Below are 72,089 nucleotides of genomic sequence, written 5' to 3'. Positions count from 1 at the left end.
TTCTCAGGGGGTACTCGAAAAAGAGTGGGTCCGCTTACAGATCTGTTGAAAAGGGGCCACAAATTCCTCGAGTCTGAGAGGTGGCAAGCAGCTTTCGATGACCCATCGCATGAAATGACGGAGGATCAAGTACAACAATTTCCTAACCACTACCCTTTGAGGTTCACACTGGATACCTCTGATTATGCTGTTGGGGACCGTCCTGATGCAAAGATGGACATAAAATTGCATTCGAAAGTCGAAAGTTCAATGAGACTTCGAAGCCTTAGCCAGTCCAAGAAAAGGAGATAACAGCGATAGTCCATTGCTTACGGACTTGGGGTCAAAATTAGTTGTAAAAACCGACAATGTGACAATCAGTTACTTCCAGATGCCATAGAAGTAACATATGAACCAATTGGATTACTCTTAATTTGAGATTCTTCCTCTCAACATATTGAATTTCTATTGAGTTTATATGGCTCAGTTTCATTTTTAATTAAAAGTTCAAGCTGCTAAGTGCGGGTACCCAAGTCACGTATAGATCCATTGGACTACTCTTAATTTTTCTAGGTGGAATTTTTACTCTCAACACCCACTCTCACGTGCAACGTATGGTCTTTTTTTTCTGCCTACACATTTTCACATGCCCTTAATCAACTGCCCTCAACATCTGACTTGGAGCTGAGTTCTTCTTCCGTACTCGAGCGAGGGGGACTTACACGAGGCGCACTCTTGACTGTTTTTGGACATACTGGGCATAGCGTGGTGTAGGTGCTCATATGCACGTGGGCGTGCATACGCGTAACTTGGGCTTATACGAAACTAGACCCATATTCACTTAAGAATTTAAGTTATTAAGTAGTAGTACCCAAATTTCATATAAACTCATGGTTTTCTTCTTGATTTTTCAATGTGAGATTAATAACCTCAACACCCGCTCTCGCATGCAGTGTGTGGTCTATTTATACCAATACGTTATCATGTGCCCTTAAACACTCGCTCTCAACAACTGACCTCGAGCCAATCTCGTCTTTCGTGTACGGGTGAGAGGGGACTTACATGAAGCGCACTCTTGATTGCTCTCGGACATACTAGGCTTGACATGGTGCGAGCACGCATGGACGCGTGAAACTGTGGCTGATAGCATATTAAATTTTTACTGATTTTATAAGCAATTTAGTTCATCTCCAATTCAAAGCTCGAGCTGTTGGGTTGTGTCACCTAATCCCATATAAACCCAACATTTTCTCTTCTTTTGTGCAGTGTGGGATAACTCTTCTTTTACTGCTCAACACTGGCCCTCACGTGGCACGCAGGTCTTTCTCGCGATTTTGCTGGCACGTACCATATGTCCTTAAAGACTCGCCCTCAACAACTGACCTCAAGCCGAGCTCCCTTCTCTCTTTTGGACTCGTGCTTAACTATCTCGAGATGAGCTTTCTTTTCCACACTCTAGCGAGGGGGTCAACTAACTATGAGTTGGGCGTCCACTTTCGGATTCGAACTCCACTAGCTACGAGTCCACTCTTGGGATTAGCGTAGTGTGAGTCCCCACAAACGAGTGCGTAATCTTGGCTCTAATACTATATAAATTTCTATTTATGAGCAAGCATCGGTGCATGAAACTGTGGCTCTGATACCACATTGAATTTTTATTGAGATTATACAGACCTGAACCCATATCATGTTAAAAGCTCAAGCTTATAAGTGGTGAAACCCAAATTATATAATATCAAAAAATTATTTTTTGATAACAAAATTTTTATCAGAGAATTAAATTGATCCAAATGTATTGAAAGCAAAGGGAGAATGGAATTAGTAACCCTATGTCAGCACCTCATTTTGGCTCACTAGTTCAAGCAATGCATATCAGCAATGATTCAAACCATGACTTGAGTATCGATACAGAAGAAGACTCGACAGAGCAGCGAGTCACTATTCACCCTCAAGTCAACAGAGACTGTCAGATAATTCAAGCACATGACAAAAGAACATACAAAATCATCCAGCGATATACAAAGCAAATAGGGAGCCTAGACATCATCCAAACTGGTGTTTGCAAGATACATCGCCGACGGTGCTATTTTCCGCTGGTTCGCTCGACCTTCAGAAGATAGTCAATATTGGACTCCAAAAATCCCTTGCGGTACCAAACAGATGAAAAGTGTCTTCAAACACATTTCGTAAATAAACTGCTCTATACAAGCAATTTTCTGAATACAGACAACTTTTCAGTGGGAGTCCAAAAATGCCGGTTCACCAGAGGAAAGTTAATACTCGATGTTAGATGCAGTCACAACCAGCAATTATATAGAGCATGATCATTGCTTTAGATTGTCTCTCGGAAGTCACACAGACTCTTGGAATGACTCTCGAGCAATAGAATAAGCATACCTTTCAATGGAAAACCATATCTGGAGACTGGTCAGACAGAACATCGGCAAACAAAGTTAGTCATGCATTGCCCCGGAAACTACAACGGACATACGCAATTAGGCAAATCAAACTGCAGAATCCCTTTCAATTTCCCGAATGACCTCCGAGGAGCATGAAAGACCGTTTTCAATGGAAAATCATAACCAAAGGTCCTTTGCGTGGAAACTTGACGTCAGATCATTGGCTAACACAGTGCTACTCATCCCAAGGCTCAATGTGAAATCCTCGGACGGAATTGCACAATCCATCTATGCCCTTAGAACAGTGTTTTTAGGGTCATAGATACGCTTTTTCAATCCTTCAAGGTCTGTTATCAACGAACAGAGATTGCAGTAATCTCCGGATCATCCAAGCAACTCAGAAAGCATTTTGAGAAATCCAACTTCGGATTCCTAGGACTTCTCCGTCTTCACATTTGGAATACTGGCTTAAGGGTCAATTATTCAGTCCGATTGACAATGCATATCAAAACAACCAATGTGGAACACGGATGCAAGATATGCTATCAGAAACGGCTAACTTTGTTCTGATCTCCTGAAATGAGCGAAACTGGCATTCCAGCCCCAAAATCACCCGAACCTCTTCTTATGCAAAATGGGCAAACTTGGACTCGTTCGAACCATTTTCGCGCACACATCGATAATTCGACGTTCGTTTTAGCAACGAGCCTCGAACACGCGATCAATCAAGATCCGAACTTCGTCCCGAACTTCCCTCAAGACCTGTGGGGCCCACGAATCAGCCCTAGCTTCTCCCTTTCCCTTCTTGGCCGAATTCTTCAATGAGGAGATCAAGTTGCATTTTGTCTTCCTATTCAAAATATCTAAGTGTTTAAAGACAACACTTCATCCTCATTAATGCCTTCCTATCATCTTTTAATCAATTCCCCATCTTAATTTCCCTAAGCTAATCGCCCCTTCCATAAGCATGTCCATAATCACAATTTGTTTGCCTAATTACTTCATTAGCATTACCTATATAAGCCCTAAGCTTCATCAAGCTAATGATTCACCTCCTACACACCATCTCTCAAGCATTCCTCACTCCTCAAATGCTCTCAACCTTCCCAAAACTTCAGCGAAAACCGCAGCCTCCATGGCAGCAAGCTCAGCCAACTCCAAGCAAAAAACACTCGAGACTTAAGTCGAGAATCATGGTATTTACCATCTCGGCTTAAATCCAAACTTCACCAAACTTCATATCTCACATGTTTTTGACCCCCTCTATCCATTTCCAAGCTTAGATTTTAATTTTGAAGCCTTCAACCCATTGGAACAGGCCACCACAGAACCAAACAGATTTTTGTTCTTCTCGGATCAAAAATGGCAACCCAAATTTCAAGCATTTTTGGACCTGTTTGAGTTGCCAAAACCCATCAAACACCTCCCCACACAACCCTAGGGTGTCAAGGAGTCGAGAAATCCAGAAGAAACCAGCTGGTTTTAGCCTAGCAAGGAGAAACAACCCAACTATCCATCCTTGCGGTTTTCTTGCAGATCGGGTCGATCCGAGACTCTTTTAGCAAAACGACCACCACAATCACCTCCAGAGGTCAGTTAGGAGTCGGGAGCCATTGACCTAGCATCAAAATTCCATCGAAAGCCACCGTGATGAAGTCGACCCAAAAACTGCCCAGTCGGGTCTGTTTCCTTGACTTGCTCTGTTTTCCGTGATCTTTGCAGGGCTGTTCGGGTCAACCCGACAACTCTAGAACCAAACGACCATCACAGCCACCTCCGGGGGTCTCTTAAGAGTCGAGAACCACCGACCTTGCATCAAAATTTCATCGGGAGCCACCGTAGTGACCTTCGACCTGAAAACTGCCCAGTCAGGTCGAGACATTGCATAGACGGGTCTGTCTGTGCCATTCAGGTCTGTTCAAGCAAAAACAACCCAAACCCGACCCACCAACAGTCTAATTCGACTTCCAACGGTTTCATCCTGCATCCCGGGATTAGGTATAACCATTCCCGACTTAAAGGAGTTAGGATTTTTACATTTTTATTGTGTTTAGGGAGTTATAAGGCATATTCAAGCATGTTTTAATTTCAAGATTTAAATTTTAATCAATTTCAATGTTATATCATGCATGTTTATTATCGTTTAACATGCTAGCATGTTGGGAAATGTATAAATCGAAGTCGAGGAAACCATATCGACCTGGAAAAGCCGAGATACCTCTCGGATTAATCTCTTGGAGAGGTAACCGAGGGTATTCTTGACCTTTTCGGGTCAAGACCGGTTTCCTTGCCCCAATTTGAGTTGTTTCTCGAGTCCTTATGTTTACCCTTATCCATGGAGCCGGTATCGTTTTATCGATTCCATAAATAGCGTGTTTGTGCATGTTTGTATGTTTAAATGCGCGTTTCAAACTCATGGCGATATCGGTTTTTGTTAAATATGTGTCATTTATCGTGTTTAACATTTGGGCATGCGAGAAATAGTCGAAATTGGTTTAAGAGAACGCTTGAAACCCAAAACGGATCAAGGAAACCCATGACTATTCTCAAGAGGAAAGAGCCGAAGGTTCATTGACCTTATTCGGGTCAAGAACGGTCTTTTTATCTCGATGAAATTTATTTCTCGGATTTTGTGTAAATTGCACTTTTAATATTGTCGCAAATCCCACATGCTAACAACTTTAAAACATTTTTTTAAAGCAAAATGCATGGATTCATGTATCGGTGACTCTTTCAGGGCCATTTGGGTTCCGATGGTATTTTTGTCATTTTGACCAAATTATCCTCGACCTTCCTGGACCCGTCTTAGTCGCCGTGTCATGAATTGTTTTCATTAAATTAAGCTTTTTGGGTACTTAGACTTCATTCAGTGGATCAATCCATGATCTACCTGATTGTCTGTAACCCGCATATTTACTGCATTCGGCATTTAATTTTAAGCTGTAAATTCACAAATGGGCTAATTAGGACGCTCACATGATTAAACACACTTGGCACTGATAAGTTTTGCATGAATTGGCAATTAACTGATAACTCGCGTCAATGAGTTGTCAAATGACGTTAATGCCCTTTTCAAAACTCGCATTTCCAAAATCCCGAAACGCGCATTCCGATATAGCATAGACGTCTAGAAAGGACTTGTGTGTCTCAACTTGAGTTTTTACCTGATTTCAAGTAACTCAGGTCATGATACATAAGATCTTTCTAGATCACTTCTGTACAAATTGACCGGTTCTTTGGCTTTTTCGAACTTACATAACCTTGGACGATCCAGGGAATTGGTCAACACCGGCTACAGGCCGAGGTGGCCCGCATTGCAATGTTTTCCTTTTCTGAAAATAATTTTCAAATAAAGGGCAAAAACCATCTTTTCACAATTCAACAACACCCCTAGGGTTAGCTTGATAGAAACACTATAGTATCAGGATAAGAATAGGCTATCTGTTCAGGTGCAGATTCATCTGCAAAACCTTTTCTTATCCACTGATGAAATTTTGTCATCTTACCGTAGACTTGAGCAATTAGAACGGTTATCTCTGTTACAAAACACGCAAAATGTTGATTAACCTTTCACTTGACCTAACCAAATATTAGATAATTGTTAGGTGGAACTCTAGGATCCAAATCTAGAGTCAAAACACGAATTTGGTGAATTCAGTGAAATTTCTGAATGCAAAATGTTTTACACGCGTTTGCTTGTTTAACATGTGGCATTTGCTTGCAAACAAATACTCATGGATTAATAATCTGTTAATTCACGTACAATCGACAATAACAAACACATTGTCTGCAATTCACATTATTGTTTGTTACTTTTCTGTTCTTGTTTGCCCATGCGAGTCGAGCCCGATCCATAGGACACATCACACTTAGGGTTCAGCGCCCTAATCATCGATCACAGGGTCCAACGCCCGATTCACTGACAGCTCAATTAAATTTCAGTTTATCGGTGTTTCCCTAAACTCACGGCGAGTCTGAGAGGAAAAATAACCGAAAGCAAACTGACTGGGATTTGACCATTTGCTATTTGTAATTTGCTGTATTTTGAGAGCATTGTAAGGATTTTTATTTTGTACATTTATTTCTGTAAGAATCCCAGCCAGTGAATGAACGGTCCGAGAGTCGAACTAATCGAATCGGTCCAATGCTTGCCTAGAAAAGAGTAATCTCAAATCTCGCAGTTCCGGTTCACGCAGGAATTCAAACATCATAGTTTGATGAACTGTAACACAAGATAGTGAACCAATTCCCCGACATACCGGTTTACTTCTCTCTTGGCTTCTCAACCGACATCATTTGGTTCACCAAATTTTCAGTGTCAAAACGTGTAAGCCAAGTGCAGGTTAGTTCATGCGATAAATAATTAAAACATGCAAGCCAAGCAAACCAGAGTACCAAAAGGGCGTGCGGGATATAGCCCACACGTAACGTGAACCCTCGAACTCGGACTTTCCGGTTCTCACGCGTGTCCGTCATGCATCCCTGGGAAAGTGAACACTCCCAAGCCGAGTAATTCAATCGTGCGCATGCGGGCCCAGACGAGAGCACATTGGGGTCCGTACAGCTTGGCGACTCCACTTGGGACACTTAGAAGGTTCGGGCTCGTTCCCGTTCCCACTTGCTTTGCTTGCTTGTTTATTTATTGCTTTTCGCAATTTCCCGCTTATTTACTTTACGCACTTTTATTTAAAGTAGACGCATTGCATATCACGCTAGTATTAGGTACCTATGGGTCGCATCCCACGACCGGTTTTATGCAACTCAGGTTAGACAAGAGTTCGAAGTAGGGGTACGGCACACAGTTCGACTGTCGTTTAGACCTTGAAAAAAATCCATGCTCGATTTCAAGGAATTGACACCCTTGAGTCGAGGGCTCCCATCTCTAGGTAGCATGGTCCCTGTAGCATCGAACCATGCATCGTGTTGTGCTTCCATGCAAGCTTTCTACCCGACTCCGATAACAGTCCATCAAGTCGACCTGCGAGCCACTTGAGTCTTTTCCATTTCAAGAGCGATGTACATGTACATTGTAATTTCTATTAAGTCGTTGGTGTTTACTTTCTTCGCACCCATACATCATGAAGTTTTCAAAAACTAGGATGTCATTCACTTTGACGAGTCCTAAGCAAATTATCATGTCGTCTTGGTAAGGGATGCCTTGCTCGGCCTTCTGCCCGCTCCTCGACAGAGTTCGTCAGCTCACAAGGACCTCACTGACCCGCCACTGAATGAGCAAATCTCCGACCAACCACAACCTCAAAGGGAGCTCACTCAGACCCGTGCCAAGCTACTGAAACACGATCAGGAGCTCGCTTGAGCGAACGCCGCCTTGTAGAGGTCTAGGAAGAGGGCTCATAGAGATCCACACACGCACTCTAGGATAGACGTCTCTGCAAGGTCCTCGTCTAGAACCGGTGCTTTCCGAGGCTGCGCTCGCTCAAACTCCGAGTGTGGTGGAAGACCCGCTTAGGGCTTTATTTTATAAAATTTACATTGAACTTTGAACCTTTCGAGTCAATGTAAATGACAACATTAGCTTTTTTAAAATTCAAGCATTGCATGCATTCTATCCATTTACTGTTCTGCACAACAGCTAACACTTCCGCACGACAAGCGAATTATGCCCACTTTCGTAGGTAGATCACCCGCGGTTTTCGTCTTCACCACAAGGCGTGTTGTGATTGGAGGCCGAGTCCATCTTGGCCACCCACCCCGCACTACAACCAAGCATGTCACCACGTGATCGAGCACGCACGTCCACCAACTCAACTGAACGCATCCTTTCGCGTCGTGCGAGCACGTTGCCACCTCATCTATGCACACATCCTCGACGCACCCTGTGCATGTCCCTCGGCGAGCTTGCACGACGCCTACCATGCCAGTTCTATCCCCTGCACCCTTGCATTGAAATTGCGGACAAGGTTTGCTCCTACATTGCTTTCCTCTTCCTATTGCAAGAAATATCCAACAAGAAGGCAACTTAAACCTCAAATGACCACAATCATGACAACAAACGTCTCTCATCCAGCTTCTTCGGACTTCAACACTGAGTTCCCATCTTTCTTCCGCAAAGATAGCATCACCTAAGCAAATCAGAGTCACCTCTTTGCAGTGCTTTGCGCTATTCCCTAGCACTCGCCTTTGCTTTTACATTTCCGGCACTTTCCTATCAAACATGCATTTATTGCTTTTGGGCCTCGACCCAGCATTTTCTGCTTTCGAGCCTTGGCCCAGCATTTTCTGTTTTCAGGCTTCGGTGTAGCATTTACTACTTTCAAGTTCATTTTAAATCCAAAATAGACTTGTATTCGAATTCATCCATGCGATACTCCGAAGGACAAATCTGACCCTTTCACTGCAAAGGCTAGAAGTGACAGCTCCACAAGCAGAGCATGACCCAATCCTTGATCACAATAGATACAAGCATGATCATGTCGTCAACCAAAGAATGGATCTCATTCACCTCCGTTGTGGCCACCGACTAAACATTGGGGCAACATGCGTACTCTTCTTTAAACTCTTTTTTTACTTTCATTCAAATGCATTCTCGAGCAAACTCCTAACATAAACAAATCCTTGACGGGCATTAGGACAGTCCTAAATATGCCCTATTAGTTTTGTCGAGCCTATTCGACTCGCCGGTCTTCATGAGACCTGGTTCTTTGAGCCTTCCTTAGGACGGCTGTGCATGCCAACCCGCAATCGAGGAAAGTACACCTATGCGGTCTCCGGCCACGGTCTAACCACTCCAGAGTAGTGATGACTAGATTCTTGGAAACTAATGTCAACCACACACGACACCCCATGAATCGCGTGTCGGACAAAAAGGGATTTTCCCATAGGTCCACCTCATATTTCTTACTGCATATTCAACTGCATAATCACCCAATACATCATCTTCTTTGTCATCATTCATAGAGACACATTGGCCACAGGCGAAGAGCGATGCACGAGTTCACGTTTCCCCGAGAACTTGTCTCGGACCCTTTTCTTATACTTCAACAAGGGAGGTGTCTGACGATGAGGTACCCCCTATGAAGCTGAAGACGCAGACAATCAAGAGAATCACCCAGTATCGACGAAACAATCTTCCTCGAACATTCAGTGGCTTCAGCAATGTGCACCATTCAAGAAGCAGGCATTATGGGAACATCAAGATACGATCGAAGACAGTGATCACATAAGGCACCAGTCACGGGCCACTTCAACAAATGAAAACCGAGGCATCCCCGTCCAACATTCACACCGGCACAATCTAGGTCGCCTATTCGCACCAGGGCAATTATGTATTTTCTTAGACAATAGGGGAAGGTACTTGTAAAAGCTTGCAAGGATAAAGGAGGCGAAGTTCGTCTTCCGAGTGCACGAGAGTCAAACTTCCAAGAAAGCCAATCCTCACAAAATTAGGTCAGGACAACAACACGCAAAGAGTCTCCATGGGGCGAAGCACACCACAATGGCCTCGGCAATGCAAAGTTGAGGAGTTTCAAACAAAGACACGGGGCACAAAACAAACCCTAGCTGCAAGGAAAAAAACAGAGCGAAAAAAAAACAGAAAAAAAACCCGCCAATGAAGAGATAGGGAAAAGAAGCGAGAAAAACCAGCCAACAAGCAAAACGAGGTAACGTCGAGGTTCACCAAAAACACCGGCACCGCCAATCCAAAAAAATCAACAAAACCCGACAAAAAGGGGAGCGGCAAACACAACTCCTTAACGGAGACAAAGCACAATGCACTTGGAGGTTGAATCTTTCGAACCCTTCGCCCTTGCAAACTCGAGATATAAGAGAATCGAGCTCGCTAGGTCAAAAACCCCTTCTGGGAGGGCCTAGGCAAAAGCTATGGCAAAAGAGAGGCACGACCAAAAATCCCGAGGTGGGTGGTCGCGGTAAAAGGAGAGTTCATCCCCTTTAGGTTGAAAGGTGCGGCCTCGAGGTGGGTGACCGTAGCAAAAGGAAAGCAAAGCGAAAGATAAATAAATTGATCCCCTAGTCCCTCACACATTGTGCGAACAAATGATCCCAAAGGAAGTGGCCAAGTTATCTACTCCAACACAGTCCCCGATTGTCTCTCCTGCATTACTCAACCGTCCAAAGCAGAGTCTTCCTCGAGCACGATAGGCAAACCAAGCAAGCCATTCAAGTAGTTCAAGATAGCCTACACAATAGAAGGACAGAGGAAATAGGGGTACATCTCACTGCAAGCGTAAACCCGTGTATCCTTTTAGCCTTGGGCAGCATGCTTCCCAAGTTTTCTCTTTTCTCTTTGTATTTGCATAACTTCAAACGGGTCACAGCCGCCCTTCAATCGGCTACCACAAAGCTAAAATCCCAGACATTCCTTTCCGGGAGTCTAGTCATAACACTCCGAAAATTACTACCAAGGTCTGACCAAATTTGCACAGAAATCCCCCAGACGGGTCACAAACACAGCCGCCCTACGGCACCCTGATGAAAAGGGTCTAAAGCCGACGGGCACGTCGAGCACATGATAGAACTAATAGGGCATCGTCAGGAAAGTCTCGATATGACCATGCATGGCTAACAAGAGCCCCTAGAGGCCTCGTATCTAGACCTCTAAGAACGGGACCCACATGCACTGTCAAAGCAAAACTTTTCATGGGTCACTTAGGTGACCCGAAAATGAAGATTTGTGCGTCGCAACGACACTCCCTTTTAGTGCTTACCGATGTCTATCTCGTATTAGTATTTCTCACATGATTTACGAATGATGCTAGGAGTACAAGCACAAACAAGCAAGAACTACGGTAAACTCTGATCCCCTACCCAATGGGGTACGTAGGCGCTGCTCCCTAGAGCTCGAGTCTCGCAGCACAAAATGCCGGCTCCCGACGAACTTCCGCAAGTCAAAACATGACCGCTCAAGCAGTAAATCCGGCACTCGCAAAGCAAAATCCCTCAACGCACGATCGGGGCATCATCAGTGAAAACACAATCGTTTGCAGCCGAAAAGCCGACACTCCACAAAGCAAAACCATCCTTCAGCAGCAAAGCAGCCTTCAGCAAAGCACAACTCCCCAGCATTTGCATTTTATCTTCCGCATGTTATTTTATGCAATGCACCTTTCCTTTAAGCAACGCAGTTCATCGGGCAAGTGCCCATCTTTCTTGCAAATTCGCCGGGCAAGCGCCCCTGCCCCTCGCGATCTTTTCTCCCTCCGCCGGGCAAGCACTCGTGCTTCTAGCGATCTCTTCTCCCTCCGCCGGGCAAGCGCCCGTGCTTCTTGCGATCTCTTCTCCCTCCGCCGGGCAAGCCCCCGTGCTTTTAGCGATCTCTCCTCCCCCCGCCGGGCAGGCGCCTGTGCTTCTAGCAATGTCTTTTCCTTCTGCCAAGCAAACATTTGTGTCTCTGCAAAATCCCTTCTTGCATTTATAGCTTTCAGGCTTCGGTTTCGCATTTACTGCTTTTGGGCCGGCCTCGTGTTTACTACTTTCGGATTTAGACATTTCGCATTCACTGCAACCGTGTCTTTCCTTTAAGCACACTCATTTCCTTTATGCAAACACTCTTTTAGTTTCCTACAAAGATTATCCCTATTTCATTCTATCACTTTTATCTTTCTGCTAGGTGCAATAATCCCCTACATATCCAAAGAAGGGAGAAAACGGTCATTGGAGGTACCAAAATACGGTCATTGTATGTGTTGTTGAACAACTTTAGGGAGGCAGATACACATGTTAGACGAGAAACAATATAAAAAATCACGTTAGACGATTCCGCTCACGATTTCGCAGAACCTAAACAAAAGGACTGCTATGATGTAACATTCAACTGTCAATGTTTAGTTTGATATAAAAAATGGGCCTGAGTGCAACTGAGATAAAACCCATCTTTCGAGGACCAATTAGGCAATTTACTCAAATTTTATGTGATTGTGTGGACGATTAAGAGTGCGTTTGGATTTTGAGTTGAGTTGAGTTGAGTTGAGTTTTAGTTTTAATTTGTTTGTAATGATTGTATTGTAGAATTATGAGAAAAAGTGTGAAAAAGTAATGAATAGTTGAGAGAAAATAATGATTGTATTGTTAAATTGTGAAAAAGTAATGAATAGTTGAGAAAATTTAATATTAAAAATTGAATTGAATGATTAAAAAAATTAAAAAATTAAAAAAGTAATAATTGTGTTGTTGAATTGAAGATAAGTGGAGTTAAGTTGAGTTGAGTTGAGTTGAAAATTTTTTAAAAAACAAACACACCCTTACATGCCAAAACAAAAAAGAATAATTTAGGATAACTTAAAATCAAAATATCATGATACCATCAGATTCAAGAGGCTGAGATTCAAGAAGTTATAAGGATATATAACTAAAAATAATCTTTAGTAGGTTTTGATTAAAAAAAGGCAAATTACTTAGATAAATAATCAACTTTACTTTTTTTCTTAGATTTGCGACCATATTTCACTTTTGTTATAAATTTTATCACGTTTCATTTTCTTCTCAAATTTATCATGTCCTCAGACATCACTGACAGTTTCCATTAAGATGCTAACGGGAGACTAACGACGTTGACATAGCACTCTAGTTTGATGAAAAATAATGAAAAGTAAAATAAAAAAGGAAGTATTTTAAGGAGGGGGAGGGTAGCATAGTTGGTGTGCCATCCCGGAGCCATTGCCCCTGCCCTTGTGAGGTCACCGACAACATCTCAGGTCGCCAACGATCCATCCCAGCCGGTGGTGACCTTTGGTGATGCACCACCACCCTGGTCGACCTCCCTCTCCTTCTCTTTGGAGAGAGAGAGAGAAGAAGGATAGATTTGGGCCGTGGCGCCACGTCGGGAACCATCGTTCCTTTTCAGATGTTGCCAATGACCTCGCCAATAGGTCACCGCTGCCCTTAGTTGTCCTCCCTATCTCACAAAGGGATGGGGACAATGGTATGGCGTGGAACAGCTGCCGCAGCCCTCCCCCTCCCTCATATCTATTTTTTCTTTTTCCAATTTTTCAGTTTTTTCATTACTTTTCTTTTTTTTTTTTGGTTACACGGAAGGCTCATGAGCCTAGTACATTGAAATAGAAATCCTAAATATCTAATAAAGGAGCACGGGTAGTCCCATTGGGTATCGAACCTAAGACCTTTTGATTAGCAAGCGAAAGGTGCACCACTATGCTATTTCTTCTCTTGATAGTTTTTTATTACTTTTCATCATATTGGAGTGCCATTAACAACAAATATTATTTCAGAAGCCATCCTTCTATATGTAATTTCACTTTCTATTATCAAATAATAAATACAAAATAAGAAAAGAAAAGGAGCCATTTCATTTTCCTTTCCCTCGTTTGTGCCATTAGAGGGAATGGTAGCCCCCGAGCAGAAAAGAAAAGGGGGAAGGGGGAGGGAGACTGACCATTGCTCTGGGCAAGTCGGGTTGTGCGTGGAGTCATTGCCGAGAGAAATAGGAACTGTAAAATTGGAAAAGTTGTTGTGAGATGCGTGAATGGCACTTTCTCGAGGACAATATAATTGTTGCAATATCACCTTTCCAAGATATATATTATAGCTACTGAGATTTTGAAGCGAGAGATTGAAAAATCTATCAATATATATTATATCTTTTTTCCAAGTAAGAGAGAGGGAGTTAGAATGATTTCATATATCTCTATAAAACATTTAAGGTATTTATACAAAGAGTAGTTACAACCTATCAAACAGTCATGTTCATTTATGCACAATTCTTCACACCTTTTCAAGGACTAATCAGGTTCTTTCTCCCAAGTCACCATGTACATACTTTTTCTAACAATGGTAGGATGTAAGATGTCTGATAGTTAGAGTTTCGTCTCCAAGATAAGGAAAAGTAAGGAATATGAGTTTTAGGGAAATAGGATTGAGGATAAAAGGAATGGGATGGTGAAAGAAAGGGAAGGGAGGAAAATATGTTTGGTAACAAAGTTTGATTTTATTTAGTTTAATTTAACTTTATTTTTCTCTCAATTTAACAACATAATTATTATTTTTTCCTCAATTTCAGCCTAAATTCTCTTAACTATTAAAAAAAATTCAATTTCAACACTTTTTCCTCAATTTATCAACACAACCATTACTTTTTTTATATATTTTTCTTCAAATTATCTCACATACTTTTTCCTAGTACTTTTTTTTTTCATCTCCTTAAATCAAACTAAATCAAATTAAATCAAACTTAACTTCATTACCAAACGCTACATAAATGAGTCAATGTAAATCCATGAGTAAAAATATAAGGTGGCCGCAAGTCTCCAATATCCATTTTGTAGCATTATTCAAAGGGTAAAAATGGTGTGGCAATTCACCCAAAAAGAAAGGTGTGGCAAAAAAAAGAAGAAGGTAAAAATGGCATTTGTGGAATTTCTGAAAAACATAAGAGAAATTTAGAAATTGAAATGTGAAGAAATAGAAATTGAGCTCCACACTTTTATATTTAGTAAAAGTATAGATTCTTTAATTATTTTTTCTGCACGTAATTGAATACAAACAATATGCAAAATAACTTCATGTTCCTCATATATTTCTAATCAAAACACGAATAATGTTTTCCCTTCATAAATACATTAGCTTAATACAAAATACGGAAATTTCGCTAAAACCGCCTATAGTTTTTTGAAATGCCACCGACACTCTCACTTTAAAATAGGACAATCATTGCCCCTGATTTTGCTAACATGACAACTAAGTGGGCATCGCACGTAAAATATTTTAAACAGATCAACCTCACCTTGGAAGACATGTGACCGACGAAAGAGCTCCCACAATTGCTCTATCCTATCCTCACTCTCCTCGAAAATTTCAAAGAAGAGGGAAGGGGGGTAGACTGACGGTGGGGTCTCCCTCGCTAAAGATATCAAAAGTCTCTACGTCCTCACCAAAGGGGTGGGTTGCTGGCAAGGGAGTCCCAACCGGCAACCATGCCCCTTTTTTACTTAATTTATGTTTTTATTTATAAATTTTTTATTTTTTAAATTAGAAATAATATTTAAAAGTGCCACCTCATAATATTGTATGCATGCAACTCGCATAATTGTCTCTCTCTCCCTCAATCACTCGCCTCTCTCGATCGACAGCAAGCGAGTAGCGCACGACAATCTGTCCCAGCGTCACAATCAACTACATTGTCTTCTCCAGCATGCAGGTGACCCATCTGGCCCCCCAATTGCTGCAATTCGTCCCCAAGCCTAGCCACACCGCGGCCCTATTGCTCGCGCCAAGAGCTTCAGCGCGTTGCCTTGCTCGTAGCTAGAGCTCCAGCATGCCCCCCAACCTCGAATAGTAGATTGCTAACTCCTGCACACCGTGACAACTTGCACACCCAACTAGGTAGCTAGCTCAGATAGCTAGAGCTTTGAATGGTCGCTGCACCGCGCATGCCCAAGTAGCCACTGTCGCCGCCACCCTAATCTACCTTCCTCTCCACGGCATTGAGCTCGACCTCATGGATTTGCTCTTCACACGCCTCTTATAGCTATGGTGGGTACATGCATATCAATTCGTATTTTATTTTAATTTATAATAGTGAAATTTCAATTTTTTAAAATATTTTTCTGATTTTATAAATTTATAAAAATTAATAGTAAATATTCTAATTAAATAAAATGTGTGCAGTGAGTTTTGAAATTAGAATGTAATTGTACGTTATTTTATGAAAATGAAATTATCACATAGAAATGCAATTGGGTCAATATTACATAAAAATGTAATTGGGTCAATATAATTATAACTTATTTGATTAAAATTAAATTCTTCCATAAGTTGTCAATTAAGTTTGTGAAAATTAGGATATGTAAATAAAAATTCAATGATGAATTAATGAATTAATTTCACAAAAAAATTATTATTATAATATATGATGAAAATTAGAAACAATTAATTTAATTGGTAATGTGCGCACCCGAATTTAATCTCGTCAGGCACGCAATGCGCGCGCCTAATGCAACGCAGTTTGGGAGTATCCACCTCCCCGGGGACGCGCGACGGACGCACATGAGAATGAGTCGCCACTACCTGTTTACAACCCGAAGGTCGAGGGCCGGTGAGTTGCCCGGGTCTAGGGGTACGGGGTACACCTAAAATGCTAAGGCAATGGTCTGTACGGAACCGAAAATTTCGAATTCGGGGGTTCTATTACGTGTGGGCCTATATCCCGGTACTCTAGCTTGCTAGGCTTGCCATTTTATTTATTTACCGCATGATTTAAGGTTGCACTTTACTCGCCCGTTTTGACACCATAAAGTCGATGAATTGATCAAGTTGGGCCAAGGACCCGAAAGATGAGTGGCTTGTGCGTCGAGGAATCGGTTCACTATCCTATCGTTTACAGTTCGTCAGACCATGGCAGTCGACTCCCTGCGTGAACCGAGACCGCGAGTATTCGGGCTTACTCGTCTCTAGTAGTAATAGGCCAACTTGACCGGTTCGACACTCGGACCTCTCGCTTGCCGATCAGGGATCCTTACAAATGAATGAATAGATGTACAAATAAGATCCTCGCAATGTACACTCGAATAATTACAAAGTACAACTGAATAAAGTAAATGGATCCCGATCGGTTTGCATTAGGCCAATATTCCGCACCGGCTCACCGTGTGTTTTGAATGACCGATAAACAAATTAAAGTAACGCAGGCTCAAAGAGCCGGCGGTTGGGTCCGATCGGATCGACGGGTGATAGGAGAATTGATCGATTCTCACTGTAACCGTTGGACCGATCGAGCTCCCGGGTGATATCTAACCACGATTCACACATCCGATCTAAGTCGCCTTCCATATAGGCCGTACTTCGAGCGTAATGGTGACTCAAGGTTAGATCTCATTCCGCACTCGGGTTGCGCGCATTCAGTGTGTGAGGGGGCGTTGGACCTCGTGTTCGATGATTTGGGGTGTTGGACCCCGTGCAACACGTAACCTAGGGGTTCGGACCCGAACCGCAAAAATCAGCAAAAGCAAATGGAAAACAGAAGAAAACTGATAAAACTGATGAAAAAACAGACAAAAACAGACAAATGCAAATAAATACAGACAAGTTGTGTATTAAGCCGAATGTACGTGATTTAATCAGTTATTAATCGGGGTTGACTAGCAAACAATGTATATAACCTAGGCGAGCAAAGAAATGGGTCAAGACATGGTTCTATGTCAATTATGTGTGTTGGTTTGTTTTAAGATTCTATTTCCTGGAGTGTCACTGCAGTTTCACTGAATATACCAAACTTGTGTTTTGACTTTAGATTGGAACCTAGCATTCCACATGTCCATTATCTAATGTTTGATTAAGCCAAATGCATGATTAATCCATTTTTTGTGCTTTGTGACAGAAGTAACAATGTTGACTACCGAATTTACGATAGGAAGATGGAAACACTGAAAGTGGATGAAAAGGGCCGTGTGAATGAAACTCGCACCCAATCGGGTCGCCCATTTTCATCCATAGATCAAGGTGTTTCGGTCTCCCTAACGCCTAGAATGTCGGCGAATCACGAAATGATGGTCATGCCCTTTGAACGGTAAAACGTGTAGGGCGTGTATGTGAAAGTTGGGATCGCATGACACGAAAAGGTCCAAAGAGAACTCGCGCACTTCGACAAGAGCTGCCTCAAATCAGGCTCTGACTCGAACCATAGCGCACGAGTGCTCCCTAGACACTAATTTTATTCGTGTTATGCGTCTCGATGTTTTGAAATTGTGAATTTTAAAAGGGGCACTCTCACCGTTTAGTGATTCGTCAATGCGTTTACGAATTGATATTCGATTTATCCAATTACTTAGGCCGAGTGGTTAATTGAGCTGAATGGTACGTCCCATTTCCCCGTTTGTGGAATTGTTCCATGTTTGTGATTCTGAGTCACGATTGTTATAGATTTGATGGGTAATTGTTTGAAACTAGCGTGTTTAGCATACAACTAATTCTCAATTAACGATTTAGAAGAAAGATCCGATTGCAAACAATTCCAAGAATTGATTAGAAAACGGAAGAGGAGACCGCCCTTGACCCAAGGAAGGTCATGAAACTCTCGGTCACTCTCCAAGGAGGAAAGCCGAGAGCCTTGTTGACTCGGCTCGGGTCTCGGATGGTCTCCTACACCAGTTCTAAACATTTCTCGCATACATAAAACATCAAGCACGACAATAACATACATTTTACAAAGCCAATACCGCGATGATCTTGGAAACGCAAACAAACACTCAAACAAACGCAAACACGATATTTAAAGGGAATCGATAAAACGGCGTCGGCTCATGCAATCGACAACACGTGAAAATAAAACCACGAGAACCGGTCTATTTCGAGGTTAAGGAAACCATTCTAGGCTAGGGCAAGCCACATGGGAGTCTCGGCCAACTCCCTAGAGGAGTCCACCAAAGCTCCCCTTTGTTTTCCCGAGCTTTGATGGTTTTCTTGACAACGAAACCAACTTATTCTCGTCGCGCAATTGTGACATATAATGCTGGAAACGTAAGACGCGGGAAAGCAATCAACTTTGAGGAAGGAGAGACCATTTTAGTCTCGGTGAATCAAAGGAACCCCGCGGCTCCCTCCCGTGGGATCTAGCCGTGAGTTCCCATGGCTCTGCCGGACCGTGTGGTCTCTTCTACCCCGACTTTAATCATTCCAGCCGTGATGCATGTAATATAACGATGTATGTGCATGATGAATGACGTAAATATGCACAGAAATGAATAAAAAGCGAAACTTGCATGTAATATAGTTATCAACCATCTTGTCATCCCACGACAGGCAAATATTGAAGACCTAACTCCTCTAAGTCATAGAGAGGTTATACCTTGCCTCGGAACACGAGGAAAGAGTCGGAGAAGTGGCAAAGGGAGTCGAGAGACTCGGCTGGAATGAACAGACCCGAATTGGTGCAGTCGGGTCGACTGGCAAACCCAACTGGCAGTCTGGCTTATCGGGGCTATACCGGTTGATCAGGATGGAATTTTCGCGCGGGGTCAGTTGCGTTGGATTCCCAATAGACTGAGGATCACGCCTCCACTGGTTTCGTGAAGATTGCACGCATAGATTTTCCGAAAATCAAAAGCAAAGTCGGATCAGTAGAAAAAGACAGACCCAGTCGGGGCGAAACAGACCCGACTGGCACCTGATAAAGAAAAGGCTCTATAGGAGGCTCCCGGTGGTCTTTTGATACAAGGTTGGTGGCATTGGACTCCTAACTGAATGAGAATCACGGTGATAGGTGGCTCGTAGCGAGGTTCAACCTGGGCTGACCTGTGTGTTCCTGCAAAGTTCGGGTCAGAAAAGAAAACCAGAGGAACAGACCCGACTGGCACCCGATGAAGAAACGACTCTACAGGAGGCTTCCGGTGGTCTTTTGATGCAAGATCGGTGGCATTGGAATGTTAACTGACTGAGGATCATTCCTACGATGGTTTCATGAGGATAGGACATGTCAATTTTCCTGAAAGATGCAAAGAAAACCGGTAAAAACTAGAAAAAATCCGAGAAGGGAGAAAGGAGAGAAACGGCAGTGGTGCATGGTTGAACAGCTCTCGGCACGTGACCACCTTGTCACGGGGGAGAGTGAGGGTCGTGAGGAACCCTTGGAATGTGATGGCACGACCCGCCTAAGTTTTGGGAAGGAAGGGCACATTTGGAACCCGACGATGACCGCGAGAACCCGATTGTGGACTGTTTCTATGTTGCTCAGTTCTGCATGGCTGGAAGCTTCAAACACAAAAACTAAGCTCGGAAACGGACTTGGGAGGATGAAAACATGTGGGATATGAAGTTTGGTTGGAGTTGGCTTAAGTCAGGAGGCGGGACTCGTCTAAAAACCGGGAAACGCCTCTAAGAGACAGCTTCTGTTGTTGTTTGTTACGGGCTGCTGGCAGCTTCAAATGCTAAAACTAACACCGGAAATGGACTCGGGAGGTCGAATACATGTGGGATATGAAATTTGGTCAAGTTTGGTTTTGGGTTGGGTGGCGATTGCTGGAGAATCGGACCGTTTTTGGCCCATTTTGGCCTAGCTGCGGGCTGAGGTGAAGCCTTCCGAAATTCTGGAAAATGGCTGAGTTCTTGGGAGGTTTGAGAGGTTTTTCTAGAGTGAGAATACTAGAGAGAATATGGAAATTGAGTTGTGATTAACTTAATGACCCAAAAGGCTTATATATGAAGGCTTAATGATGCAAAATTAGTGAAATTAAGTGCAATTAGAGGAGTTGCTTAGGGCATCCGAATTTTTAAGAGGGATTAGGGAGGGTGTCAGCACCCCATTTCGGTCCATCGGCTCCAGGGGGCAAAATCGTCATTTTTCCAATTTATTACATTTTCTATAAAAAAACATATAAATTAAATTAAATTAAATTAAATTATATATATATATGTATTATATATAAAAAAATTCAAATCCCGGGCAGGCCGGGCAGCGTTGACCGGCTGCCCGTGACCCGCCGGCCATTTAATTTTAAAAAAAAAAAAGAAAAAAAAAGAGAGAAGATTCGGGCAGACCGGGCAGGCCGGGCAGCGCTCGCCGGCGGCCCACGATCCCCGCCGGCCCAGCAACCCCAAATCGCGATTTTCGCGATTTCTGCCAAAATCGGCCGAAATCCTAACGGAAAGCGGATGAAATTGAAATCAAAATAAACAGAACGGGAATTCGGCTGAGGAGAAAGACGACCCAGCAAGCGAAATCGAACAATTGGCTTTCGTTTTGAGGAATTTAGCGATCGGGAGAACTCGGAATTTTCGCCGGAAAACCGCAACTTTTCCCCCCGATTCCGACTGATTAAACGCCAGTGAGGTCCCGATCGACCACGGCGAAGCATCGGCGGCGCCCAGAGCTATCTCCCGCGCCCATTCCGGCCGTCGTTGCGGCGTCCAGGGGCGAGAACCGCCGCCCAGAAGCCGTCGCCGCCGCTCCCCCCGATCCCGGCCGCCCTTGGCTAACGGGTCTCAGCCCAGTTCTTTTTTTCGCAGGCCCAGCCCAAGCCCATCCATGCCCAACTTCCCCAGTCCGGCCCAGGCTTTTCCGGGCGGTTTTCTCCTTCGGGCGGTCCGGTCCGGTCCGATCCGATCCGAGCCAATTCATCCGGCGATTTTTTTTATTTTTACAGAGAAGCCCCTCAACTTTCCAAACTAGGTAAATTCTCGACTTAGTGGCATGATTAGGGTTCCTTTCATAAATATTATTGCTTGCTTGATGGATATAATGTGAAATGAGTGTTCTTGGGTCGCGTGGGTGATCGAATTTGTCCCGAACTCGATTTTACGAACTTTCTGTTTTGTCACATTTCAGTCCAGGGGACGTATTTTATTTTTTTAAGATCTGCCCCAAATTTCAAAATTATTTTCAATCAAGCCCCGGTCATTTTTATTATTTTCCAATCAGTCCTTGGATTTTTCAGAATTTTTCCAAGCATCCCAAAGAACTTTTCAAGTTGTTTCAATTTAGTCCCGGGGCCATTTTTCACCCTTTTCAGATCTGCCCCGAATTTCAAAAATTATTTTCAATAAAGTCCCAGTCATTTTACTATTGTTCAATCAGCCCTGGAATTCCCAGAATTTTTCAAGAACCCCTAGGAACTTTTCGAGTTGTTTCAGTTTAGCCCTGGGGCCATTTTTTTTGTTTTCAGATCAGTCCCGATTTTCAATTTCATTTCAAATAAGTCCTAGGACATTTTCAGTAAATTTTTTTACAGTCCCCATTTTTTAGAATTTTCAGATCAGTCCCCATTTTTTAGAATTTTCAAATCAGTCCCTAATTTTTCAGAATTTTCAAATCAGTCTCTGCTCTTTTAAAATCGTTCAATTCAGTCCCCTGGACATTTTCTAAAATATCCGGCCCTTTTCTACTTGGATCACCCACGGACAATGTACGTGCCCCATTTAAATATTTCATTTTTGTAATTATGTAACAATGTCGGAAATTAGAGTTTATCGGGCGGTCAACTAATGGCTATCTCGACGGCTCGAAATCCGTAGACTAAAGCATTCGGCAAGTTTTTAATTAACCTAAAATTCTACATACGGGATCATCGGGATGTTAAATTTGGCTAAATTAAATCACTTGATTTCTTTAAATGGATTGCACGAATTGATTAATAATTTGTAATCGCATCGACTGTTCAAGAACTGTTAGTCATGCCCTTTTCAAAATTCACAATTTCAAAAGCACCGAGATACGTACAACGTAATCTCGATTTTCATGCACACACATATTTACCGATTCAAGGGCATGATTACCGGTTCTTGTCTTGCCGTGATCCTAGCGTAGGTTTGCGCATAGAATTGGTCAAAACATGGGAAAACAAATTAATCACAAACTCTACTTAAATCAAACATGGGCAATAGTCGAATAGAGGGTTAGGTTTTGGGTTTTTAGGCGAAAATACTTTTAATCTGTAAAAACCATATTGTCGCGATACAGAATAATCTAAAAACAACCCACACATTCGAGACTTGACTATGGACATCACGTCTGTCGGGTCCGTTAAAATAATGCCGGATGCTACATACCCTATCCATCACCCCTTTTTGCTTATTTTAAAGTAGGACTTGTATGCCAAGATACCTCGGGTAATAATCAGTTAATTCACGTAAATTCGGCGATAACGAAACCTCATTGTTTGTTTATTTGAGCTTGTTTGTTACATTTATGCACTTATTTGTTATGCGGATTGAGCCCGATTCTTTAGGACTCGATTCACACCGGGATCAACGCCCATGACCTTCGATCACGGGTCCAATGCCCCTATACACCGAGTGCGCATTTAATTTAATTTTCAGTCTTTTCCAAACCATACGGTGAGCATGAGTGAAATAACGGCCGAACACGAACTGACCGGGATTTAGTCATTATAGTTTGTCTTTTATTTATTTGAGAGAACAATGTAAGGTTTTATATTATACATATATTCATGTAAAATCCCAGTCGGAGAGTGGACGGTCATAGTGTTTTTTCGAATTTACGGTGTCAAAACGCATAAGATAAGCGGAACTTAATTAAGCGGTAATTAAATTAAAATGCAAGCCTAGACAAGCTAGAGTACCGAAAGGGCGTGTGGGATATAGGCCCACACGTAATAGAACCCCCGAATTCGGAATTTCCGGTTCCGTACAGACCATTGCCTTAACATTTTAGGTGTACCCCGTACCCCTAGACCCGGGTAACTTGCCGGCCCTCGACCTTCGGGTCGTAAAATGACAAGTGGCGACTCCTTCTCACGTGCGTCCGTCGCGCATCCCCGGGAAGGTGGACACTCCCAAGCCGCGTTGCATTTAGGTGCGCGCATGCGTGCCCTGACGAGACGAAATTCGGGTGCGCACAGAGGGGAAGTTGTCTTGAAAAGTTGATGGGAGGTGATGGATGGAAGAAGAGAAGTGATGGGGTGTAAAAGATATTTTGAAATGGGTGGATGGGGCTCATTTGACTTGTACTTAGAGGAGAGCCATGGCTCGTGGCTCGGCTCGGCTCGGCTAGCTCAAGGGTCCCACTTGACTAGGAGAAAAGCCGGAAGAAGCTTGAGGCTCAATTGGTCGTACGTTCGATTTTTGTGGTTCGCTTGAACAACGAATTATCGATGTACGCGCGAATACGGTTTTAATGAGCCTAATATTGTCATGCTTCTTGTAAGCGAATGCTCGGGTGACCCGAGGACTCGAAAGCCGGTTTTGCTCCGTTTGGATGATCGGGGTGGAGTTGTCCGTTTCTGTCGCTTGTTCGCGCCTCTGCGTGATGTACTGGTCGTGTTGGCGTGCTTCGTGCTTTAGGCGGAACAGTTTACTCGCCGGCTCCGGCTGGAGATCAATAAACGGAGACGTCCTAGGAATCCGCAAACGAGGCTCTCTTAGTGCTTCCCAAGTATTCTACTGTGTTCGGAGACCACTGCGATCTCCGTTTGTCCAAAACGAGTCCCGAAGATTTGTCGGGAGGCGTTCGGGACCATTGAAACGTCACTCGGGAAACCGATATGCTTTGCTTAGTCCGAGCCAAAATGATTTCCTGGGCCCTAGGGGTTGCTGGGAGTGGGTGGCGTAGAGTTTGGGCATCAACATTCCCTTGAATAGGCTCTAAGCGCGAGATTCCTTTTGAAAGGGGCCCTTTTACTGCCAGAATGGTATTCGGGAACCCTAAACGAATCGTGCAATGTGATCAAGGCTTATCTCCCAAGCCCTTGAGGTCCCTGAGATTGATTAGCCCGGATTTTGTGCGCTGACGATTCGTTAAAAGGGTCTCCGACTATGTTTTTGCGAAGAAAACGCCCATTTTTCTGGGTCGGGATCCACTCGGGATTTCAAGATGAGTTCCAAAAGCAGTCTGAAACCTGTTCCTTGGTCCTGGTGGTCCTTGGGTGTGTGCAGGCTTGTTTTCGGGTACCGTTTACTCGTTCGTGGATCGAGCGTCCCGGGAGCCCCGCTAGGAAGGCGTCTACGAATGTTCGGGAGTTCCCCGGCTTAAGTAGGAGGCTTCCGAAATGCGCTCGGAGGTGTCATTGGTCATTTTAGTACCAAGAGGGATTTTTAGAGTCCCATATTGAATATCTTCTGACGCTCCGGCGATCCGTCGATGAATAGTGCCACAGTGCAGGCCTCTGCTGTTTTCGAGCTCGTTGTTTGTCTACTCTTCCGATTGCCCCTCTATGCCTTTATGGCGATCTCTGCCTTTTTTTGTGGTCCCTGTTCCCGGGCTTGCGTGTTCGCCTCCGTCGCCCGATTGTGAATAGTGATCCGAGCTTTAGTCAGGCATCCTCTATTGGAGCCAATGGACCAAATGGGGTGCTGACAGGTAATATATTTGATTTGTTGAAAAATTATAATTTTATTTGATAAAATTAGAGTGTATTTGTATACACACATGTGAAATTGCCTAATTATAACGTTTTATGTTGTATAGGTTCGTAGGTCGTCTAAAGGAGTTCGGACCCCTTACACTTGTTGCTAAGCCACATTGAAGGTATAATAGAATAATTATATTTATATATATAATCCATGTTAATTTGTAGTTGAAACTTTAATGTTTAGCTAGATTGATTGTATATGACCCTAGGTTAGTTGTCATTTTATAATTGTGGAGAGGGAAGACGGGATTTGGGGAACTGGTTAAGCCTACTATGGATTTGATTATGTTTTTATTATTTACTGCAGCGTAACAAGGAGATGTGGATATTAGTTATCGTTTATGCTTATGTGATTTATTGATGAAGTGTTGTCTAGTGTTTGTATTTTTCAATCAATGTATTTAGATGAATATCCCTCTACATCAGGAATGGATGTAAAATATGAATAATCTGAATCGTGGAGAAATTAGGCAAGAGTTTATTGATGGGGTGAAGACATTTTTGGAGTATGCTTCTAGTTTACTAAATTGCGTAACCGGAAAAATTCAATGTCCGTGCTCAAAGTGCTAGTATTGGACCGTTTGTATCGTACGGTTTCAAGCCTAACTATTGGTATTGAACTAATCAAGGGGAAGTCGATCCTTTTGGGGCTTCTAGTTCTACTAGAGTAGTAGAGAATTCGAATGCAATTGGGATTGACGAGAATCCATTCGATAGGTATGGGGACATGGATTATGGGCATGAAATGCATCCCGATGTCTATTATTGACGAGAAGCCAAATTCAAAGGAACATAAACATTGAATTTTGTCACTAGATTACTCAGTGTCAAAAGTGATTACAATGTGGCCTAAGGTGCGTTAGATAAGCTTCTGGCCATGATACACAGTCATTTTCTGATGAACGACAAATTCCTAAGAACTTTTACGAGGCGAAGAAATTAATATCAAGTTTTGCATTGAGCACTGTAACTTTTGATTATTATCTAAAAGGTTGCATGTTGTACTATAAGGACAACGTTGTTTCTATTAGGTGCAAATTCTGTGGTGACGAGAGGTACAAAGATCGTTATGCTGCTAAAGGCAAAATGAAGGTTGTGGCAAGGAAGAAATTTCACTACTTGCTTTTCATTTCGAGATTGAAAAGGTTTTATGCTTGGCCGACCTCAGCAAGCAATATGAGATGGCACTACGAGAACCGACAATGGCCTGAAAATGTAACGTGTCATCCATCCAATGGGAGATCCTTGAGGCACTTTGACAAGGTGCACTCATATTTCAAATAAGACCCTCGTAATGTTCGGTTCGGATTATGTTCAGATAGGTTTGCTCCTTTCGAAAGAGGGAAGAAGGTTTACTCGTGCTGGCTTATTGTTATTGTTTTGTACAACTTGCCTCCGGAATTGTGCATGACGTCAGAGTACATGTTTCAAACATTTAACACAATTGAGCCTAAAATCCAAAGACAATGATAGATGTGTATTTGCAGCCACTTTTTCATGAGCTGAAAGAGCTTTGGCAAATTGGGGTCACAACTTATGATACTTCGATGAGGCAGAACTTCAACATCAAGGCTGCTTTGATGTGGACTATGATTTCCCCGCTTATGGTATGTTGTCGGGTTGGATGACTGCAGTGAAATTGGTATGTCCGCATTGTATGAGTTACAGCAAAGCATTCACACTTAAATATGGCCACAAGAATAGTTGGTTCGATTGCCACAAAATGTTCTTGCCACAAGACGATCAAGACATTAAGATAGAAGGAACTTCAAGCCAGGGAGAACTGAGAGAGAAGACCCGCCACCCATAGTAGATGGTCAACGGATATACGACTGTGTTACCTGTAACGTGAAGAAAGTGACGGAAGAAGGAATGTATGTCAAGGAGGATGGTTATGGAAAAAATCACAATTTCATTAAGCCGAGCATTGTTTGGGAATTGCTATCCTGAAAGAATCACCTCATCCAGCATAACTTAGACGTTAGCATATGAGAGAAGCATTTTCGATAGGATTTTCAATACCGTCATGGACATCAAGGGTAAGACCAAAGACACCGCTAATGGCCAAATGAACTTGCAAATCACACGTAATCGTCCCGAATTGCATCTGGTTGAAGGAAGAGTTGGAGTCCTTTAAATGCCCAAGTCCCAATATATGTTCTCATATGATCAAAAACACAAGAGTTGTGAATGGTGAGTAGCCTCGAGATGCCGAATGGATATTTTTCTAATATAGCAAAATATATGGATGTCTATTGATGTACTTTCCAAGGGTGGAAGAGTTATGATTGTCAAGTCTTCATGGAACAGTTGTTGCCTATCGCATTCAGCGACCTGTCTGATCATATATGGGAACCCCTGGCAGAGCTCAGTAAGTTTTTCAAAGATTTGTTTTCCACGACCTTAAGGCACGAAAACTTGGATGTGATGGAACAGAACATTCCCATAATGTTTTGTTATTTGGAGAAAATCTTTTCTCCCGCGTTTTTTTATTGTATGGAGAATTTGCCAGTACATTTGGTAGATGAGGCATGGAACGGAGGGCCTGTTCAATTCGGGTGGATGTATCCATTCAAGAGGTATCTTGGCAAAAGGAAATCACGAATGTCATGTGTTAAGCATAAGACTATGCCTTCTTTCCCAGAGCTAATGGCTCACGTAACTCTCTTTAAATAAGATCGGGAGTCACTCTTCTATATACACTAAGGAGCTACCACTTCTTCTGTGTACCCAATAAGATAAGTGTCACCAATTTATTCCCGGTTACTTTATTAAAAAGAAAGAATGATGACCACTAAGTAGAAAGCTCGTGTTGAAGGGTCAATATGCGCGGCATATTTGAACATGGAGACAATTAATTTATGCTCATATTATTTCTCAGCTGACATTCGTACTCTAGGGACGCGAGTCCCTTGTAATGATGATGGTGGGGCATCCAGTACTTCGCCTCAAATATACGGGGTTTTTAATCAACCGGGATATCATTCGGGAACTAGTGATAAGAGAAACTTGAATGATGCGGAGTTTCAAGCCGTACGCTTGATGGTGTTACTCAATTGCCCTGAGGTTAAGCCATACCTTGAGTAAGGATCCATTAAACAAACACATACATTTGGACATAACCTTATCATGTATGGGTTTAATATAACCAATTTGACCATATCTGATAATGTAGTATAGTCACAACTAGTTTGAACGTTCCTCAACATCAAGTATGGTAGAAGACTAAGAATGATTGCGCCAAGTGATTCGAGTAAGTGGTTCATACATGGTCATTACATCAAACTCGAATTGGGTTGATGTATATTTCCAAGCCTATGTAAACTTAAGAATTGGAGTGTTATCCTTTTGTAGATACTTAACCCGACTAATGAAATCAATGATGAAACACTACGAGCTCTTTCATGGGGTCCAGGCAAACGTGTGAAGACATATCGATGTATTTTGTCATGGTGATAAGTTTCAAACTGCTCAGCTCAGTCAACATAGGATGACCGTTAATTCTGGAGTATTGAGGAAGGGTGATGGAGGACATTCTTGTTATAGCATATTGAAAGAGGTGATATAGTGGGAATATCCTAGATTACCTATGAAGACGGTGGTCCTATTCTTTTGTGAATGGTTCAATCCTACTCCTGAGACGGGGATGAGAAGTAGATCTCAATGGCAAGTTACTATAAAAACAAAGCCGTGAAGGAACGTAGAAATTCATGAGTCGTTGGAACTTGCTAATCAAAATGAAAAGCCATCGCAAGTTGTATTGATAACCGATGTTGACCCTATGTACTCCTTAGTCGATGTTAATAATCCAATGGAGTGTATTCGACAAGAAGATATGGTAGAAGATTGTCGCAACGAAGTTCAAGAGAATGAGGATGATGATGTGGATTCAAATGAAGATGAAGATGAACCTAACTAGTTTCGGCATCAGGATTCGAAATGAATTATTCATGAGAAAGCTTGATTTTTCGTATATTATTTCCAACTTGATATTTTGAACATTAGATAATTTCATTATACAATCATTCAATTCATAAGACTCATAAATATGATTGCTCTTCACTTTATTATGCATTAATCGAATAACTTTAATGTTTCTACTAATGCAGATGAGGGACAAATGCAGCAAGAAAAGCACCAAACATAGGGGTACTGAATTGTAGAACCCTGATGGAGAGACGGCCGATTAGAACCATCCATTACCGAGGCCATCACCAAACCAACCATCCCCGATGTCCTACAGTCAATCATCAAACCACCCGTCACCTGCTCATGGATCTCCAATGGGTTTATATAGTCATCTATAGGCAAATCAAATTTCTTTGTGTACTCTATAAGTGTGTTTTATAAGTAGATTATTTGAAAAAGAGAAAATGTTTTTGTAGGTTCCACAAACTCATATTGATCCATATGCACCAAATGGATTAGGGTACCATTGACATTACCTTATCATTCTTAGGTTTCCCATTTTTAGCAAGATGGTTACCCGGTATTTATTGCTCCAGGCAGTACAATCATTTATCCTACCGAGCAGTGTATGATCAACGACCTCTCCTTTCTTATATCGGACTCTAAAAGAGGTTACGTCTTGTGTTTGCTTTGTAGAAAGATTTACTATACACATACTCAACAATTATCTTCCTTAATACGAATAACATAAACTTGGATGACTACAGATGGATTCATTCCGTTCAGAACACCCACATGGTTTCATCCGTCCTAAGGCAGTATATCGACCACTTCTATAAGCGAGGGGAGCCGATAGTAAAATTTCATAAGAATTTCCCATATGAGGGAAAGGAGTTATTGTTCAAAGAGTGGAAGGTATGATTACTTCGAATACTAAATCATAATTGTTCCGTTATTGATTTCGTAACTAATTGATCCTTTATATGCAGAATTTGGTTTACTACAACCCACAATTTGAGGTTTAAATGAAGCAAGCATTCATGAGTAAGTGCATGTCCCGACTACGAGGAATATACTACGAGCATCGAATTGGGGGAAAAAAAAAGGCCGAGTTCATTGGAGAAGTTCATTTAGCCGAGTTGGAGAGAGAATGGGTGAAACACACATTCGTTAGAGAAGGTCAACAAAACAAGGCCAATCGACTATCCAATGTCTGATCTTCAGTACACTACGGAGGAAGAGTGTCATACAGTACTCATGCTTATCAAGAGGTACGTCTCGTAAAATACTCAATCTGCTTATTTTTTTATGATAGAAAAAATCGTGCTAAGTCGTCCATCCATCCTCTGCAGAAGAAGGCCACGGGTTCAGAACCTTCAGTGCCCCACATGTTTGAAAAATTACATAAGAGCAGCAAAACTAAGGAATGGATTAGTCTTTCTGCGAAGGAGACACGTGTAAGTTAATACATGAAAACAATAATTAATTTATACCCCTTGCGTAGAATTGCATATACCATCATGCATAATGGTTTAGTATTGATTCTTTGTGTAAGAAAAGATGGCTGAGGCTGCTTCTCAGCAGACGGATACCTCATCGCAGGCCGATCCTACCCAAGTGGAGATTTTGCGGAAGGTGGTGGGGAAGAAGAAGAAAGGATGGACTTATGGGCTCAATTGAGCTCCTCGCCCGAATTGCTATGAAGTAGGGCCCTCTGGGACGGCACATGTCAGACCAGACCCCTTGGCCCATGTGCATAATCAGATTGGGATAATAAGGGGTACGATCCTTAAGTTGTTCCAGAAAATCGACAGACAGAGCAAAAAAATCCAAGAAGGGCAACAAGAAAGATCAATTCAAGAAAAAAAGGTAAATCTGGGTCCAAGAAGGGGAGAGATGTGGTCGAGGAGTCCGACGAGAATGACGATGAGGGTGAGGATGAGGATGAGGAGGAGAGTCCTGAAGAGTCTGACGACCCATCCTCATTCGACGATTAGTTTGTGATGTTTATGTTTGTTTTAAGATATTTGTGACAATGGATTTATGTATTTCTCAACTTTACTGCCTATTGTGTTGAACTTATGCATGTTGAACTTGTCGAACCTATGTATACGTTGTAATTTTGAATATTTATGAATGAATGTTAGATAATGTGTGAACAAATTGAAATGTGATAATGGGATCTTAATATTTTTGGGGAAACTCTGCCGAAATTTTCTTTTTAAATACCCTCATGAAATATTCAATTATTGTATTATTTTTATTATTATACATATTGTTATATAATTATTGGTATGAACACTGTATTAATTTTATTAAATGTTGTGTTAGAGTAAAAAAATTAATTAAATATCTAAATGATGGTGTTTTATTTAATAAATTGGATCAGTAAAGGGACCATAAATACAATTAAATGTGAATAGATGACAGGCCGAGACAGCGACGGACATGGATTGGGTCAGATCGGGTGAAAAGCCTTGGATTTGAGACTTCGAGGCTACACAAATAAATGAAAATAAACAGAGAGAAGCTGGTCATGTTCGCAGCCAAATTTTTTTTTTCTCGATGTTTCTGACAAGTTTTCCTACGAGATTGATGGAAAGGTGAGACCGTCAGAAATCTCTGACGACCTTTATGCCGAGTGTCCTGTTGAATTTCCAACAACATTTTCAGACAGGGAGGCCATTGGAAAGTTTCTAGTGGCCTCCCCATCAAAAAAACCATCCGAATTCCGACAGTTTCTCCAACCGGTTGGTCACAAGAAAACTTCTGACGGCCTCTCCTGTCGGAAAAAGCCGTCGGAGGCGTTTCCTATGCCCTTTTTTCGATGGTAGTTTTCCTTGGAAAATTCCATCGAAAATTAGTTTTCCGACGGAATTCTGGTGGAATCTTCCATCGGAAAAATTGACATTTCTAGTTGTGGGAGTTGAACTTGCACATGAATAGCGAATGAAATAGCTTGTCCCTATCAACTTTTTTAGCTTCTTTTTTCCCATGTTTAAACAAATTATAGTGGATTGATATTTACCTTTCACAAATCGATTTTTTAATTTTCAAATGATTAGTGGTTTGAATTTCTTTTATATATCTCTATAATTGATTACGTGTAGATAATAAATAATGTGATTTTTAAAATTAATTAGTACCTAAATATTTACTTTTTATCTCAGAAATTTAAACAACTCCATTTTGAGTTTTTTATGTTTATGATTTATTAAGTATAGTTGCCCATACTTCAACTTATAGAATATTAAGAGCGTTTTATATTATTCACATAAATATTTAAGAAAAAATTATTTCATTACTAACTACAATTATTTATAAATCATGCTTTCCCAATGTCGGTTATAGATACGTATATTTTGCTCGAGTAATGTGTCTAATTATCTATATGATGATGAGCTCTAACTTAATGCCAATGTTTCTGTATACAAAGTAAATTTAAACTAATATATTAAATCATTCACGTATAAGAAAAGTAATTAAGTTATACATGAATGCTTAGTCTTGTAAAATTGAATTTTTCGACAAGTGTAATTGTTTAGAAGTATGGAAGTTTTAATATTGAGTAGATATTAATTAATATTTGTCTTGATTATCTTCCATATTATCACATTAGATTCTGTTTGCATATCACATCTACATTCCCTGTAGTTTCTTATAATTGCGTTGTTGCTTAGACTAGAGTTATATATCTTTATTCTAAAATTTCCCACTTGATGAAAAAATACAACCTTTCATCATGAGACAAACGTTAACATTTTCTTGGCAAAAAAAAGACCAACAATTTTTTCCCTTAGTCGACCCTTTTATTTTTAAAATAAGTTCCTTAGCCTTAAAATTATTATTACTATGAAAAAGAGGATGTTATCACAGTGGCGCACATCTTCATCTATTCAATCAAGAGATTGCAGATTCGATTCTCGTTGTGAGACTACTTGTGCCCCTTTATTTTGTTACAAGGGAGGTCATATGCCTAGCATAATGGAATAGAAATCATAATATTTAATAAATTGGCACGAGTAGTCGACTAAGTATTGAACTTAGAACCTTTTGGTTATCAGGTAAGGACACGCACTACTACACTATATCCTTTTTGATAAATTATTACTACTTTCTGAATAATATATATATATATATATATATATATATATATATCCTATCAAATGAGATAAACTTGTTTAATTATTTAAAAATCTATTTTTAGAAAAGATGGCGATTTATATCAAACTAGTTATTTTTTATAATTATTTAAAATTTATTTCATACTGGCTAAGTTTTTCTATATAAATAGATAGATAGATATAGATATATGGAGTTGGATGCACACCAAATCCCAAATGCCAACTGTCCATTCCCTTAAGTATTAACTTTCTTTTCTCTTCTCTTGTTTTTTTTTTTTGGTGAAAAGTATGAACTTTTTTTAATTTTCTCAGTGCCATCCCAATGAGAACTTTAATTTGATCTAAACAGTCAACACCGTCCCATTGGACGGTCCCTCATGTCTCTGTCTCAGGGATGTGTAATTACACTGCCCTTATGCTACTTCAAGTTATTAGGAGACGAGAACGAACAATATCACTAGATTTAGTCGCATTCAGTTGAGATTCATGGAATTAAATGAAGGAAATAATTGCCCGAAAATGATCTTATACATGCCGACGCAGACAAGGTCCCGTATAGATGTTATGAAGTAGTCGAGTTTGCTAACTGTGATAAGTGGATCATGTCGGTCCCCTGTACTTGGACGATCCTTTTCTTGTCAAGAGTTAGATTTCTCCGAATGATTGCCCCATATTCTTTTATGGTTGCGGACTTTTGAGTGTCCTTGTCCCCCTGACTAAGTCAAATAAACGTTTGATTTGTAGGTACAGGGCATAATCCGAGCTAGATTTGCTACGGTTGCACGACAGGCAAATTGAATCTGGAACGTCAAGGCAATGTCCGAAACTGTTACCATCAGACCACTAGACTTATTGTGGTGATGTACAGTAGGTATTCTTCGCTTTAGAGCAATTGTTACGTGTACGTAACTATGTCCCGACCCACAGTCACAACCCCTTATAAAAGAATGAAACGAAATTGAGGAGGTATAATGCTGTAGCGTATATATGCTTTCCTCTATACTAATAAGTTCCATATTAGAGTTAGTTGCTCCTGAGTTTTTTTTTTATGCCCTTTATTTTTTTTTCTTCCCTATTTTTTTCCAAGGCATATATTCTCGATTGTACTTAAAAAAATGAAAGGAATTTAACTTGAGAAAAAGATAAAAAGGAAATGATGTAATGGAAAGAAAAATTCAAATTTGATGGATGTCATATATATTTCCACGTTGTCCCTAGTTCTCAACAAAGTAGTAAGTGAATCTTTTCAGGTGATCTACCGCACTCATTGTGTACAAAATCCCTAGTTCCAGTTGACACAATCTTGATATTTACAGCAATCACTTTCACTTCTAGGTTTTTCAATGGTTTTAGGTTTAGTTTTTTTTTTCCCCGATTACCAAAAAGGTCCACAAGCATGAGTAAATCGAAATCCTAATAACTAATAAAGGGGCATAAGTAATCCTACCATAAGAATCGAACCTGCAACCTCTTGGTTGACAGGTAAGGGCGTGCGCCATTGTGTTATACCATCTTTCTTACGTTTTTTTAAATTTAGTTAATGAATCTTAAACTATCCTTCCTATCGCGAAAGTGAAGCTGAAGTCGAGGAATTACAAGTAGCCTTTATTGTTCCACTTAAGGCTTCACTTCACCCATGATATATTGGCAGATTTTGTACCCGTGCTCTGCGAAATTCGATCGCCATAATCTATTAATTATAAAGGTATACAATATAATTTGCATACTCTTTTTTATTCGTCAACCATATCCTCTAATTATGAGATTTGCCTGTACATCAAATATATATATACATCGGAAGCATTTCGAAAGTTCTCGTGAAAAATACGTTTGTTTTCCGTACTCTCGAGTTTCTCTTTTATTTTTTAAGAAAATGCGAATAAATTAATGTAAGTATAGACATTACTTAACTATGAAATAAATAATTATAAAATAATATCATAAAATAATAATATAATACAATATATTATATAGGAATTGTTACTTATGAAACTTGAATAAACCAACAATATTATGAATAATATGCATCAATATAAAGGCATAATAAGGGTCGGTCGAAGAATACATCATGTATTTTTAATAAAGATATTGAATTGTCAAAATTTTCATATATTTTATAGTGATTATATTAAATTGAAGTAGAATTGAACTATGAAACAAGTAATATATGTTTTCTATCATTTATTTATATATATATATATTTATTTATTTATATTGTGCATGATTTTATTTATTAAGTTTTTCGTGTATTGCACGGCAACTCTACTAGTATATATTTATATATATTTATATATTATATACGAGATTTGCCTAGAAAAATACTTGAACCCTGTCCAGAGTCTGAAGCCCATTCGGATTGAAGCCCATTCTGAGCCAGAATGGGTTCGAAGTTCAGGAGCCCTCCGGTCTCGATCGAGTGTACAGTCACAAACCATAACATGTCGCGATTTAAAGCCTGTTGTAAAAACTCGCACGATTTACATCACGGTGATTAATCAGCAAATGCCCTAGAACGATAGCGTGAAGAAGTCGGAGCTTGAAAAGCTATATATATGGGAGGGCAGAGGTCAAAATAAAAGCACGATGAAATACGTGCACAGACTACATTAGACTAACCTAGGCAGCAGCGACTCGATCGTAAGGCATCCCTTGTATTCAAGCCTCCCATCGGTTCGAGCACCCTCATATTATTGGAGCAGGTCTGTCTCATTGCCTCCGAGCAATTGACAATGTATGTATTCTATGTTTCAACTGATTTGAGTCGTTGTACCCTAGGAAAACCATGCATTTACACCTATAAGTTTGATTGTTACCCTTATTAGTCTTTTTTTTTTTCTGTTTCTTTTTCTAATCGTTTACATCCTATGAGTTTAATTGCTATTCAAATTTGTCCTTTTCATTTCCATGTTCATTTTTATGTTCATTTTAGTATTCAGGTACTTAGAAAGTTAAAAGGATAGCAAAAGTCAACTCGTGGTAGTAATTTTCGGCACTTAGAAAAGAAGAAAAGACCAGCAGCAAGATCTTCCTATTGCGCAACCCGAAGAACCTAACGTTAGAAATTAATCCATGTTTAACGGTATCAAAAAATTAAAAAATTAGAATTGAAAGTCGTGGCATGGCCCTATGTTAGCGGACGTGGTTCTCGCAAAGTCTGTTGATTTATCATGTATGTAGTTGTAGTATCTACCTAGATAAAAGAGAGTATACAACAATAACACATGTCTTCGCCTGGTGACCAATACGTCCCGATTCGATATCAAGTTGGACTATCCGTGTCTTTTTATTAGATATTTAAAATTTTCATTTTACTATTTTAAATGTCTCTCTTGTAACTCAAAAAAAATTACCTAATATCAAGGGCACGTGCCTTTTTTCTTTGTTTTTTTCCCCTTTTTTTTGGGTCAATTATTCTTTCCTTGATTTGAATCCACCAATTAGTGGCGTCAGCATGTCTTGCAAATATAATATGCTATAAGATAATGATAATATATGCACCACCATATAGGCATGTACTCTATGATTAATTAAACAACTCTAACTTTTATGTAATACATCATTAATTAGACAATTAATCTAGAAGGAAGGTTGAAAAAAAAAATTGAATAAACAAGTACCAAATTCTTGTCATCTTCACCTACCGAAAAAAAAAAACTACCGAAAAAAATTGCTGTCATCTTCCTTCCCATACTTTAGTAACTGTATATATTTTGGGCTTTTAAGAAAGAGCCATTATTATTTTTTCTTTTTTGTCGTCTAAGGGGTCGACCAGCACAATAACTCTATTATATGGCCTCTTTCTGTCCATGGAATCTCCGGTACGTACTATGATCAGGGGCAAATTTATGAGCTGATCTTACGGTCTATAGAACGTTCGATAATATTAATAGCTACAAGAAAACCAACTAGACTTGACACACACAATTAATTCCTTCATCATAGGTTGGACTAAGGACGGGCGCACTATTTACATCGAGTCTAGCTATAGAACGAATTAAACTGTGTTCGTCGAAAATTAATTCCGACGACTTCCGGTAGAATCGGAATGGACCTCCAAATCGCAAGGACAAAGAATAACTCCCCCTATTATTGTCTCTGCTCAATTATTTGGTCCCCTTTACTAAATGCAACATCCACCAATCAGTAAGGGTATAATTATTCTGACAGTATTGACAGTCCCTCGATGCCTAGAAAGGGCATGGCTACCAAGTTATTAACGCTTTGTTTGGTTTCGCAATTAAAATCACAAAAATTTAACTTTAATTTTAATTCAACACACTACACAATAAAATTACACATTTCCCAAGTCAAAAATTTTAACTTTAACTTTAACTCAACACACTACATAATCATTTGTCTTTTTCCACAATTAAAATCAAAATTACTCTGAAACCAAACACACCATAAATCCTTTGCTCAGTGTCCATTCCGGTGAGAACTACAACTTGTTCTGAGCAGTCTATGTGGCTCTGTTTCAGTAATGGATAGATAGATTAGTGCCCATGAACCAATTCTAGCACAGGAGCTATGAAGTGAAGGGGGATCTCACTAGATTTAGTCGCATTCAATTTTGTTTCCATCAAAATGAAGGCTATGATTGCCCCAAAAACGTACCATTCCATCCCGGGATTGGGTCAGATAGATTTCACGTAGTAGCTAGTCGAGATCCCGAGCATGGTGAAAGGATCATGTTGAACCCGAGTACTTAGATGATCAATCCTCTTCTCGGTAAAGAAAATTCTTATCGAAAGATTGTCACATATATTTTTAAAGTAAATTCCACTGAATCCCTTATAATTTCATAAAATACCAATGATTAGGGGTGATCGGTTTCGGGTACCCTGTATTTTTCACGATACCCGGACCCTACCCTGTAAGGGACATGTTCTAAGATTTTGGAGCCAGACCCTACCCTGTTGAATCCTGGATCCGAAACCTATCTGAAACCTGTATTATACTATAAATTTTGGGTACCCTATTGAAATCTGTAAAGTTTTTTCTCTTGCTAAATAAAACTGAAAAAGTCACGTACATAATCAGTAATCACGCCAAATATCAACAAAATTTAGATTAATTCACAAATATATATATATATATATATATCTCATCAATCCATTGACAAAATTAAATATCCATATTACGGTCTCACACCTCTGTTCTGATTCATTAGATGAGACAGTAACTTTACTCTTTCCTCTTTTTTTTAATAAATAACCGGTTCCGAGTACCCTATAAGCAGGAACTGAAGCCGGAACCGATTTTCACCGGTTCCTAATTTCAACACCCGGAACCTACTCTATTTTCAATACGAGCTACTCGGATTCTACCCTAACAGGTAGGTTCCGACCGGTTCCGAGTATACTCGGTACCCGTGCACACCCCTACCGATGATATCCCATCCTCTTGAAATCCCTGATTTTGTTAACATTGCAGATTATGTAGCACTACGTATGCACTTGTATTAACATGATTTTTAATATTTCTTATTTCAGAAATTAAAAATAAAATAAAATGAAAGAGGCAACTTCCTCTCAGCATGGGAGAGGAGGGCTCACCGACCACCACCCCCACCGGCAAGGTTGCCAACAACCTCGCCAGTGGCATTGGTGGCCAATGGGCAGACCCCACACCTTGTGATCGAATGGAATCTCCGTTCCGAGATCCCCTCAATCCTAGGTCGCAGGGCCTCCCCGCTGGCCACTAACCCCAGTGGTGGTCTATGCTCACCCCATCGACCAGGTAGCCAGCAACCTAATCAGTGGGGATAGTGGTAGGGGGTAGGGCTCCCTCCTCCACGCTGGAAGGAAGCCTGCCGATTCCTTTACTTTTAATTTTGAAAAATTACTATTTTAGCTTTCTAAAAATATTTAGAAAATGATATATCAGTACATAACTACATATGTGCACCCGATATGCTAAAATAAATCAAGTGTAGTATTTGTCCTCTCCTGGATGGGGAAGATTTAAGAAATTATGGGGAGTGTCAATGGAATTTACTGTATTTTTCTTTTATGGGTGAAATACTTTTTTTTTTTAAATCTTCGGGAACTTTTGAGGGTCACTATCATAAATGGTTGATTTCTTGGTATCAGGGCGGTAAACGAAATTTATCACCGTTAGAGCTCGATTGCCAAAATCAAGGGCCTAGATGATGATCGATGCTAATTGGTGTTGCTAACATCAGTTTGTATCCCTTCCAACGGGTACTCACCTCTTTCAGTTGTTGATAAGCAAATGGGTATTTAAAGGTGAAACCAAGTAGAAGACGTCTACTCGATTGTGAATCGACAGAATAGGATCTCCCATTGCATCCATCCATCTTGTGTACACATAAAACGCATATCCGACCGAATCATCAATTATAAGAAAACCATCAGCAAGTGTGAATGTCGAATTAACCACATTTCAACTGCCGCATCTATTATGGGACCAAGAGAGTTGCACACAGAAAAATCCATAAGAGAATGGGTATCATATATTCTATCGGCTAAATTTACAGCTGATTATATAAGGGGGATCGATGTTTTCATTGCATTCATTCATTGATTAAGCCTTTTTACCAATGTTTCTGATTTCCTGAAACAGTCTCCACACCTCATCCATATTTCCAGCTGATCAAGATGGAAGTTCAAACTAGTTTCAAGATCCAAGGCAGTCAGCGGAAATTGGGGCTTACCTACTTAGCAGCCCAAAGTAAATATCAGTCATATTATAATTGTGAAAATGCAGATCATATTGCAATAATTTAAGGACGCCATAACTTTGGTCAATGGAGGAAGGCTGTCGTGCAGGGCACACAAGATACACCATGTCCATGGCCGAGGCATTAAGGCCTTGATTTTTGAAGGCACCTTGATCTTGAAAATATATACATCACAGCCTGAGGTCATGATTCATTATTGAAATTTGAAAGTCGTTTCAGTTTTTTTTTAATCATTTCTATCAATGTCGATGTTCTGACTCTTTCAATATAATATTATTTTGTTGAATTGATTGCACCGCGAGGAAGGTTCCCGCCATACTCTCATTAATTACTGTAGCTGCAATTTCAGAGCATGTAATTAGTGCTACGTGCCTTGGACAGTTGAAGTGTGATCTAGCTAGCTAAACTACTCCCACTACGATGGTAAAATGATAACTATACTATTTTAATCATGTGCAGATCCACGTGGATAGAAAATGATTGTATTTATCGAAATGAGTTAGTTCAAACGGTTCGACGTTCATTTTTCTTTATTAAGATTTCAGTCTCATATCTTGTAAATAAAGAAAATCACTTGGAGAATTTTATCCCTCTGTGAGCCGACCCAACTCAAATTGGATTAGTTGGGATACGCATGTTGGATTTGCAGATATCAAAGTGAACTCAGAAAAGAAATTAATTGCCTTTTTATTCTTTTTGTGAAAATATAATTGCATTTACTTGCTCTATTATATACGGTAGCAACTAGCACGTACTTAATGAGTATTTCCAGAAGATCCCTAAATCATGCCCCGTTTTATAATTGTAAAATAATGAGTAACGTCCATATTGCCCAGTATTCTCGAGATTTAAAGAGGGAAAAAAAATAACGGTTAATTCAAGTGATTTGACGCTTATTTTTCTTAAGTAAGATCTCATATTTGAATTTTGTGAAATAAAAAAATCCTACGCTAATAGAGTTTTATCACTTAGAGAGTTAGCCCGACTTTATTTGGAGTCCAATTAGGTTTTCAGATACTTGGATTCGGACCAAAAAAAGAGAAAAGGAAAATTGCCGACTCGCATAAATTATTTCATATATTACTATTTAGCATCAGCCTGCCTTTTCATTTATCTTAGAAAATCATGCGTGAGTGTCATAAAATATCCTTGGATATCGTTGAAATTAAAATGAATGTAAATTTCTCGGAAACCCATGGAATTATACCAAGCGGTTGGATAAGTAAATATCAAATCATGGAAAGCCTTCCTTCATTCAAAACCTAAACTTTGTGATTTTCTAATTGATAAACAAAGCCCAACTGCTTTTCCTTTTCTTCGGGCTCCCTGTTGACTCTTGACACAGAAATATAATATAAAATCAATAGTTGCACAAATTCAACCTCCCTCCCATTTATTTGACCACAACAGCTATCTCATATGAATTAAAAATAAAATAAAATAAAATAAAATAGCAGTAGTACTGGTAATTAATATCAAACCCAAGAACAAGGCCCATTGACATGAACAAACTGTACATAAGACCTCAACAGAAGCAACCTAGAGAGCACGTAAGCTCCTAAACAATAACAAGCTCTCTAACAACCAGTATTACCTGCCAAAAACGGGATACTAAGCCCTCTTATTTTCAGGGTTAAAATTACAAAAACTTTAACTTTAACTTTAACTCAACCCACCACATAACAAAAATACACATTTCTCAAGTAAAAAATTTTAACTTTAACTTTAACTCAACATACTACACAACATTTGTCATTTTTCACAATCAAAATCAAAGTTACTTTAACTCCGAAACCAAATGCACCGTAAGTCACTTTTCATTTAAAACTTCAAGTCTAAGCAACATATGTCGAAGGATCAATTTGATGTTCTGTTTGACCAAAGTGATGTAACAATGATTCATCATTTAATGGCGTCAATACCTACTGTCAAGGGAATGCCTTAGAGGACCTAAGTGATATAATAGAGGACCAGTTTGATGTAACCAAATGACCAATTTGATGTAACCAGAGAAATTACATGATGCAATTTTCTTAAGTGGGGGACCTTAATGATGTAACAGGGACTAACTTGATGCAATTTTTTAAAGTTAGGGACCTAAATGGCTAACAAAGACCAAATTCGTGCAACTTCACAAACTCAATGACCAAATTGATGCAAAAAATAAGTTTGTAACCAAATTGATGTAACCACCATTAGTCGGGGACCAAATTGCATATTAACTCTATAGAATATTAAAATTTTGCTCTAGTAAAATATAATTTTCTATTGAACTCATTTAATTTTTAAGTGAAACAATTTTGTTCCACGATATATTTTTCTTGAATAAAAATTCATAATGTGCTTAATCACTTATTGTTAAAAATTAAATTTTTTCCCGCACATAGTTTTATTCTAACAGACAAGGGAAAAGACCACTTTCCAGTTTCATCATATCCCAATAAATGGAAAAAGGAACACTTTCCACGAGCAGTACCTACCGCAAGATCTTGTGTTCAAGTTATTTTTTTTTATACCCTGATATTCGAAAGTTCAATGAGTTCGGACTAATTCGAATCAGCATACCAAGGAGTGGACGAAAACTAGCTATTTGTTTTACATAAGAAACTAGCTATTTGATTCCTTTATATAGATACCAAATATATGTATATGCTAATAAGCCAGACTCCTCATATGTGTCCAAGATATTCGAAAAGATTTTGTGTGTAACTGGGCGAGTCTGTACTTTACAAAAGTTTTCGTAGGAAAGAGTTTTTCTTGGCCTTTATAAAGTTAGAAAGATCCTTATCCTTTACCAATGTGAGATCTACTCTTGGTATCCATAATTTTTGCCTCCGGGGGACAAGGTCTTGAGTTCCGCTCTCAATAAGATCACTAACTTATAAAGTCGGCACATCATGTGTAGTCCTATAAGACGCCCTAAACGAGGAGGAAAATCTTATATGTAATTGATATAATATGTGATAAGCTAATAGGGTTTTTCAATTTCTTTATTTTTAGTAACATCACAAAAAATATTGCTATCGATAAAAATATATTATTATGCTTAATAATAAATAGACATTGTTATGTTTCTGATAATATAGTGCCATGTGATATATCTGTTATATACAATTTTTCTCCTAAACAAGCGTGTTCATGAGGTATTTTTTGCTTTGAGTTATTCTCACATCGTCATCTGGAAAAAGATCTTGGGAGGAGTGGGTGCTCTTGGGACCTTATTATAGTCACCAATACCATCACCCTTTTTTGATGTGTGCCTGATGCTTGGCATTCATCCTATATATTTATTTGGAGAAAGGCAATTCAGTATAATGATACTCACTGGTAACTTAATTCTCATCAATAGAATTTTCAAGTGTTTCTATAATTTCTTTTTCTGTATTCCCTATTAAGCTGGGGACCTCCCTTGTAAACATATGATTCATGTGAATTTTTAATTCAACGAGACAAATAATTTTTCGAAATTATTTAGCAATAGCGCATGTAATAAAGAGCCCTAGATGCATGTACTTATTAATTACTTAGCTATAGGTCTTGGATTTAGAACGTGGGATAATGTATACTAGATGCGGATCTTAGAAAAGAATACTGTGTACATATATTATATATCTATCTATAAATCAGAGGTCCAAAGTATCAGTCCCGATATAGTAGTAAATACTAACCGACATTTCTTTACCCAAAAAAAAAAATGCTAACTGGCAATTCTCCCATTACCCCAAAGGCAAGATTTTCTTTTTTTAATTTTCTGTTATGAGTCCGTCTCATACTATTGTTTTAGAGTTTGGTATTGATTTCTTTTTTTTCTATAAAGAAATAAAAAAAATTAACAAAGTATTGATTGAGTGGGAAGCAGTTTCAACCCCCGTAAGGAGAAGAACACAGGTTCGAGCCCCGCACTTATTGGGAGGAGAAATAATCTTTAATACTCGATCTTTCGAAATTATGAAAGCAATTTCTCCCATAAATTTAAGAAATGAGATTTGATACAGTAGCACAAGTCACTCCCGAAACTATGAGGTCTCGGATTTCTCGTTAGTGAGACTTCCATGCCTCTTTATTTAGCTTTACTATTTCTATTCTTGTATTATACCATAGGCTCCCTTATAACCAAAAAAAAAAGAGAGGAAAAACTAATAAAGGAGAACCGTAGTCCTCATCAAGAGAATCAAATATTAAATTTTTGGATTACTAAACAGGGACGTGTGACTGCACTAGTACTACCCCTATCTGTGGAAAATTTTCTAATAATCCAAGTTGAACGTAATGTCATCAATTAAATATATGCCTATATGCATGGGACAACATCTTATAATCTTTAATAAAACTGAAACTGTTGTTTTAGCAGTGTTAACCTAGACAAGGACACGGGTCCCTTATTTTTTCTTTCTTTTTCATTCTGTCCTTTCTTTTCTTCCTTTTTAAATTTAGCCACAAATTTTATTATTTTTCATTTTTATCTCTTCTTTTGATTTTTTTTACATCCTCCAAAAAATTCACGTTTTAACTATCTATATATTAATTAACCAAAACTGGTCACATCTTACAAAAGTAGACGTATCATTTAGATATTCACGCATATTTTTTGCTCAAAATCATACCACATGCAACTTTTATCTCTATAAATTTGTGGAGAAATAACGATGAAGTGGGTACTATTAGAGTGTCAGAATGTTTCTCCATTATGATGTCTCTAGTTTTAACAGATCCCTCCATTATTTTGTCTATCCTTTTTCTAAGCAAAAAATATTACTATTAAATCATTATCTCTCTATACATATATATTTTTAGAATAACGTTATAACTCATAACAAATAAATTTATAAACCTCGACTAATTAATCTTAAAAACTAATATATATGATATAATAAAATGAGTTAATTCATTTTTTAGTAAGTATAAAATAACAAGAATTCATTTTTTTTACTAATAGTAGCAAACTAAATTTTGTTCATAAATTTTGTTTGGTACTTTATAGGATAATATAGGTGTTTAGTAAGGACATTATAGTATATCATTGTAATTTAAGAAGTAATGACATAAATATATTTGTAACTAGAAGAATTGTAAGATTGTAACAACACAACTATATAATAAGGTTAGAAGAAATAAGGTACATAATTTTTTTATTCTCTTATTTCCCCCTTTTTAACTTGATTTCTTTATTTTAATTCTTCCAACTCTCTATTTACCTTTTTAAACATGCTATATAATATATAACATAAATAATAAATAAAAACTATTTAGATAGATTTTTAACAACTTAATACTTGAAATATATATTTTATCTTTCTAATTATACATCAATATCAATCCATCCTAACCTCAGGGAGCCACGTGACTTTTGATTCTTCCTTCAAATGACTGTTTCTTTACAATTTTCTTTTAGTTTCTATAACTTACTATAATCTTTAATTTGTTGCATTTTTTCCTTCCAATCTTGCACTTTTTACTCAAATACATTCTTCACTTTCTCTCCCTTTCATGTAAAACTATTTGATCATTATTCCTAAAATTTCATATAAATTTTTGTTTTGTCATATTTATCTTATATTATCATTTAATTAAGTTTCTCATTAATTTTTCCTCCACGTTCATTATATTCACAAAATTGAAACAATTTCGAAATTAGAGTGTTGAATCTATTTTAAAATGAGTAAGGCTATATTAATTACTAACATCCATACTCTAACTTTGATCGCATGAAAATATTAACTGTTGAGAAAAAAAGCTCTTAAAGACCCACAGCATGGCGCGGACTCCTTCCTAGTAATAGATTAAATTCAAGTGGGCTATTTAAATATTATTTTTCTTGTCCATATCCGATCGAATGGAGCCCTCTATAAGAATCCGTATAACCCCCATTCACTTTCCCAAGCTCCATTGAGAAGGGGACAAAGAGAGGAAGAGGAGAGGTTCATAGGTAATTTTGGTTGTAGTAGTGATGGGGAGGGCTCCTTGCTGCCCTAAGGAGGGACTAAACAGAGGAGCTTGGACTGCCATGGAGGACAAGATTCTGGTGGACTACGTTGCCGCCCATGGCGAAGGCAAGTGGGGCAACATCCCGAGGGTATCCGGTGAGTCACCCGAGCCAGCACACTCCGTTTGCTATATTTTCATTTCGACATGCCAATTCTGTCTCTACGCTAGCTAATTTTCAGTACAGAAGACTACTGATATTCGAAACTATTTTATCTAGTCTAGAATTAAATGGACAGCTTCTTTTGATGGTTACGTTCATGGTACCTCGTGCGAGGAGAAAAAAAATGCAAATAATGATGGAGATAAAGATAATTGTGTGGTCCAGAGTAGTAATCAATGTGCCATATTCGAACTTTTTCAGTGATTCCAGATCTGCAATACGATGATTAATTTGGCACGTAGGAATTTTACCATACATTATTGGCGCATTCTTCTCCTCAATGAAGATGGAAATGTGAAGCTATATGGTTTTGGTTTATGAATGCAGGATTGAGGAGATGCGGGAAGAGTTGTCGATTGAGGTGGCTCAATTATCTGAGACCCGATATCAAGAGAGGCAACATTTCCCCCGAGGAAGAGGATCTCATCATTCGGCTCCACAAGCTTTTGGGCAACAGGTGAGACGATCGAGTCGAATCAAGTCCCTCTCCATCTATACTACTGGATATTGCAATTGGCAGTTTCTCTGCGCAAATTCTAACTCAAATATACTAATCCTGTGTCCTGCTATATGTGTTTATTAATTCGATTTCTGGAAAAATAAATTAATAGATAAATAAACAGTCCAACTAAACTGATCCTATTGGATAAATTTTCTATAATTATCGTTGAGAGATGGACAAATAAAAAATGGAAAAAAGTTTATCCATAAGCATATAATATATTTTTTGCATTAACTTCGCTGACATGCCTCTACTACTTGCATTTTCTTTTTATAATTGCTGCATTAATGGAATGGATCTTGTACATCATCGTATTTTATTATTGATCGTGGGAGATATGGTTCTGGTGATTGATAGATGGTCGCTGATTGCCGGAAGACTCCCAGGGCGAACAGACAATGAAATTAAAAATTACTGGAACACGGTATTAAAGAAGAAGTTGAAGAGCAAAGAGCAGTCGAAGGGTGACTCCGGTCGTGATAAAAGCTCTCAGACGACCAAACTGATGCCCAGCAAGAACTCGAATGTAGGCAACTCCATTGTGAGACAACTGAAACCCGCAAGGACTGCGAGGACAGTCTCTACTGCCCCGAGCTCAGAGCCACAGAATGATGTTTATCGTGTTATAGACTATAGACCGGGATGTCCCGAGCTGTCAACCGAAGGCGATAATGGAGCAAAACCGGGTGGTGGCTCGCTGGCAACCACTGCATCTGAAGAGGAAAACGAGCTAGAGAACCTGGCGATGGACTTCGAGTTTTTGGCCTCCGATTTCTCCGAGTCCGAATTTTGGAAATTGTGCCAACTTGAGAGCGACGACATCGACCAGCAGCCGCTTCTTTTCTCTGAAGAATTGCTGAAGAGCTGGACGGACGATGGCTGCTTTCAATTACAAGCCTAACTTCAAAAGACATCATCAAATCATGTGGGTCCCACGTGACATTGATTCGATAATTAACACTAATTGATGTACCGATTTAAAGTCTAGGAAATAATTGGATTTTGACATGTAAGGCACTTTGTGGGTGATTATACTTTTAATAATTGTGGGTCGAAAAATAATCAAGCATGCAATGATTTATTAAGTGGACTTATAAGATAGAAAAAAGTCAGCATGACAATCTGGTGGTGGTGCGAGTGTGAACATCGACGTAATGGACGTTTCCATCATGTGATTCGTAACGCAATATTGTTGTTTGTCTTCACTTTCCTTGTCTGTGATTGCGGTCTTGTCTTGTTCTAATAAGAAATAAATAAAGCATTTCTTTTTTTTCGGTAGAAAGAAATAAATAAAGGACTTCTGTTCGGGAATCTTTATATTCCACCATATGAAAATTTTCTGCACTTTTTTTTTTCTTTTTTTGGTAATACCTCGATACGTATTATATGATTCTGAATTCATGGAATCATTTTTTTAATCGGTTTTTATGTGTGTGTGTATATATTGGGATCATTTTTTCTTTATATATATATATATATATATATATATATCTGTGTGTGTATTCATGGGCGCATGTATGTAGTGAATAGTGGGGTCAATTGACCCCACTCAGTTTTCAAATATTTTGAAAGTGCTATTAATAGTTTCAGATATTTTTCATTTTAGTCCTATTGTTTCTGAAAAAATATGACACATGTGGGGTGATCTATCTGAAAGTATCGGAACATACACATTGAATTCAATAGATATGTGTGTGTATATATATATCCGATTAATTACTATATTTTCTAGTTAAGCTGTGTATACGAGAAGGAATAGACTAGTTGTAATTTCCCCTATTCATCCCATTAAAAAGGTCATATCTCATGCAAATTATTAGGAAGCCTCGACCTAGCTAGCTAGGCTGGCTTTTGCTTTAATTCTCTATAAAAAAAAAAAAGGATGGAAGCTAGGGAGGAAGAATGAAGTGTGTTTTCATAGCCTCCATAGGGGATGTTATTGAGATTTTAAGATTGTGATAATAAATTTTGTCAATATTATAATCTTGATTTATAATACAGAATTTGTTAAGAAGAAAAGTTAATCCAAACCAAGTAAATATTGAGATTTTGCTTTTCATCTAAAATAATGCAACAAAAGAGAAACTAATAATCTTTCTACCATTTTTAAGGATAGAATGATCAAAGTATTCGTTTAGACTTTTTTCTTATCGATTATTCTTTGAAAACAAATTTCAGAGAAAGGTGTGAACTGTGCTATTTTTGCCATCGTTTAGTCCATATGGCTAGCAAGAAATTCGGCTATTTTCAATGCTGAGGAAGCCACGCTCGACAATCCGATCCATATGGTATTTAATCGACTTGTTATGTGGGTAAAAACCATCAAGGATTATTTTCCTTATTCAGTTGCTGTCTTTATCGCTCTTCAGAGGGTATTCATAGCTGGTCCAATATACAAAAGAGTTGTCCTCAAATCTCCTAGTCAGCCACCAGCTGATTGGTTCACTTGGAACGTTGATAGATTTTCACTTGGCAAACTGATCCCACGGGTATGAAGGTGTTCTCAGATATTCAAAATGTCTTATTATCTGTCTATTCTCATCTTCTTCTGGTATTATAGATTCAAATCTTGCTAAGTTACTTGCAATTAGATGTGCCTTGAAAATCGTTGCTTTGAGCTTCATTTTCCTTGGTTCCTCTCTCATCATCGAGTTGGGTTCCAAGATTGCTTTATCTTGGATTACTATGGAAATATCGGAGCATACTCTTGGACATTCAGTTGTATGCTATGCATTTCACTTTGGTTCGGTATCAACACTCTCCTAGAGAATACAATGGTTTTGCAGACTGTTTAGCTAAATCGAGTGTTGATAGGTCTTTGGATTTTATTGTCTGGTTGTAGAGATTGTCTTGTATCTCTTTTGTAAATGTCTCCTTGTGCTTCTCATTGTTTTTGGTTGTAGGGGTTCTGATCCTTTTGTAAATCTCTTGTAAACTTCCTCTGGTAAGATTACCTCTATTAATGAAATTTTAATGAGTTATCAAAAAAAAAATATAGTGGTACATTAGTTATGTAGTGATGCAGGACAGTTTAAAAGGATCAATCAATTTAACTAATATTGGTTGGTTCTGATTGCTCAACACCTTTTCCCTTTGTACAAGTTCTCAAGTTCGAGTATTGCAACTAAAGAAAATCCATGATTGATAAGTTTTACATTTTTTAGGTTACAAGAAAGGTCCGTGGGTCTGCTACAATGAAATAAGAACCTAACAACTAATAAAGAGTATGGATATAGTCCCACAGTGAATATCGAACTTAAATCCCTTAATTATCAAGGATATATATGCACCACTGCGCTACACCCTCTCTGATAAAATTTTTTATTTTAATATGCCAATCAGTTATGGAGTCTAAATTGGTTAAAATCTATTAGATTTTCAGATATCAATCGACGAATAAAAAAAAGATTAATTAATCCGAACTTAAACGCATATTTTTGTTCCGATTACAACGTCAATGCATTTTTATGAGACGTTTGGTTTTAGAGTTAAAGTAATTTTGATTTTGATTGTGGAAAAGAACAAATGTTGTATAGTGTGTTGAGTTAAAGTTAAAGTTGACTTGGGAAATGTGTATTTTTGTTGTGTAGTAGGTTGAGTTAAAGTTAAAGTTAAAGTTTTTGTGATTTTAACCCTGAAAACAAACGGACCATTAATGTCTTCCCATTAAATATTTGTAGTAAAATGTCACTAATTATATAAAATATATAATACGACAAATTTACACATTCTTGTGGTAGGTGCTTTAGATAGCAGAAGAAGGCCCATGTGATTTTCTGAAATATCATTATTGTCGGAGTCTTTTGCAAATGGAATATTTGTTTGTAGTCTCACATCGTTGGTAATTTTGAAACTGAGTTGTCACTTTCTGTATTATCATTACGGGGCCCTTTCTCCTGCTAGTGGTAATTTGGTTGATGGCAACTAAAATGGAGCCTACTCTGAAACACAAAAATACAAAAATTGTTGTGTATGTAGATAGAGACCTTGCAACAGCAGATAATAAATAAGAATATTACACTAATAATGATAGTTATATATCCAAAAAAAAATTACCGAGGTTTAAATCCTTTAGGGGTCAAATCGCTGAGATTTATATATTTGTGAATTTTCATGACCTAAATATTATCTTACCGATCAAATAGGGTATAATACTCGTAATAGGACTATTCGTACTCTTTTATTAGTTATAAAGATTTTTATTTTATTATATAAAACTCATGAATCTACTTTATAATCGAAAAAAAATATTATCTTACTGGCAAATGTTGGCATTATAGATAATGAAATTTTCTATCTTTTTAATCTTTTCCTCATTTGCCCACATGCTCCTCTTCTTCTTCTTCTTTTTTCCCTTCTTTTTTGGTAAAAGAGAGGGTGTAACACATGACTTTAATTGGTGACTAAGAAATTCTAGATTTGATACTCATTTGGGGATTATATGTATCTCTTTATTAAATATTAGAATTTCTATTTTATTATACTAAACTGGTATGTCTCATTTATTAGAATATCCAGTGTTATTCTCTTTGTGGTGTTTAGTTTATATTGATCTTGGCGGTGTTTAAAGGCTTTATGTCACGGATGGCATGACTCCACATCAATGAATCATATACACTATCCGGTAACTTCTAATGAAGAAAAACAAATTATAAGATTGTGTCAATGAAAAGTGATCTGTAATTGGTTCAGTTGTAAGTGCAGGTTGAGAATCGAAATATGTATATTTGAATCTAGTATACATTGACTCGAAATGAACGAGTTGAAAATCTCACATGTAATATGATGCTTCAGTGACTCCCTTATTTAACTCTAGGAAAGGTGTCAATCACGTAAAACTTCACGATTTTAATCGATTGAAGATGCTTTCAAATTGCATTAGAAATTGCCAGTTACGGTGGGATCCCATGACCTCACTCGATATAAACTTATAGAGCAAAATTACAATGGCATAGCTATGACGCATGAGCTACACTTTCATTGACAGACCAAATTGATTGAATAAAGGAAAAAAAAACGAATTTCCAAATAAGTTCTTGCGGGCCATGGGCCCAAAAAGTACATATAAACCACATCTTGGCCCAAAATTGATAGCTTCAGTTGGGCCTTTCGCAGATTTGGAAACCATGGGCTTGGGCAAATAACATAGCAAAAGAAGAACCATTTTAAAGAAGGGAGTAAAATTTTAAATGGTCATTTCTCGTAGTAAAGGAGTGAGCAACAATCAGTCAAATTATTATACAAAATCATAACCTATTATAATGGCTTAATAAGCTTATTTCCTACAATTCTACTCGAGCTATACTCATACAACGTGACAAAATAAGATCACTTAACAATTTTAATTAAAGAGAGAAAAAGGAAGAAAGGGTTGACTCAACCCTTTAGGAAAGCACGTAGTGAACTAGGATCACTGAAAACTTTCTTGGCAAAGGAGGAAAAAAGGAACCACAGGTTGTTTGAGCCCTTCAGAAAAATTGCTAGTCATTGGACTTTTCACCATCAATATTTCCTGTACTCGTATGCTATAGCCTACTTTGCTGTGTCTAAAGGCCCCGATCTTTGGGATCTAATTAATTGTTAGTGAGATGTTAATGTAACAATCAGTTTGGAGAAAATTTTAAATGATCTCACTTCACAATGATGAAGTGCAAAAGAATCATCAATTAGATTACTATAATGCAATTACTCGAATGATTAATATGTATTCTCTCATTTGTTATAATATTATGATTAGTACTTCCTCACATCAACTGGGCAAGATAGGATTACCAAACAAATCTTGTCATTGGTTACTGATAAGCCGTTACTCCCGACATTCCCAAAGAATTAGTTGCTACTCATCGGGTTACAAAATATTGCCACGATCTTCTATCCAAAAGAATAAGGAAAAGAAAAGATCATGTCACAATCACATTTAAGATATTAATCTATTGATAGAGCTTGGTATATTTTTCATTGAATGATTGTGAGTGGCAGCAGCGAAATTTATGTCATGACTTCCAATGTCTGTCAAAATCATATGATTCATATCAAAAAAACAGAAATTATTAAACAATGATTCATCAAATTATTCTATCCACTGCGCTTAAATTCCATGCAACATATTCAAATTCTCCTTGGCATTTCCAAAAGCAACAATCGATGTCTCGGATCCAAGACCTCTATAGTTGAGAGCGATGGTTGTGTTACTAATATAAAGTCACTTGCCCAGATTCTATCCAAGTCAATCCGAATTGCATAGGATCCAAATGCGATGTCTTCCAGCTTCTCCTAACATTTCCTCCTTGATAATTGAGGATTCGACTCCTTGGGAAGATTCGGGCTCTGGTCCATTATCTTCTGTAAGTAGTTGACAATCAGGGCCTCTCGGCTCGTGACCAGGGCCTGTTCCCTGGCTCGTGCAGCGGCTTCACTCTCGTTCTTTCGGACCTCTCGCTTCCTCCACTCCTGTTCCCTCTCTATTCTCTCCCTCTCCATTCTCTCAATCACTTCCAAGAACTTCCTGTGGAGGAAATCTTGGTGGTCCATGACTTGCTTCAGAAGGGCCTCGAGAAACGCACTTGTCAATCTCAATTCCTCGTTCAACTTCCTTTTCCTTTTCCTCCTCTCAGCCTTTCTCAGAGACACCGACTTCAAGCTCTCTGATCCGCGACTGTCTACTCTTGCAGGACCTGCATTCAGGTCCTTCAAGGCGGTTAGTGGCATAATTGGTGGCGAGTTCTCAGCCGTGAGAGCTGTGCTCGAACATGTTTGGCTCACTTCCCTGCCCTTAGCTAGGTTACATACTGCCTCGAGCTCTCCAAATAGAGCCGATCCCATGTTCTCCATTTCATTACACATCCTAATGTCAGTGTTCAAATCTCCAATGCTAAGTGACCTCCTGAAAAAAAAAATATAATAATAATAATAATAATAATAACAACATAAGAAACTCTTAGGCGCTTTTTTTTCTTTTTTCTGGGAAGACGATTTAATATTGCCTTTGAATCAGGTATTCAAATTTGATTAATTGAACTATCGACTTGATCCAAAAAGGCAGTACTTCGAGTTATATTGTATTTATAAATGTGTATTGCTCTAACAAGTATCGATTTCGAGAACAAAAAATAAATCAGCATTCGCCATTTCCAAGCAAATAAAATAACTGAAGAATCATATATTACCAGGAGGGTTCTTTCGGAGCAGAATAGCAATCTTGTTGGGGGAGATGAAGAACTTGTGCCTCGTTGGATATTGAATAGCACGGTGCTGGGTTGCAAGAACCATTCTCACTTAAACCCAATTCAAAATTAACATTGACAGATGGAACTGGGGCTTGGTGATGAACGCCAGGCTGAGATTGTAACCCCGTGTGCCCGAACAGGCCCTGAAAGCAGCGACCTAGTTGCTCTTCTTCTTCTTCTTCTTCTTCCTCGTGCTCTCCTTGGTCAAGCTTAAATATTGCCGGAAGCTCTTGCATAGGTTGCCGAAAAGTTATCTGAGGATACCGTGGGAGGTGGTGATTGTGGTGGAGATGGTGGTAGGGGACCGAGAAAAGAGATGGTGTGCGATGTGCTTCCATGAATTGCTCCCGACCATGATTTGAATTCTCCAGTCCATATCGAGAGTTATGCATGTCTCCTGGATGCTAAAATCTGAATTGCGATTCGTACGCATCTATATAAAAATTGTGTTGAAGGGCAGAAGAAGTGAAAACCCTAGGATTCGTTTGAGAAGATGGTGAGAGAATATCCTAGAATTGCTCAACTAAGAGAAGTATATGTCACTAATGTTAAGGAGGATTAGTTTACCAAAATGGGTTGGTTCAAGCGGTTCGACACTTGTTCCGTTTAAGTAAGATTTCGGATTCGAGTCCTTATAAATATAGAATATCCATTATGAGAGAGTTTTACCCCTTAGTGGGGCTACTCGACTGGATTCATCGAGGCCCAATTGAACCTTCAGATATCAGGTTTAGATCGAAAAGGGGATTAGTTTTGTTCGGGTTTGATACTTTTTGTTATGTTATGATACATTCTTATTTGCTGTTTTTCCAAAAAAGATTTTGCCACTTTTCAGTTTTCCTAAAATGACCCTGGAGGCATAGATTCTATCCCCATTATGTATGCTTTTATGAAAAAGAGGGCGTAACGCGGTGACACGCTCTCAATTGGTGATCAAGAGATTTATGATTCGATATTTAATAGGACTACTCGTGCTCTTTTTTTAACTATCAGAATTATGATTTTTATTTCATTATATTAAACTCACGGACTTTACTTATAACTAAAACAGAGAGTATGTTTTTTGGCGAATATAAGTTGAATTATTTCGGAGAAAATTATAAATGACATATTCCTATAATTAATATATAATATAGTAACACAAAACTAATAGGACTTTTTGGATAAGTGAGGTGTTTGGATTTTCCTCGATTAGTTCTCATAATCTACATGAAAATTTTGCAAGTCCACAAACAGTTCAGTCGGTCATAATATTTAGTTTTTAATATGATTTGAACTTGAGACTTTATCAAGAAAGCCACTCTATTACCATCACACCAATCTGATCATATCATAAACCAATGAGATCATGACAATTATGATAATCATTTAAGTGATTAACACTCATTTTTCCTTTTATGGTACATACATTGGTACTTTCTCACATCACGTCATAAAATAAGATACCGAAAACTTATTTTCTTGCTTTGCCATTGCTGGCTCACTGAGGATTGGAAAACATGTTTAATTAATTATTCTCTTTTCTAATTTTGGATAGAGCAAATCGATTTATAACCTCTATATAATTCATCCAAGTCTCCTCTTCATGATCCGGCGGCTAGCGAGTTCAGAGAATCCAATGTGAAATTCGAACATGGATCAGCATTTTCACACTCTTGGATCACATAGACCATATATTGCCATCTCATGAACAAATTGGAGAGTTTATTACTCTCAAGTAAGACAACTTCTTTTATGCTTCTTCATACCTGTCTCTGCGAATGACGTTGGCAGTTCAAAAAAATTGGCAGAAAGAAGAATAGGTAGGATGCGACACGTGGAGGAAACCCTTTTGGAGGTTGGGATGGGTCAGACATGAGAGACATATCAATTGGAAGTATACAATTTAAGTGCACGTGAAGAGGTGCAGTACGACTTTGTCCTCGTGTCTCCTCCCATTAAATTCTGTGAATCTGTGTCCTCCCACCTCACCCCACCCCACCCCACCCCCCCACTCCTCAAAACAAAACCCCAATTCATTCTTCGAGGTGCTCTCCACCATTATATTATCTGATTTTATAAGAATCAGACACTATCATTACGTTTATTTTATACCGTTTTAGGTACTTCGTCACTTGGTATAATCGCTATCGCGGATTAATATATCCTCCGCTCACGGTTGCGTCATGAATTAGGCCAGCAAGTCAGTCTCCCGTGATTATTCCATGAACAAACCAGGCGTTCATCATCATATAAAATTAGTACGACATGCAATTGAATATATCCAAAGGGGATAAAAAAAAATCGGCACAATTTCCCCTTAAATTATTATATCTCATTTAACACTTCAACCTGTTCACGTATTTTTCAGTTAATATTCATTTAAAATATTCAAAATCACAACACATGTAGTCTCAATAGGAATATCCATGAGTTCAACAGATAGGCAATAAAGTCAAGAAAACATAAATTCAAAGACAGGTATCACAAACTAATCATCCATCGAGGATTCTTAGTAAATCTCATCCTCTTCCTCGTCGGAGTCCTCGTACTGACGTCACTAAGAAATGCCTTTTTTTCTTGGATTGATATTTCTTGCTCCCCTTATGGTATTTTTTTTCATTTGTTATGTCACCTTGTCAACCTTCTTAGCAAGTTTGAATATCAATCCCTTCAACATCTCGAATTGTTCGCTCATTGCGGGGTTTACTCTCGATGCAGTCCCAAAGGGCCCTGCTTCATGGCAATTTGGGCGAAAAGGAAGGTCGATGAGCCCATAACTGCATCCCTTCTTCTTCTCGATGACCTCTCGCCAAATCTTTGTTTCGGTTGGATCAGTTAGCATTTCATATGTTTCCTGAGAGGTGGTCAGAGTCACCTTTTCCTACAAAGGATCAATACCAAGCCATTACTCATGATACTATATGCAAAACTCACCAATTGATATAATGAATCATTTTTTCAAATGGACTAAGCCATTCTTTAGTCTCTTTCTTCCCATGGTACATTTCAAATATGGCGGGAACCAAAGGTGCTGAAACCGTGGTCTTCATATGCAAAGGACCCATGGATAGAGAGCTATCATGATTATTTGTTAATAACATAAGAAAATAATGAAATTGAGGTTGTGTTTGGTTTTAGAGTTAAGAAGAGTTGAGTTTTGATTTTAATTGGATTATAATGATTGTATTATTGAATTATGAAAAAATGTGTGAAAAAGTAATGAATAGTTGAGAGAAAATAATGATTGTGTTGTCGAATTTTGGAAAACGTAATGAATAGTTAATAGAAAGTAATGATAAATTGAGAAAAAGTAATGATTGAGTTATTGAATTGTGAAAAAGGTAATGAATAGTTCAAAGAAAGTAATGTTTGTGTTATTGAATTGAAAATAAGTTGAGTAGAGTTAAAATTAAAGTTAAAATCGGTTTGTGAAACCAAACAAGTTGATATTTTAGGAGACTTCTCGATAAGCAAGACTATCGAAATATACACTTCCACTACAATGGATAGAAGCTCTGGCATTGGAGTTACGATTGGCCATGTTTCTGTCCCCTTCTCGAAGGAATGTGTCCCTCTTCCATGCCGCCTCCAACTCTGCCAAATGAGCTTCTCCAACAAAATCCGCTTTTCGAATTACCCCGCTGGTGGTCGCCATACAAACCAAGTAGTTGGGTGCCACACCTATGCATGAAAGCTTTCTTCATATATCCCTCGTATCGCGGGTCGAAGTAAACCAATTTCTACATATGAATAATCAATTAGTTATCAATTTAACAACAACAAAAATACGGTATATTATTCAAAACAAACGTATCTTCCACTCTCCATATAAGAACTCATTCCCCACGCCTGGGACATCTCTATGGAATTTGACTATTGGGTGGTCCAGTTTATAAAAACGATTGATGTAGCTCCTCAGAACTGCCATAACCATCTTGGTGCCCTGAACGAAATCAATGAATCAATAAAAAATTTTATATTATTCAAATTAAGAAAGATAATTATCGTAGTGCACTTTTAATCTTCCAACGAGGCAAGCATAAAACATACCCGTAGTGCCCATAATTGGAGCCCAACATTACGAGGGTCAGATCGGAAATCCGAGTGTACCTCGTCGAAGTGCTCATATAACATTACTAGGGCGACAGTTCTTGTAGTACCATCTCATATTGCTTGCCAAGGTAGGAAATGCATAGAGCTTTTTTAGTCTCGAGATTAGAGGCAAGTAGTGAATTTTTTTCCTCACCTTTACCTTAAATTTGCCTTTAGCATCAAAACTACGTTTATACCTCTCGACACCAGATAATTTGCACCTAGTACAATTAGAGTCGTCCTTATAGTACAACATGCAAGCTTTTGGACAATAACAGAAAACTACGGTGCTCAATCCAAGAGATGACACTAACTTCTCCGCCTCATAATAGTTCTTCGGAATCCTGTCTTTCTTCGCCTAATTTGTACCTCTTGGCACCACAGAATTTGCACCTTGTAATCGCTTTTGACGTTGAGTAATCTAGTGGCGATACTCAATGGAGAGTATTGGTCCAAACCCCACCATACTGGCTTATTATATTGCTCCAAAAGCTCGTAAAACTCTTGGGCCTCTGCATTTGGCTCCTCAACAACAAACATCGAAGATCCTAATTGCATTTCATGCCCATAATGTCGTGTCACCGCATCATAGACCATGTCCATGTACCTATCTAATGGATTCTCATCAACCCAAATTGCATTTGGATCTGCTACTACTCCAGTAGAATTTGAAGCTGCAAAAGGATCGACTTCCCCACTATTAGTCCAAATCCAATAGTTAGGCTTAAAACCGTCCCGATACAAATATTATTGAACCTCAACAAGTGGTAAATAACACCCTTTATTTTTTTTTTCTATAGCACTTTACGCATGGACATTGAATTTTTCCCCACGCAATTCTTTAATTTGGAAGCACGCCTCAAGAATTCCTTCACCCCATCAATATACTCTTGCCTAATACCTTCACATTTCAAATTATCTCTATTATACATGCATTCCCAATGTGGAGGGATATTCATCTAAAAATATTGATTAAAAAATACAAACAGTAAAAAACATATCAATCAATAACATAACCACAAATTATAACTAATATTCAGATCTCCTTATGACGCCGTAAAAAACAATAAAAACATAACCAATAATATATACTAAGAAGGCTCAACCACTTCCCTAAATTTCGTCCTCCTTCTCCACATTTCTAAAATGGCAACTAACCTAAGGTCATATACAATTAATCTAACTAAACATTAAATTAACTCTCAACTACATATCCAATATATGTTATGTATATAAACGTAATTATTCGACTATACCTTTAATGCAGCTTAGCAACAAGTGTAACAGGGGTCAGACTCCTTTAGACGATCCACGAACCTATAGACATAAAAATTTATAATTAGGCAAATTCACATGTGTACTTATAAACGCACGCACGCGCGCGCACACACACACACATATATATATATATCTTATTAATTAGATTCTAATTTTCATCAAATAGACCTATAATTTTTAATCAAATTAAATAAATTAGCAATTAATTAATTAATTAATTTTAGTCAATTACTTATATATATATTTTTTGTTAAATTAATTAATCATCAAATTTTTAATTATATATCACAATTTTCACAAATTAATTACCAACTCCTTAATTTTTATTAAATAATTTATAATTACAATCTAATTGCATTTGTTATGTAAGAATTTAATTTTAATCAACAAATTATAATTACATCGATCCAATTAGATTTTTCTTATTAGAATTACATTTTCATGAAATAAATTGTAATTACATTCTAATTTCTTAAAATAATTGCATACATTCTGATTAATTACAATATTTGCTATTCATTTTTACAAAATTAAAAATTCAGAAAAATATTTACAAATATTTAAATTTAACTATTATAAATTAAAAAAATACAAATTGATATGTAATTTCAAAAGTTATTTACAGATCCGGGGCGGCCGAGCTCAATGCCGGGGAGAGACGGGCAAATCTGCGAGGCGGCGCACGCGGCCGAGCTACAGCTAGTGGGCAGTGCGACTCGAGCAGGGGATGTGTGGGGATCGAGCTGCAAGCACTTCTCGGGTGCGGGCTAGCAATAGGCCGAGGTTGGGCGGGCGCCCTGGAGCTTCAGCTCGGCACGAGCAGGGGGCTGAGAGCTGCTCAGCTCCGCTGTGCCGGGCCTGCCGTCGAGGATTGTGGCCGCGGGACTGAACTTGGACAACGAGAAAGCTGCAGGCTGGTCGACGACGCCGGGATGGAGCTGCCGGTGCTGCTAGCAGTGCGCGCCGTTCTCCTCGACGAACTCGAACTGGCTCACACAGTCGTCGGGCGAGACAGTCCTGAGAGGTCGAGAGAGAGAGAGAGAGAGTAAAGTCTCTCTGCACTCTCTGCATGCAGCAGACCAATTTTGAATTGTTGGTCAACGGGTCATATTTATTTTGACCGTTGACCGCCTTTTTTTAAGCGTCGGCTTTCCGAGGGGCTGTCCCCGTCGGAAAGCCGCCAGAAAACTATCGGGAAATGTCCGACAGCTTTCTGACGGATATATTCCGACGGGTTGTTCCGTCGGAAACGACGCCTATTCTAGCAGTGTTTTTTTTTTTTAATAGGTGAAATTAGCCTGTTATCTATCTTCTTGACTGGGGCTGAAATCTATGTAATTGATTTGGATAGAGTAGATCGAGGAGAAGGAAAATTGGGGGGCCGAATGTGGAGGGTTATAATTGAGAAATTAAAAGCTCATAAAGATCACCTGATCTTAAAGACAAAAGGACATGAAAAATGAATATATGGACGATGCAAGCAAATTAAATGGGCGGCAATGACGATGGAGGAGGAATAATTATTGGGATTAATTTTCCGGCATTATGAGGCTCATTGAACCCAAATTCGGCCTACCTTCACACTGTTGCACTTAGTCCTTTTATCAAGAATTTTGAATTTTTTTATGTGAACCATGGTATCCGGAAACATAACTGAGAACTAATCCAGTTGAGTCAAGTCGGACAACTAAGGGGTAAAACCCTCACAGCATGGATTTTCTACATTTAAAAGGACACAAACCCGAGACGTCACTTAAACGAAATCAATGTCGAACCGTTTGAATCAACTTGTATCAGTAATTTTGACTAATTTTTTAGTCTTAATAGTTAAATATTTGAACTCTTCCTATATACAGAAACAACTTTTCAAAATGGATTAAAAAAAATTACAGGGAAAGTTTCTCTTAGCTGGATTGGGAGAGGCAAAGGCTTGTAACGGACGCGGAGATAAAGAAGCATATATTAGCAGACAAGACCAGCGATCACTTCATAAAACCGCCGTTAAACCCTCTCATTAATCTTCTTCAGGTGGGCGTCTCCATCTTGGAAGGCCATAAATGGGCCACTTGCAGAAGAGTCGTATCCCCTGCTTTCCACTTTGAGGAGCTTGGCACTCGTTTCATAGACGGAAATGAAATGAAATAGAATTGAGTGGAATGAAAATCTCACCATTTCACTCTATTTATTTATGTGACGACAACTTTATGAGAATATGATTATTTCATTAAATGGAAATTTTTTCTTTAATTTGATGAAATGATAAAAAAAAAGGAGAGAGAACAAAAGTTTTTTTTTCTTTTTCCTTTCCCTTAAACTTTATACTTAGAAATATCCTAATAGGAAATTTCACTTGGCCGTATACGGCTCCATTGTGCGTGCTGGGGGTAAGAGTTTTGTATAAATGTATCGTCATGCTAAGTATATTATTTTAAACTCAGCCTTACTTAATGTTGTCAAAGTACGATTAATCTCTAGGTTTAAATGGATTTGTCCGGACTAATAAATAAATTTCTTTTAGTTTTTCTGGGATCAGGCCTTGTAGTACTTCAAAAAATTAACAGTAGGACTGAAAGTTGAACCACGGGACAAGGTTGAGGACGAGAAGTAGCTAAAGGTGTATGACCGAATCCAGAAAATCTCCATGTTGATTATCAAAAATATAATTTTCCCTATCGTATGGATAGCTAAGTAGACATGTAATAATTCTTGAAGTCGTTCCATACAGATGATTTAATACATTCTACCCGTTGAATTTCGCCTTCGAGCCGCCACGCATATTATCTCAAGTTCATATTCTCTCCCATATATCTTTTCCATCTCTTCCGCAATATATTAAGATTGACACGCTGCCCTAATACCGGATATTCATATATATATATATATTATAAAGGGTCTAACTGGCAACATTAGGGCGCAATACCTCAGATCGATATGCATATGGGCTGTAATCCGATTTAATGCTTGGGGCCAAATATGTTAATTATTGACACGCAGCCAGTCTCCCTTTCCAGTCAAGAGTTGGACCCCTGAGCTCAAGTTTGAAGGGGGGGTGCCCACATTTACTTTTTTTTCTTTTTTCTTTTTTTAAGTTGAAAATCCAATAAGTCTCGGCTAATTCAATTTAATGATTCGATCCACATTTATATATTTCTTTAACCCCAAGGTTTTTCATTGTCAAAATCACAATAATTTTAGCATATTCAAGCATCAGTAAGTACTAGCCAAAATGACTGCATACGGTAATGACTTGACGGCCAAGGAAATGCTGTTATTTATTTATTTATTTTAGGACGAAACTAGGCCATAACAAATGAATTCATAATTTTATTAAGTAGCCTCTAAAATTAAAAAAAAGACCTGCAACTTGCAAAAACATGCACAGCAAAAGCGGTCAAGAAATTATTATCATAATTAATTAAAGAATCTTCGATCAGCTAAAGGGAAACCTTATTGGGCAGGACAACTTGAGACCAGTAAATGGTGTGATTATTGGGCAAAAGCATTATAAAATTCCACCTTGTTAAATAAAGAAGTTTATATACTAAATAATTTATAAATAAACAAAATAAAACATACCAAAGCACACAAGATCAGCCCAACAAATCCTATAAATAAAGCCCCTTAAGTTAATTGTTTCACAAAGCCTTATCAAATAACCACATAGCTGAGGCCATTAATGTAAAGATGGAGAATTCCACTAACACTGCCTTAGCTGCCTCTTTGGCCTCAGTTGCTCTCTATTGCCTCACGGGATTTGCTTATTTCTATTGGTACAGACCCAAGAGATTTGAAGAGCAACTTCAAGAAACAAGGGATTTGAGGCGCCTCTTACAAGCCATTTACCGGTGACCTGAAAGAAATCGCGAGGTCGGTGGAGGAAGCAACCAGGTCTTGGGCTTACGGCCTCGATCACCAGATCATAGCGATCAGCGAGTTATATCGACCTGAATTGACCGAGCAGCCTCTCGATCGGCCTGCATTTGGGCGGGCTTGATGTTTAAATTGGCCGGGGCTAGTCGGAGTGTGGAATTGGGCTTCACATGCGGTGGACCTGGATAAAAGGCCATGCACAACCACCGGGGTTCGACTGCGTGAGGCTGGGTCTCTGAAGTTGGGCCCGACCTTAACTTGACCCGACCCATTGTCAGGTCTAACTATCGAAAAGATGGCTTCTCGTTTTCCATCAGGCAGTTGTGTATTTGGAAACACCTCCTTCGGGTGTCTTGGATGTTCTTTTAGCAAATCTTTTGGGGTTCCATAAAACCCACCTTGTTTGTAATAACCGAGCTTCCGTTGACTATGGTTGATTATTAATATTATTCTAGCCCTCCGTTACCAAAAAAAAAAAAAAAAACATATGTGGGTAGGTTATATACTTCCCCTACGAGACAAGTCATACCCATAATTAATTTCTGACACAGCACGGTAATACGGCTCAAATATCCACACGAATTTATCTGCCTCGGAATCATAAGATGGGAAAAACTTCAGCGCCATGAGCACACATTCATCGAAATGGCAAAGGCTTCTCGAATTCACTTACAACGAGCTGTTTCCGTTCTCTCGCTTGGTGTGTTCAGCATTATTCTTTTTTTCCAATCTGTTGAATTTGTCTTCTTGGCATTATGTCTTTTGGGAGCTCAATGTGAGGTCTATCATGGCGATATGTTTTGGATTTCTGAAAGTGAATGGAACTTTTTTTTCATAGTCCCAATGCAGCTAAAGACTCATCGAGCAAAGCCAAAAAAAAAAAAACACAAATTGGTTGCAGCTTAATTAGCATATAGAGAGCTTTCTGTTGTCAAGAAATGGAAACTCTCATTGGAATATGAGTCTCCTTTCAGTCTCACCACCACTTCCGTGTATGATTGCCTTTCTGATCCTCATAACTGCTTTTGAGGCGATACTTTTTCACGGTCAACTATCACATTTCAAATAAATCATTTTTCGGGAAGGAATTGTTTAATTAATTAGAAAATTCAAAATTATTCGGTCTACCAATAAATTAATCCATCGTATTTTAAAACAAATGTCGTTTAAGTGCAGTGACGACGTTCTCCATTTGGGATAAAAAGTTATTGTGGTCAATCACTTTCAAATTGTTGGAATCCCAACATTTTGTTTGAGACTAATCTTCACTCGGGCATTAGACTTGACAAGAGTATTTCAATGATTTTTGAATCGGTGCAGGTAATGTCCACACGCTGACAGAGCAGTCTGGTGACTACACCACATTTTTATTACTCATTGTTCTATAGGCAATACTTTTTCTCACCCGAGGATTAAAATTCGTTGAAGGATGCGTCTCAAAAAAGTTGATTTAATGAGAATTAATTAATTTAAGAGATGTGGGTGACAATTTCTCAACTCAAAACCAAGAGGTCTAGTGTTTAATGCTGAACAGATTTATAAGCTTTCCTTATAACAGATAAATAGAGATATCAGTGTGGTATGACCATTGACCAAGGCATAATTTATTACTTATTGTTCCATAGTCAATACTTCCCTCACTGGTTACCTGAAGTTCGTTGAAGGGTATTTGATCAGATGAGAAAATTATCATGCCTTCTACCCTTAAAATTAATTTAATCAGAGTATCTCGATGTTCCATCTCATCAAATGTCTCAAACTGCACCTCATTGTCTTCCTAAACCTTCGAGAAGATCATCATAGCTTAATTTTCTGAAAATCAATTGATTATATATATGAAGGTGAAAAGGAACAAGAAATTCGTTTTTGTCTGTGACACGATTACACACAATTTTGTCACGCATGTCCCAATTGTTTTGTTAATGCGTCGGAGGTGACAGCAAACAATCTGAACCCAAGACAATGTGGTTGGCCAAAATTCGATTTAAAACTCAGTCCCTTGTTTTTTTATATACAGAAGATGGACAGAATAGCATATGATGACAAACATTCTGTTCAGGGGACCAATCTATTGATGGATTCCCGGGATTCTCTGTTCTTTCTTTCAGTTCGCATCCTTCCCTTGTGATGCATGACAATTGATACGTCTATATGCAGAGAATAAGTATGTCGACCATGAAAATGTAAGAAAGTACCTCAACACATGAATGGACTTAGGGGAGCTAGGGGTGGCAGTCGTCCCTCTAAAATTCTCACATGTTAAGAAAAATTATATATAATCATTCAAATTTTGATGAAATTTCTTCTATTCGCTCCCGCTAACTCGAAAAAACTATTTTACTATTTGCCCCCCACTAGGATCTCATCCCCCTAAGTCTAAATTTTGGGTCAGTCCCTGCCACAACTCATTTGCTTCTTGTTAAATAATCATGTAGCTAAAATTAACTCAATGGGCACGTATTTGTGCGCGGTGTTTCGAATTTGCAAGTTTAGATACTTGCATTTGTAAGTTATGAAATTACCACGAGTTTCTGTTCTAAAATATTAATTTTGTTTTATTTATGCGACGTGATTTATTGCTTATTAATTACATCAATAGTATCACCCCCAATTCAATCGGGACTGCATCCGACAACTGAAATTCGTGTTTTTTCTTCCCTATTATTGTTAGGATATTTTGGTGCCATCCTACCCGTGGATCAGTTAACAGAAGGTCTTGTCTCCCATGGCTTCGGAGTTTTCAGCATCAAACAATTATACATGGCCATTTCCCATCAAACCTTGAATACAGTATATAGACTCTGTTGGAATGTTTAGTCTTGCCCCAGACAGGTAGATGTGGACCAATCCAACTGCGGGATCAAGATCTTTTTGAAAAGTAATAGTAAGGGAAGAAAATATATAGAGTTGGTTAGTCGGTCAGATTGAATCTCGATCGACTGTTGTTTATAGGGTGAATCGACTCCACCTCAGCTCATGACTGCTGGGGACAGTAGTTACAATTATCGGGTCACTTGACGATAAACTAGCAAAATCTATGTCACGCTCAATTTGGTTAGGTAAACAACAATGTATATATATGGTTTATCTGACATGCTTTACCCAAATGGGGTTCCGTAGAGTTTGGGCATTAGCCTATCCATTTTCTTTTTCATTTAGAATGTTCATAAATCTAAGTATAAGAAAAATAGAAATCTAAATAAAGAAGTACACGTGGTCCCGCTGGTGAGAAATCAAATTTGAAACATCTCGGTTCCTAAGTTAGGGTGCGTGGCGCTGTACCACCTCCCTTTCTCGACCCAAATTAATTTTAATCTCTACTGTGGATTATACAGTACCCAACTGGGTTATAATAAAGGAGACTTAATATACATATATATATAATCCTTGGCACATAATTTATTTTATTTCCATGAGCAATTTTACATAATCAGAGTCTGTCAGTAGAAGGCAACGAAGGGTCAAACAAAAAGGTCTAACTTTTCATGCGAAATCAAAACAACTCTCCTCCATTTCAAGGAACCTACTCATCCACTCCAAGTTCATCGGGCCCTCGTTGGAGAGATCGAAGATCCTGTCGTCCTGATGAGCGAAGCCCGAGTTTGCCACTTCGTTCGCGTCACTTCTCACAATAGAGCCACTCCCTGTTGTCGCGTCGTTCGGGTAGTGAGAGCAATCCTTTTGCGAGGACTTCATGCTTCTGCGGTGGTTCTCTTTCTGCTTTATCTTTTTGCTCAAATGAGAGTTCCAATAGTTCTTTATCTCATTGTCTGTTCGTCCCGGAAGCCTCCCAGCTATTAGTGACCACCTGAACTCGCAAGCAATTGAACAGACGGCAAAATAAGAATTATGAAATGAGAAAAGGACCAATTTTCTGGAGAATAGACTGTACCTGTTTCCTAGGAGTTTGTGAAGTCTGAGGATCAAATCCTCTTCCTGATCAGAAATGTTGCCCCTCTTGATATTGGGTCTCAGGTAATTAAGCCACCTGAGCCTGCAGCTCTTCCCGCACCGGTTAAGCCCTACACCGATGTCTCAAGATTCAGCAACAATAACTGGAACAACCTAAGGAACCTTAAGTCGAATGGTTTACGTCACCCAATCATGTTCAACTTGAACCACAACTAAATGTACCTGCTTTGGTTGCAACCAGTTTCCACCGCCTTGGGCCATGGACTTCAATGATTTGGGCCAGTTTGCGGTCCTCCTCGGGGGTCCAAGCTCCTCGGTTAGCTTCCCCCTTGGAGAGTCGGCTCGACGAATTAGGTGCCGTCGGCATTGTCTGCTCTTCCACTTCTCGTGCAGCTCACTGAAGAGAAAGTATATCGGAGGAGGAAGAGGAAGAGAGGTTGAAGGCTTGGGGCAATTACTCGACAGGACGAAATGAAATATAATATATGATATGATATGGTCTTCCCCGTTGGAGAGGAGGGAGAGTGGGTCCCACAGCTTCCTATCTACCTTTCTAGGGAAAGGGGAACCTCCCCAACTAACTGTTTATAAATGAAAGATAGGATTTTTATTGGGGGGTTTGAATGAATTTTTTTTAGAAGTTTGGGGGTTGAATGATGGGATGGGAGAGAGAGAGAGACAGTCTTGAAACTTTGAGGACAATGTAAGTTATCTTTTTCTCTGAAGTTGATGATTGAGAAGGGAGAAAGAAATGTCAGAATGGGGAGGGAATCTTTGTGTGTCCATGGAGGTACATATAATCTATTATATAAATAATAATAAAAGCCTGTACCTCGAACTCCATCTCTCTCTCTAATGACCAACTTTTGGCAATGATGATCATCACGAATCATATATAGAGAATTTGGAATAAGCTCTTGTTGTATTCTAGGCTCATTTTTAATCCTTAATGTTCCATTGGACCATACTCAAAAAGATTCAATTAGAAGCGTGGATGGACGCAGGATTTGGATCAAGGGAGACGGGATTCTTGAGGGGGCAAATGGGAACTAAATTTTTCGAGGAGCCAAGTGGCAGTATTTTCATAAAAAGTGTAGAGCAAGGATTTTAGGCAATACAAGTAACCTTTGCTCTCAATCCATGGCGCATCCCAGGCTAGGAGGTGCTATCAAAGTATTGCTCAGCTGCCCATTATTGCAACAATGATGAGATATGCCAATATGAGATGAATCACCACAAGACACTTAAAAGTCGTAAACGATGGCTACAGGCGATAAAGAATGTTTGGATGTACTTCATTATGAAGGGGAATGGCGGGGAGGAGACGGGTAGGGAAGGACGGGAAGGTAAAGGGTTGAAAATTGACTTGTTTAATTTGGAAAAAAATTCTTCCATTTTTAGGAAATTTTTTAAATGGAAAACTACGAAAAGTGTGTTTACTTATATTGAAATGAGTTTATTTTTTCATGAATAGTTTTTTTTCCCTATTTCAAACGATATATAGATTGGAGAAACTCTTTACTTAGTTTTTCAGTATTTTTATTAGTCCGTTATTTTTTTTTATTTTCTATTTTATGATTGTTCTTTTTAATGACTTTTTCATTTATAATTTATCATCTTTTAATTGTGATTACTCCAATTATTCTCACATCATAAAATTTTTTAACTTCACATTGGTAAATATAAATGAGAAAAATGTGTAATACAGTAGCGTACGCTCATTTGGTAACCAAGAGATTTCAGGTTTGATTCTCGTTATGAAACTATTTGTGCCAATTTATTAGTTATTTAAATTTTCTATATCATTGTATTAGCTTCATGGACCCCAGTAACCTAAAAAACATTAGTAAACATATTTTTATAATTTTCTATGGGGAAATAAATTTTTAGAAAAGGAAAAAACGATAGAGACACAAAGTGAGAAATAATTTTGTAAAAATAATGGGTCCTTAATTTTTTTTTTAGAATATTTAATAAGGATAAGGCAAGGGAAGAGAAATTTTAAATTAAATGATTATGTTATCATTTTATATGGAGTTATTAGCAAAAGAAATGGGATAATTTTGTTATTCATATAAATTTAAATTTTTCAATAATTTTTCACCATCATTTTAACAAATTGGGGTTGAAAGAAAATGTGCTCTTGGTGAAAGCAGGTAATAGTCTTATTTTCATACTCCTTATAATCCTTTGAAATTTCATATTCAAACGAGACGAAATTTCCTTTCCTTTACTTCCCCTCTTTTTCCCATCTTTTCTCTTCAATCCGACCAACCTAGTGTTATAATAGCAAAGAAAATTGACATTTCCGATTTCAGACAATCCTTCGACCTATTTGTAAAGATCAATAAATTTTACGACTTGGGCCTTAATTGTTTTATATGAACCATGCGACCACGAGAAGTGTTTGAAAAACATATATTATACCGTACACTTTCATCTAGCAAGCTTGAACAGTCACAAAATTCAGCATTTGTTTTCTAAAATTTCTCAGACATAAATTTTGTTACTTGGCAAGATTGGACGAGATTCTACAGGCACACTAACGTAATAGTCTTGATTCAATAATTCATCTTCATGCAGTTGAAACATAACAATTTCTTCTACAACCAACATTTCGATCACTTACGGTATGATCCATCAATCTAAGATTTCAGGTACCCTTCAAGCGTAAAATTATCACGATCAGTGAGACTAAAATGATGCGATTCTTCGGAAGATTTTTCGCATATAACTCTTTCACACACAAAGCTAAATAGTGGTATAAAAAAAAAGATATATGCATGATGTTATTGTAAGTGATCAATAAAATTTTCGATTCATTTTTCAATTTGCATCATTTGATATTTTCAATTATATATGCTTACGGCACCGAGACGAGAGAGGACTCAGGGTGGGCCAAGCACTGTTAAGTGATGGCAGTGAGTCAAGTGGGTTTCAGTAAAGGGGCCAGGCAAAGTCATAGCAACGAGGGACTGGGGGATTGACCCCAATGGCGAACCCTTGTGGACTCAAGACAACAACAAGGGATAAAACAGAAGAGCCATCATAAGCTTCTGCTTCGGGCCCCACCAATCGACAATTATCTATTAATGGGTGGTGACTTTCCAGTTTCAGATCTATCTCATAAAGGAGTAGTAAATCAATGAGAATTTGATGCAATTATATTTTCATTAACTAAGGATAAACTGCAGTATAATCTATGTGAATTGATTGGGATGATTCGGCATTTTTTTTTCCAGCGAATGGCGTTTTTTATTTAATTAAGATATCAAATTCGAGTATTATCAATTAAAGAAAATTCACGGTCAATGTTTCATCTGACTAGACACTGAGTTAATGAAATTTTTGAAACTTTCATATATTGGGCAATCCACAAAAGGGAAAAAAAATAATAAAAAAATGAACCGCAGTATGACAGATGCATATTTTTTGAATTTTCCATGCCATATCTTATATGTTCGTCTAACATTGACATAGTTAGAAATGCATTATGCGCAATAGTTCATTATTATGCAACAAAATTTGAAGAATTAAGGGGTGTTGATTGCGGATGGAAATCTTATAAATGTACTAAAATTTGAATTAGAGTCCTAAATGAATCAATTCGAATATATCAGTTCTGAAACATTTTAGACTGCTGTACACATTTAATCCACGCCGTTATCCATTAACGGAACGAAATTTGGCCGATTTGGACTAAATTGCGTATAACTGATCAAATATTTTAAAACTGATGTAATCAAATTGATTTATTGATTCAGATTCAAATTTTATAGCCTACTTATAATTAAGATTTCCGTTATAATTATCCAAAAAATTAATGTCCACCATGCACAAGGCGCATAAGTTTACTACGCCATATCCAAAGTAGGACGTACATGTAATCTTCGAAACTAATTCAGCTATTGCAATTCACTACATCTATGACTTCACGTAGAATTGTATTCGGAATTATACATATGACATCCATTGTATGGTGCATGTTTAGTAATCGTGAATGAAAAATGGTTGCTGCATACGATCATGTATGAAAATACAAACACGAAATTCGAGGACATGGAAAACCTGAGATCGATCATGTGGTGATAAGAAGTAGACATCATCAAAATTCTCTGCGTTCGGGAGGAGAATCTGATCCAAACAAACAGAAGAGATATCTCCCATAATCATTCATGTTCCTCTGTTTAAACCGTACTCACACAGTTTAATATTCCATAAATAAAAATATGATTCAACCCCTGACGATGTTTGATGACAATTTTGACTCTTGTTTTGAATTGTAATTTGACTTTTTGCTGTGCTGCCCACTGCAATTCACAGCTATTAATATAATTCCCTCCTCCCATCATAACATTCAATTGAAGCCGTATTAATAATTAATTAATCTCTCTTTGTTCTGCCCATGAGATTGCACAGAATTCATCAATGTCATTAGAAAATATATATATATATATATTATATTATATGAAATAATATGATATACATATATATATATATATATATCGATATCTAAACTCTGCTACATTCAGTGGGTCCGTCCGTCTATGGTCCCAATGTTGCTGCAAAACATATAAACAAGTCACGTGCAACTTGACCAGTACATGTCTCCTCTCATCAATATTATGAGTCTATATGGTATTTCTTCACTTGTGCTTCAATCACGTGAATATTATATACAGCATTTAATACTATAGCTAGCTAGTCTGTCTTTCAGCTCGATAAATAGGAAATATGCATGCCCTCTTCTTGCCGACAAGCTCTCTACTCTATCAATCTATATCTATATATACATACACACATATATAACATACATAGTTAATATTTATCACTCCTGAGAGGGTGCACCCTTAAAATCGTGCAATCTTTATTTTGAGAAAATAAGTTTGAGAACGCATAAACACGACTATACATAATGATGTATATATTGAATAAGTTCAAGAAATGTACACGAAACAATTAGCGTAAATGTACCTAAACAATTGAAATTTTAAAAACTAGAAGGAAAAAAAAAGTTTAAGAAGTGAACGTTGGGAAATTGGGTGCAGTCAATTGAAACGTATCCTCTCCCAAAATGAAGAGGTTCTGGGTTCTACTCTAGTCAGTAGGATTTCTTATGTAATTTTTCTTTTTCATTTACTAGGTTAATGGACATAATTTATAATATTGTATATG

At 38.5% G+C, this 72,089-nt stretch overlaps 3 protein-coding genes and 1 long non-coding RNA gene across 4 annotated transcripts; 1 reads left to right on the top strand and 3 right to left on the bottom strand.

Annotated features, from left to right (window-relative positions):
• The first annotated feature begins 45,786 nt into the window (after positions 1–45,786).
• LOC116193448 (transcription factor MYB1-like) lies at positions 45,787–47,844 on the top strand. The gene is made up of 3 exons (XM_031522152.1): positions 45,787–45,987; positions 46,380–46,509; positions 46,912–47,844. The coding sequence occupies exons 1-3, from the start codon at positions 45,855–45,857 to the stop codon at positions 47,453–47,455; spliced, it is 807 nt and encodes a 268-aa protein (XP_031378012.1). The 5' UTR covers positions 45,787–45,854; the 3' UTR covers positions 47,456–47,844.
• A 4,641-nt stretch (positions 47,845–52,485) lies between these two features.
• Positions 52,486–54,301, bottom strand: LOC116195261 (trihelix transcription factor GTL2-like). Its single transcript, XM_031524323.1, has 2 exons — positions 53,721–54,301; positions 52,486–53,437 (listed from the first exon to the last, which is right to left on the bottom strand). Exons 1-2 carry the CDS (start codon positions 54,170–54,172, stop codon positions 52,828–52,830), a joined length of 1,062 nt encoding a protein of 353 aa, XP_031380183.1. The 5' UTR covers positions 54,173–54,301; the 3' UTR covers positions 52,486–52,827.
• Positions 54,302–57,175: 2,874 nt separating this feature from the next.
• On the bottom strand, positions 57,176–60,300 carry LOC116198376. The gene is made up of 3 exons (XR_004155314.1): positions 59,756–60,300; positions 59,111–59,171; positions 57,176–58,528 (listed from the first exon to the last, which is right to left on the bottom strand). It is a non-coding gene; the product is annotated as an uncharacterized LOC116198376 (long non-coding RNA).
• A 6,071-nt stretch (positions 60,301–66,371) lies between these two features.
• On the bottom strand, positions 66,372–67,391 carry LOC116195080 (transcription factor MYB3-like). Its single transcript, XM_031524055.1, has 3 exons — positions 67,137–67,391; positions 66,895–67,024; positions 66,372–66,810 (listed from the first exon to the last, which is right to left on the bottom strand). The coding sequence occupies exons 1-3, from the start codon at positions 67,279–67,281 to the stop codon at positions 66,486–66,488; spliced, it is 600 nt and encodes a 199-aa protein (XP_031379915.1). The 5' UTR covers positions 67,282–67,391; the 3' UTR covers positions 66,372–66,485.
• Between the last annotated feature and the right edge of the window lie 4,698 nt (positions 67,392–72,089).

This window comes from Punica granatum, chromosome 1 (genome assembly GCF_007655135.1).
Source record: "Punica granatum isolate Tunisia-2019 chromosome 1, ASM765513v2, whole genome shotgun sequence".
Classification (NCBI taxonomy): domain Eukaryota; kingdom Viridiplantae; phylum Streptophyta; class Magnoliopsida; order Myrtales; family Lythraceae; genus Punica; species Punica granatum.
The sequence above is the reverse complement of the archived record's forward strand: the minus strand, read 5'-3'. Positions and strand labels throughout refer to the sequence as shown.

What these genes read in the sequence shown, in the direction of transcription:
- LOC116195080 (XM_031524055.1), bottom strand. Translation starts at nt 67,281, where the DNA reads ATGCCGACGGCACCTAATTCGTCGAGCCGACTCTCCAAGGGGGAAGCT. An exon ending in ACTGGTTGCAACCAAAGCAG is followed by an intron (nt 67,025 to 67,136) that starts GTACATTTAGTT and finishes ACATCGGTGTAG; the next exon opens with GGCTTAACCGGTGCGGGAAG. An exon ending in CACAAACTCCTAGGAAACAG is followed by an intron (nt 66,811 to 66,894) that starts GTACAGTCTATT and finishes TTGCGAGTTCAG; the next exon opens with GTGGTCACTAATAGCTGGGA.
- LOC116195261 (XM_031524323.1), bottom strand. Translation starts at nt 54,172, where the DNA reads ATGCATAACTCTCGATATGGACTGGAGAATTCAAATCATGGTCGGGAG. An exon ending in GCTCCGAAAGAACCCTCCTG is followed by an intron (nt 53,438 to 53,720) that starts GTAATATATGAT and finishes TTTTTTTTTCAG; the next exon opens with GAGGTCACTTAGCATTGGAG.
- LOC116193448 (XM_031522152.1), top strand. Translation starts at nt 45,855, where the DNA reads ATGGGGAGGGCTCCTTGCTGCCCTAAGGAGGGACTAAACAGAGGAGCT. An exon ending in CAACATCCCGAGGGTATCCG is followed by an intron (nt 45,988 to 46,379) that starts GTGAGTCACCCG and finishes TTATGAATGCAG; the next exon opens with GATTGAGGAGATGCGGGAAG. An exon ending in CACAAGCTTTTGGGCAACAG is followed by an intron (nt 46,510 to 46,911) that starts GTGAGACGATCG and finishes GGTGATTGATAG; the next exon opens with ATGGTCGCTGATTGCCGGAA.